At 31.6% G+C, this 72,089-nt stretch overlaps 1 protein-coding gene across 1 annotated transcript; it reads left to right on the top strand.

Annotated features, from left to right (window-relative positions):
• The first annotated feature begins 16,515 nt into the window (after positions 1-16,515).
• On the top strand, positions 16,516-68,460 carry LOC114336180 (uncharacterized). Its single transcript, XM_028286509.2, has 2 exons — positions 16,516-16,893; positions 59,457-68,460. The coding sequence occupies exons 1-2, from the start codon at positions 16,554-16,556 to the stop codon at positions 59,768-59,770; spliced, it is 654 nt and encodes a 217-aa protein (XP_028142310.2). The 5' UTR covers positions 16,516-16,553; the 3' UTR covers positions 59,771-68,460.
• Positions 68,461-72,089: the final 3,629 nt, after the last annotated feature.

Here is a 72,089-nt window from a genome sequence, read left to right as displayed (position 1 = left end):
GTAGTCAATCAGTGCTACAGAATAATAATGAAACACAACCTGCTCAGCTACTGTGAAGACAAAACTACTACCATGTTTGTGAAAACGTCTTAAGGATTTGCTAAAGTATCCTTTAAATTTTACCAGCTGCTATACTGACCTCTACAGAAATTACGCTTTTTCTCGGCAGCGTTATTTATTTATTCTTAGTAAATTTCTCTTTACGAAAAAAATTCCAACGTGTCAAATATTCTTTGTTCATTATAATTAACAATTCAGTCACAATGGAAAAACTTTAGGAAACACTTATAAAATTCTAACAATAAAACACTGAAAACTTTTGTTTTCTATACTTCCACAAAATTTATTATAACTATGTGACTACAGCTGTTTCGGCAGAGTGCCTTTCTCAAGTGATTTATTTTACAATGGGTTTGCCTTTTTAAAGTCTTTAACTGAAGAGACGTCATTAAACAAATAGCAGTAAACAATGACTATAACGAATAAACAATTAATACAATTTTAAACCAAAAAGTCCATAAGAAAGCCCTGAAATTAGTCTATCCACCACCACAGAAAGAACCCAGTACCTTCTGCTCTAGCACATATACTGGCAAGATAACAACAAAAATAGCCAGATACATAAAAAATAAAGGAATAACACCAGCTTTCATAACTAACAACAACTTAAGCTAATATATAGAACAATAAGAGTCGAAAGAGAAAACAACTACAGAGTGGTGTCTACAAACTAATTTGATGTGACTGTCCGAAAACTTATATCGGTTAAACTGGCAGAACCTTTGACAAACGGAGAGCAGAACACAAAGGGGATTTCAAAAATGGAAAAACAGACACTTCTACATACGCACTTCACCTTCTAGATCATAATCATTCTTCTAATGAAGAGTTTCAAATTCTTCTTATTCAAAATAAATGCCTTAAGCTATCTTTATTACAATCTATGGAAATTAATAAATTAAAAAATACAGATATAATTAATTCTCAATGACTAACTCGAGACAAACAGCTCCCCACTACTCAACCTCTTCAGTTAAAGACTTTAAAGAGGCAAACCCATAGTAAACTAAATCACTTGAGAAAAGCACTCTGCTAAAACAGCTGTAGTCACACAGTTATAATAAATTTTGTGGAAGTATAGAAAACAAAAGTTTTCAGTGTTTTATTGTTAGATAAAATGAACTTCCATCAAGTAACGGTCGAATCCATCAATTACTTATAAAATTATTGTAACGGGAATTTAACTCAAGTATTCGTATTTCAACCTCCCGACAAAGGAGGACGGGAGGACGAAATACGAATACTGGTGGAGAATAAATGTTTCTTTACCGTTCAAAATCTAATAAGGTAAAAGCATCTCTTAAGACGTGCCAAAATCCAAACGTACAAAACCATAATACCATAATACGACCAGCAGAGACATACGGAAATGAAACATGGACATTGAGGAAGATAGAAATTAATAAACAATTAGTATGGATGGGAACTCAAAATCCTGCAAGTTGTGTATGGTCCTTGCAGGGACAGTGTGACAAGTGAATATAGAAGGAGATACAACAATGACTTAGATACCGTCTTCGGACAGGGAAATATCGTGAAATATACAAAGCCAACAGACTAAGATGGGCAGGCCACGTGGTACGGAGTGATGACGACATACTGATTAGCAATGTGTTTTGATAAAGACCAGACGGTAGAAGACCGGCAGGACGGCCTAGAATATGGTGGAAATATGCAGTCATAGAAGACCGGTGGAAGATGGAAGTGAGACCATGAAAAAGTAGTAGCACAGGATCGGGACCAATGGGAGATAATAGTAAACGCGGCAAAGACTCACGAGGAGTTGTAAAAGCCAAAGATGATAATGAAATTAACTCAACGTTATATCTATAATGTAAATAAAATGTGTCATAATTATAATGTACGAAATACTTTTTCTTCTTCTTTGTTTTTGTATGTATGATTTAAAGCCTGTTATTACTTCAATATTAGCCTCCTAAATTGTTAAAGTTATCATCACCATCTTCTTTGGTCTGCCAATACGTCTTCGTCCATTTGATGACTTATCTCGTGCTATTCGTACTATCCTATCCTCTGTCATTCTACTAATGTGTTATTCCATTCCCGTTTCCGTTTAGTCACCCATCCATTTATGTTTTTTAAATTGCATGATCTTCTTATGTTTTCGCTTCTCTCCCTATCCAACAGACTTTTTCCTGATATTTGTCGGAGTATTTTCATCTCTGTTGTTTCTCGTAGTCGTCTCGTTTTAGATGTGTCAGGTCTTGTCACCGCCGTGTATGTCAATATAGGTCTAATTGCTGTTTTATAGATTCTTGCTTTTGTGTCTTGTCTTAGGTGTTTGCTCTTCCAGATTGGGCATTAAGATATCCAGCCGCTTTACTTGCTTTTAAGCTTTGCTGAAATTTGAAATACTTTTTAAAAACTGAAACTACTGAAACTAAAATTTTAAACTGAAAGTGCTCTGAAACGTATTGAGAAAAGATATACCAGTAGTTTTTAAGAATATCAAATATGGCAGACTAACATAATGTTTTACATGCGCACATTTCCTGCGGAGACTAAGCGAAAATTTGAGTTGGTAAACTGTTAAAATATAATCGCAGTAGTTGACGTCATTTAGATTTTAGAGTTTCAGCCGTTTATAGTTGTCAGGAATTTAGTAGAGAAGTGGGTCTCACCACATTTTCCTGGTAGACATAATTTATATCATTTTATGAATAAAAGATCATTTACTGGGTGTATGTCGTATTCTATTTGATCTGAAATATCTAAAAAATTTAACCCAAAAATTTTATTTGAATGTTAGGCACTCGTTAAATTTTGACAAAAATCTATCTTGTCTTTTTTTTTCATATTATGAAGCGTTGTTTTTGTGCAAAAATTAAAACATATTAAGGCGTATAATATGTGGAATTATTAGACATGCAATTTGTCTATTGTCGAATGAATGTAAATAGATTGTCTCCTGAGTTGAACTTAGGCAGAACCCCATCACACAATATATATTCGTCTTCATCAAGGTTTGCGCCAAAATAGTAAATTTAAGACAGAAGAAGCTAACCGTTAACGCCCTCTAAAAGTACGAAGTGTGCAACTAGAAAAAGCAATTCTCGTGTTATTGGGAAAGACTATTTGAAAAATTGCCGACATATTGAATTCAAGCAACTTTACTGTCTTTAGATCATTAAAGAACATCAATTAAATCCTTTTTTCAGAAAAAGGAAAAGTACAGTGTACAACACATGAGAAAATAACATATTTCTCCCTCGCTTACAGAGTAATTTCCACATATTAATATATTTTTCAAATTGGGCTCTGTACCGTCATTCTTTATTCTATTACGAATACGTGTGCCAAATATCTCGAAAAAATATTCAAAATTACAGCCGCAATCTTGGAACGCGTTTTCGATACCTGTTGATCCCTACTGTTTCCTCTTAATATTTATCATCTGCATGGGATTCTAAGCTATAACACTTACTTATTCAAGTATAACATAATATATCCTTTTTTTACTTATAACTACGACATATCTCTTCTTTGTGAGCTGCTTTTGACAAATTTTGCGCTCATTTTTCAATATACCTATACAGGGTGTTTCATTAATAATTGTCCATATAGTAACTGGAGAAACCTTAGCACAAAATAGGAAGATCTAACCTAAAACACTTAAATAAAATGTAGTTCCTTACTGAGTTACAGGGTGTTTTATCTAACAATTTAAAAATTATTTTGGTTCAGCATTTTAAAACTATTCGACGTATCCTTTTCATACTTGGCAGAAAGTGCGAATACTATACACCCTACTAAATTATGATAAACAAACGGCACAGTTATTTTGATTAATTTATGATATGATTCATATGATTAAAATTTAAAAATGATTTGTACTCAGTACTTTAAAACTATTTGGCGTATCCTTATCATGCTTGGCAGAAAGTGTAGGTACTGTACATCCTACTAAATTAAGATAAATAAACGTTTCTAGCTACTACCAGAGGCGTACGACAGGGGATAGTGGCTGGTTGACCCTTCCCAAATTCTGCGCCACTGACGAAATTGCTATTTTAGTGTAATTTTTTAATTTTTCAATACTTTTTATGTAAATAATATACTCTTCATTCATAACGATAAAATTATTAGTTTTCGAGATGTTTGAAATTAAAAATGACGCCACACAATACAACTTCAAAGGTCTCGAAAACTAATGATTTTATCGTTACGAATGAAGAGTGTATTATATTCATAGAAAGTATTGGATAATTAAAAAATTGAACTAGAATAGCAATTCCACGAGTGGCGTAGAATTTGGAAAGGGTCAATTATCCACTTTCCCCCGTCGTACGCCTCTGGCAATAGACAGAAACGTTTGTTTGACATAATTTAGTAGATTGTACAGTACCTATACTTCCTGCCAAGTATAAAAATGATACGTCGAATAGTTTTAAAATGCTGAGCAAAAATACTTTTTCAATTTTTAGATAAAACACCCTGTAACTCAGTAGCGAACCACATTTAATTGTTTTAGGTTAAATCTTCGTATTTTGTGCTAAGGTTTCTCCAGTTACTATATGGACAATTATTAATTAAAAACCCTGTATTCACGGTCCTGAGCAGTAAACAAGATACGTTACAACAAAAAAGTTATCGTTCATCGCATTACCCTTCTAGTCCATTAAAATGTTACATTTTTTAGGCCGTACCTTGCATTTCTTAGAGGAGTCAATTTTATTTCTTTAATGTGTAGGGGGGATCAGTAGAAGCTTAAGTTCAAGTTTTTGGGGTCGCCATCCTTGCCCCCCGGTCGCCATCTTGGAAATGGGATGCAAAGGGGTTTCGCGCTATACCTCGTAAACTACCAACCCTACGAAAAAACTAATTAAAAATAAAATGTAGCAAATTAAATTTTACACAATTTTGTTTCTATTACTTTTTATCGTCAAGTGACCAACAAAAAAGATATAACCAAAAATATGTAAATTTTCCTTTGGATGTTTCCTTTTGGATGTTATAACTTTTTTCAGTTCATTTTAAAATAAAATAACATTATAGCAATTTTGTAGAGGGTTTTTCAGCGAATAATTTTCACTATAAAGTTGTTTAATTCTATTTATTTATATAGGTTTTACAGCGCTCCAAACTTGACCAGATTCTCGAATGCTCATAGGGATACAATAAAAACAAAAGTTAGGCTTATTTTTCTATCTACATATATATTTTTTATTCATACAATTTATTATGATTTTAACATTCCTATGCTATTATTAATCTGTTTTTGAACTTTCTTCCCACTATAAAACTTATAACTCTAAGCATTTATAGAAAAGGCCCCAGAAGTTGTTTGAGGACAAATTTGCTGCTTCAGAAGAAGAATGACGCAACCGCAAAATGAAAAATTCTTAAGCAGAGCAAAAAAACAATTTTTGATATCAAAATCATAAAGTATGATAAAAATTAGCCATTCACCACACCGTGGTCAAGATCTCGAGATATAAGCGTTTTTTTGGGGTGTGCCGCTTGTATATGAAGTAACATAACTTTTTTCCTATATTTTAACTTAAAATTTTCCAAAAAACTTCTTGTGTATGTGTGTGTAGTTTTATTTTATGACTAGGGACATAATCCATTAGCCTATTCTGTTTTGATAAATAATTCAAGTTTTTTTTTTTTTTTAACAACTGTTATAGAGAGAACCCGTAACAACAATATAGATCTAATCTTATCTTGACTTATAATTATATTTTTTATCTAGTACATAGCTACATATATTTATTTTTTTTTTATTTATCATATTCTATTATTATTTTTTTTATTTACTTATTTTTTATTTTTTTTTCTATTATTTTTTTTATATTTTTTTTTTATTTTTTTTTTTATTTTTTTTTTCTATTTTTTTTTTTTAATTATCTTTTTTTTTCACGGGAAAGAAAAGGATAGCATAAGGTTGGGTTATTACATACGCCTAGGGGTCCATCAAGGCGACTTGCACAAAACAAAATTAGACCACGGATAGAAAGGGTAACAACTGGGTTAAAACAAAGGACGTATATCACTAACGTTTTACAATTTAAATAAATTTTTCCATTTAAAAATTCAATTTCATTTCACGTATGTGGCGAAAAATTATTTCATATATATGCAAATTGTTGGATTTTATTAAATTTAATAAATTAAAAGGTAGCATAATAGGAATATTTTCACTATTGATATACTCATATATTTTTTTTACAAATTGGTTTATGCAACGTGTATTTAATGAGCAATTTAAGACTAAATGCTCAATTGAGCCTTCTTCGCCACATTCGCAAAGTGGAGTTTCAGCTAAATTAATTTTAAATTTATGTAACGGAGACAGAGCATGGTTGAATCTTATTCTAGATAGTATCCTAATCATGTCTTTATTGAAATTTGAGTTTTTAAACCACGTAGAGGACTGTATTCTTGGTTTCACGCCTTTATAATATAATCCCTTGTTGGACAAATTGTACATTGTTTGCCATGAATTGATCATTTTTTTCCTTAAATGAGAAATTAGATCCTCAATTACACATTTATATTCTGACTCTTTAGATGGTTCATTATATTTGGCAATTTTGTCTACTATTTCATTGTTTATTAAACCACAATGAGCTTTTATCCAACAAAACATTATATTAGATCCTCTTAATTTTAGTGTACCCACCAGATTTATAATTTCAGACAAAACATAGTTAAATCCAATATTATTACAGTAAGAGCTATTTTGAATTTTTTGTATTGAACTTTTACTATCAGAGAATATGACGTAATTAGCTTTAGTTCCTGTCAAATTACTAATATATTTAAGTGCTTCTAATATTGCTATTAATTCAGCGGTGTATATCGAGGTGTTAATATTTAGATCTACTACTGTACTAAATTTCCGATCTGGATCGTAAAAGGCCGAAGTAACCTTTAGATCCGATTTAGATGCATCCGAATAAATATATGAATAATTAGGAAACATAGATTTTATGTCAGCTTGGAACATGCTATTCCGGATATATTGTGGAAATTCTGAGTAGTCTCTAAGATAACCTACTTTTATGTTGTCCAAGTGTTCTAATTTTATTTTAAAACATGGTAATTCTCTCGAACTGGAAATGTCCTTACTATGTTGTATGCTTACGTATTTGTATGATTCGATAATAGGTATTGTAGGCTTTTTTTTCCAATATTCCTTAACTAGATCACAAATACTGAGGTCAAAGCATTTTTGTACTATCGGACTTTTTTTTGCAAACATTTTTAATAAAAACTTCTCAGTTAAGTATTCTCTTCTGAAATTTAGTGGAGGTTCATTACATTCTACATTTAAATTTGAAATGGGTGTACTCTTAAGTGCACCTATACTGATCCTTAAGACTTTATTTACTAGCCTATCTAATTTTTGCAGGTGAGTCTTCGCTGCTTGACTATAAAAAATTGACCCATAGTCTATTATTGATCGAATATAGGCTTTATAAAAGGTAAGCGTGACATTAGGATCAGCACCCCAACTTGTATGACACACTGATCTTATTGCATTTAGTCCTTTTTCTGTTTTTGTTAGTAAGCGGTCTATGTGTTCTTTCCATAATAACTTCCTATCTATTACCATACCCAAATAATTAATGGATGATTGAACCTCAAAATTAACGTTATTGAACACTATAAATTGTGGTAGTCTCTGTTTTTTGGAGAATATACATGCTTGAGTTTTCTTTGTAGAGATGTTTAGTCCTATGTTAAAGTAATAATCTTCTATTGTCGAAAACATTTCACTCATTATATTGATACCTTGATCGATTTCAACTTTAGATACATACATACACACATCGTCAGCAAACTGTAGAACGTTTCCTCTTTTATTAAATTGTTTATGTAAGTCTGAGGTATAAATGAGATATAGTAGAGGACTAAGGATGCTTCCTTGCGGTAATCCAACATTAGAAACTCTTGGATCCAATAATTCATTGTTGATTTGAAGTTGTAGATTCCTATTTGAGTATAATTGTATTATTTTTTTACCAAATTCACTGGGTATTCCTATTCTCTCCATTTGTTGGTAAAGGATATTTAATTTGATATTATCATATGCAGCTTCTACATCTATGAATACCGATACCAGGGATTTACGTTCAGAAAAGGATATATTAATATCTAGAATAAGGTTAGCTATATTTTCTGATGTTGATCTTAGTTTACGAAACCCATATTGTGTATCACTAATTTTGTTATTTTTCTCTAACCAGAATTCGAGTCTTCTCTTTACCATCCGTTCGAATGTTTTTAAAATACACGATCCTAACGAAATTCCTCTATATGAATCCGCAGAGTCTATATCTCTATTTGATTTTAAAATAGGTATAATTACATAATCTTTCCACGAATCCGGAAATTCAGATTTTATCCATATTAAATTAATTATATTTAACAATCTCATTTTCTGACACCTTGGTAAATAGTATAACATAATATAATGAACATTGTCTAAGCCAGGAGCAGTATTCTTATGACACTTTAAACTATATTCTAATTCTTTTAGAGTAAATTCATTTAACAAACTTGAATTATTATTGTTAACATTTTTAAGAGGGTTTACATTATTTATATTTTGTGGAACCCAGGGCGGAGCTAACTTGTTTAAAAATTCTTCAGTCCAATTATCTTTTTTTACTTGATTCTTTGGGAGATTATAAGTATTTTTTATTTTTTTAATTTCTTTCCAAATTTCTTGGACTGGAGTATTTTTATTTAATTTACTACAAAATTCTCGCCAAGAAGCTTTTTTACTTTTCAATATTGTTTTTTTCTTAATTGCCTCTGCTTTCTGATATTTTATATAATTTTCATATGTACTATTTCGTTTAAATTCTAAAAAAGCTTCTTGTTGAAGTTTTATAGCTTGTGCACATTCTGGGTTCCACCATTTTTTATTAAATTTACTATTGATCGTCATTTTTTTCTTAGGTATTGATAATTCACAAGCATCATTCATTATATTAATAAATGTGTTATATATGCAATTAATATTATCATCCGTACTTATATCTTTAATTTCAGTAGTTTCAAGAATAGAAGAAAATAACGACCAATCTGCTCTGTTCACGTTCCATCGGGTTCTCTCATTAACTATTGTTATATTATCAAGATCGCTTTCAATTATTATAGGAAAATGGTCAGAACCTAGAGATACATTTTTTACTTTCCAATCAAAACAAGAAGATATGTCGCTGGAACATATAGTTATGTCCACAGCTGATTTATTTCTAGTGTGTAAACCAGATATTATAGTTTCGGCTCCATTATTTAAAAAACATAACTCACAGTCTTCTATTGCTGTTAAGAGATTGAGCCCAGCCCTATCATTCTGATCACAACCCCATGCATTATGATGACAATTAAAGTCTCCTGCCACCAAAAATGGTGTGCTTAAACTCTTAAAAAATTTTTTCCATTCGCTCTCTGATACATTTAAATTGGGTTTTGCATACACTGAATATATATTAATCACTTTATTTGATTTTAATTTGACTGTTATTGACATACTCATAACCTCATTGATTTTATGATGATTGGGATGACCTGTAAACTGAATATAATTTTTTGTCAAAATAGCTAAGCCTCCAAAACCGTCCCCGCGATCTCTCCGAAATATATTATAACCACTGAAATTAATATTATTTTTTTCTTTTAACCACGTTTCACTAATTAACGCTATATCAATATTGTTATCAAAAATAAATTTCTCAAAATGACCTTTATTGTGTATAATGGACCTAGCGTTCCACTGTACAATTTTGAACTTATTCATTGTCTGCGAGAATACGACTTAAATTATTTTTAAAATCGTCAAACATTTTTATATTGTCCAAAGTAATTGAGTTATTCCTTAAGAGAGTTTTAAAAGTGCTTATAATCATATCACAAACAGAGTTTATTTTAGAGTTATTTGAACTTAAGCTAATTGTTGGTTGGGAATAGTTGGGAATATTTCTATAATTTTGATATACCGGTTGACTACTAGTTGACGGAGATGAAAGAATCTCCTTATGCTCGTCAGAATATCCTGAACGGGGATAATTAGGATAACCTTCTAGATTTCGTCTACGTTTAACCGGTACTGAGTAATGAGTGCTTTTGTTTACATTCTTTGTCACCGTTGCGTAACTGTGATCAAATTTTTTATTAGCCTCACTATAGGATAAATTTTCTGTGGCCATATATGTTTTGATTTGTTTCTGACGATGAAATTCTTCACAATTTTTCCTATCCGTTGCTTCATGATTTCCTTTGCATAAAATGCATGATATCAGCTGCGAATTACAAGAATTTGTTTCGTGCTCATTGCCGCATTTCCCGCAGCGAATTTTACCCCTACAGTTAAAATTTACGTGGCCGTACCTCATGCACTGTCTGCATTGAATTACCCTTGGAACATATATGTCTACATCGTAAATAATTTTTTCTATTACTACCTGTTTAGGAATCATTTGTCCCTTAAAAGTAACAATAACTGCCGTTGTAGGTTGTAACTCGCCATTTATCTTCCGTTTTATTCTTCTTACTTCATAAATTTTAAAGTTATTTCCATATTTAGGTTTAATTATGTTTAATAAATCATCGTCTTTGATATCTCTGTCAATACTTTTTATTACACCTTTTTTGTATGTAAAGAAAGTTGGTATATAAGCCTCGTAATTTTTTTCCTCAAATACTTTAGATTCGACTAATTTATTGGCACTACAATATGAATTTAATTCGACTTTAACCTTATTTTTACCAGTTACAGAAATATTTAGAATGTTATCCTTAATATCCGGTTCTGCCTGTAAAATCACCCTAGCTGTAGAAATTTTGTGATACTTACCAATGTTCATATCTCGACTTTGCACAAACACAAAATATGGACCTTGATCTGTTGAACTATATTTATTTTTTTGTTTTATTATTTTTTCAATACCACCTGTTTCGTCGCTTTTTCCATTTCCGCTACATTCCATATCCACTTCACTTATGACCATAGTTTTTCCCCTATCAGGGGGGTAACATTTCCCATCCGAATCACCATTCATCGCAATCGAAAAAACTATAAACAAAACTTAATTACCGTTCTCGCACTGATAAGACCTACACTCGATCGATGATTAAAACGGACTGCAAAAAACTTCTTCATGAACTATATTTTATTGTAGTGTTGGTTAAAATTATAAACTAAAAAGTTTGTCAGTCAACTTTTTTAAGTAAACATGAAACTAACAAAATATGATGACAAAATGTTAATAAATTAACAACTCCTTCTTTAATGTGTTTAAACATTTGGAACAAACTTCATTGTTATCTACACACTTTAAAGATGACACAGTAAAATTTTTAAAAGGAAATATTTACAGCAACCAAAGATACAGCGAGGTAAATTTGAAAAATCATAAAAATTGATTTTTGGCATTTTTGTATAAAATTTATTTTTTTTAACTTGTTCCACCAACTCTAGATAAAAATAAACTTCATATTCGGATTCAGCGACCTCGAAAACATAAAAATAGACCAAAATTGATCATTCACCTTAAATTTGATTTTCGTGGTTGGCATAACGGTTAATGCCGCTCGTGTAATATATAGATAGAAAAGCATTATTTTTCTACGAGAATTCGAGAATCTGGTCAAGTTTGGAGCGCTGTAAAACCTAGATAATAAATAAAATTAAACAACTTTATAGTGAAAATTGTTTACTGAATAATCCTCTACAAAATCGCTATGATGTTATTTTATTGTGAAATGCACGTAAAAAAAGTTATAACCTCCAAAAGAAAATTTCTTACAAAATTTTCTCTTATTTTTATTTATAACTTTTTTGTTGGTCACTTTACGATAAAAAGTAATAGATATAAAATTGTATAAAATTTAATTTGCTTTATTTTATGTGAGATTAAATTTTCTGTAGGGTAGCTAGTTTACGAGATACAGCGCGAAAGCCCTTTGCACCCCTTTTTCCAAGATGGCGGCCGGGGGACAATGGCCTCAACCCCAAAAACTTGAACTTAAGCTTCTACTGAGCTCCCCTGCACATTAAAAAAATAAAATTGGCTCCTCTAAGAAATGCACACTAAATGTAACATTTCAGTGGACTATTCGGATTGTTTCTACAAAAATTGTGATCGTCCAGTGACAGTTTCGTGACGATCATTTCAGTATAGGATAAATGCAAGTACTCATTAGTCCGACCTGCATACTACTATCACCTTTTACATTAAAAAAAAAATGATTTTTTTTGGCCGGCCTCTAAAAAAATACTGTCAATTAAGGCATTAAAGAAATTAAAAACATGTGTTAAGATGTTAAATGTTTTTTTGCATAAAAAAGGGCACGATTTGAAAAAAAAGCAAGGAATGTTTTTGCCACCAATTGAACGGGAAATTTAAAATCAATTTTTAATTTTTCATTATTTTAGTGATCCCCTATTTTTTTAATTTAGACCATTACTGGTATGGGCGCAAATGATGCAAAAAAAATTTTAATTATATAATATATCTCAAAAAATTTGTAATAACTACTGCTTCAAGCTCACCAAATTTTATTTGTATGTATTTTGCCGATTTCGTAGCAATAACTAAATCACCAGTTTGTAAAAAAAATTCCAACACTTTGTATTTTAACACTTCGGAAAACAAAGCATTTTTGGACATACGTACGTTTACATAGTCACCTGTTATTATTTTTTTATGCAGAATCACCTCCTGAAGTTTGTCGCATATTTTTAGTAATATCTTATACTTAAGTTATGCCAAATTTTCAGTAGTAATTGCAAAAGAGCTCTAAAATTATCGAATTTTTTTCGAGTGACACTTTGACAGTTTTAATTTCACGACCCGAAGCGGAGTGAAAGTATGTCAAAGTGTCACGAGGGGAACAATTCGACAATAGTTTTAGAGATCGAGTGCAATTTGCTGCGATTATTTCATGAATAAAACTGTTCAAAACCAAAATTTTATTGTAAGTTATTTATGTAAGTACAAATTAGTACAATTAAACAAACAGTTGTTATAAATATTTGACGGTTGAAAGTCATCACTTTTATATAACTTTTGAAACATTAATTGTCATTAATGTCACTGAATGTATTTTTTCGTAGCAACGAAGGGCATCTGACGTAATATACTTGACGACGGAATATTATCAAAAATTATCACTTTAATTTTTATTTCTGTATTGGTCAGAATCTCCTATGAATGAAATAATCGGTAATATTTTTTTGTTTGGTTAGGGCTATCATTGTTTTTGATTATTAGTCTGGGCTGATTATCGGAGAATAGGCCATTTTTGGGAAAAGTTATTTATCAGCAATTTTATTGCTGGAATCGAATTATAAGATTCTATATATTAATAATATAGGTATGCAAAGTCCTCAGATAGTGTGCTACTTTTTTTATAAACAAAATGGCGCCCGAAAATCGTGTTTTTTCAATTATTGCTCTAGAACTCCGAAGATTTTAACTTTACAACAAAAACACTTAAATAAAAATTCACCGCGATTAAATTCTGCATAGAAACGTATTTTTCTCGATCTGCTCCGATGAAAATTTTCCTCGGAAAATGCGGGTTTTCCCAACAAAATCTTTAATTTTCAAATAAAGTTTTAGATAAGTAATTATTTACCAATAATTAAATAATTTGGTGATTTAAAAGCCTTCTTGGTTTAGATTATAGTTCCAGAAGCTGGTGAAAATTAAACGAATATTTTAGCAACAATTCAATTGTTAATTAATAATTTACGGTCGCAATAATAACCAAAATAATTATGATGCACTGATCAAACTTTGAAATCTTATAAAGATGAGATGCCTATTTAACATTTTGTCGACAAAATATAAATTTTTTATTTTTTTGCATAATCTTTAAATGTTTAAAAAAAATAGTTATAAACAAATTAACGTTTCTCAGAAAGTTTTTATTATATTATAATTTTAAAAAATAGCTGAAATGCGCATTTCAAATATCTTGAAAATGAATGCTTTAAAACCTTTTGGCAACCATTTGCAAAAAAGTTATGAAACAGCAAAGTAAACATACTATTACTACGGTGTTAATAATTTGTTTTAATTCTTTCTAAGCGTAGAAGTGAGTTTAAAATACAAGCTAATTATTTATAAAACAATATCGATTATCAGCTTAATGGTTATATTTTAATTAAAGATTATAAATATATTTTTTTGTAATTTACACGCGGGAAAGTAGAACAATACAGTACCGTAGCTACACGCCCACATACATAATTATTTATAAAACAATATCGATTATCAGCTTAATGGTTATATTTTAATTAAAGATTATAAATATATTTTTTTGTAATTTACACGCGGGAAAGTAGAACAATACAGTACCGTAGCTACACGCCCACATACACAACTCGCGCGAGTTTAAGCGTGTCAGTCGATTCGAGTGAACATTTTATCTCCGGCTCTGTATCAAGCCTACTTTCGCGCTAAAAATTACAAAAAAAAGTATTTTTAATCTTTGATTAAAATATAACCATTGCACTAATTCTTGACATTTTTTGTGAGTAATTAGATTGTACCATAGACTCACTTTTAAGCTTTGAAACAATTAAAACAAAGTATAAACAATGGAGATATCGTATATTTATTTTGCTGTTTCATAACTTTTTTGCAAATGGTTGGAAATTTTTTTTAAAGCATTCATTTACAAGACCTATGAAATACGCATTTTAAGTATTTTTTAAAATTAGAATATAATAAACAATTTCTAAGAAATGTTAATTTGTTTATAACAATTTTTTTAAAACATGTAAAGATTATGCAAAAAATGAAAAATTTATAGTTTGTCGACAAAATATTAAATAGGCATCACACCTTTATAATCTTTCTAAGTTTGATTAATGTCTCATGATTATTTTGGTTGTTATTGCGACTGTAAATTGTTAATTAACAATTGAATTGTTGCTAAAATATTCGTTTCATTTTAACCGGCTTCTGAATTTATAATCTATACCGAGAAAGCTTTTATTTCACCAAGCTATATAATTATTGATAAATAATTACTGGCCCAAAAAATTTATTTGAAAATTCGAGATTTTGTTGGGAAAACCCACATTTTCCGGGAAAAATTTTCATCGGAGCAAATCGGAAAGAACATGCCTCTATGTAGAATTAAATTGGGGTGAATTTTTATTAGAGTATTTTTGGTGTAAAGTTAAAATCTTCGGAGTTATAGAGCAATAATTGAAAAAAATACGATTTGTCGGCGCCGTTTTGTTTATAAAAAAAGTAGCACACTATCTGTGGACTTTGCATACCTATATTAATAATACATAAGATCTTATAATTCGATTAAAGCAATAAAATTGCTGGTAAATAATCTTTCTTTGTACTTTACTAATTAGACCAACGTATTATAACTATTTTTTTTTCAAAATTTAAAGATTATGCAAAAAAAAGAAAAATTTATATTTTGCCGATAAAATGTTAAACAAGCATCTCATCTTTATAATCTTTATAAGTTTGATCAATGTATCATGATTATTTTGGTTATTATTGCGATCGTAAATTGTTAATTAACAATTGAATTGTTGCTAAAATATTCGTTTAATTTTCACCGGCTTCTGGAATTACAATCTATACCAAGAAATCTTTGATGTTACTAAGTTATTTAATTATTGATTAATAATTACTTACCTAAAACTTTATTTGACAATTATAGTTTTTGTTAGGAATACCCGCATTTGCCGAGGAAAATTTTCGTCGTAGTAAATCATGAAAAACATATCTCTATGCAGAATTTAATTACGGTGAATTTTTATTAAGGTGTTTTGGTTGTAAAGTTAAAATCTTGGGAGTTATAGAGCAATAATTGAAAAAAATACGATTTGTCGGCGCCATTTTGTTTATAAAAAAAGTAGCACACTATCTGCGGACTTTGCATACCTATATTATTAATATATAGGGTCTTATAATTTAGAATCTTATAATTCGATTCCAGCAATAAAATTGCTGGTAAATAACTTTTCCATGAATTTTGCTAATTAGCCCAGAGTATATTTTAAGTGAAAAAATACGCACTGATCCTCATATACGCAGATCCAGCGTGGTAAGCGTAAATTATTATTGGTAGATGTAGTTTTTTTATGTACAACATAAACACAAGAATTATTTCTTTACGATCCCATTGGAAGAATAATATAATTATACATAATTTACGTTACAATACAAGGCTCAATTCTATTAATTTTTACTCATTAATTAGCAACGAACAATTGAAACTGTCCCCGTAATTCAGAAATCTCACTTTACTAGAAGAAACTTAATCGATAAGCAGGTCATTTCATCTCGCTGATCCAATTCCTCTAAACACATATTTGTGTCCATTTCTTTTTTTTTTTCTGTTACTTCGTTTTCTGCTCCACTAAATGCCAATAATGAAAAGTTTAAAAAGTAACATCCTTTTCAAAACCGCCTTTAATATAAGAACAGATCAGCCATCTACTTTCCACATTTTACTGGTGGTGTTAGAACATGAAGTACTTAGTGTTAGTTAGTGTAATTTTTTTATTATCCGACGTCAGGACCGAAACGACGCCCGTGTATGGTGGATTGCAGATTTTGACGAAGGTGTTTCGGCAGTATTTGAAGAGTCAGCCAGATGATGTCAAATTGGGAGATGGCGTTCATATTGTCAGCGTCAAGAGTGAAAACGATGCGAGGGCTATTGTGGATGATGGAACCGTCTTAGGGGTCATTGAACATTACCTTGAAAATCATGAGTTGAGAATTCGACTGCCGGAACTGATGCCGGGTGAAGGATTTGGTAGAGCGTTTAAGACGGCGATGGAAGAAGTGGATGCCAAAGATGAAAGTGAGTTAATTACCTTGATAATTAATTTATTTTAACGAAATAATATATTCTGCGACTTTCACTAATATGCATAATATATTAGCATGTTATGACTAAATATAATAAATGATATTAAAAATGGTTTATTAGGGTTAAATATATGAGGTATGTAATTACGAGATAAACGAGTAGTATAATTTATTTTTGTAATAATAATTTTGAATTATAGTTATACATTATTATGTATAATATTTCATTTATTAGGATTTTGTAGTAATATATCTAATTAAGTTTATATAGGGTGGAAGGCACTTATAAATAAAATTATTTTTGTCCTCGTTTTAAAATTTTTTAAATAACGCTGAAACCCGTCGATTTTGTTATATAAATGTGTGCTTTATAACTATAAATTTGAATATACAGGGTGACTCACGCAAGCCTGCCATAGTCCATAAGTTTTGTTTTTAGTGGAACACCTTATATATTTTTATATTTTTAAAAGCTGCTGAAGAACCTGATTTCAAGGAATTATATCATGTATAGTGTATTATGAATAATACAGAGTGAAATGTTGAAATTTTTATTTATAGAAACCACTCATGGAATTAAATTTATTTGCGCCTTTATTTTGGAAAATTTATAAGAAACGCTAGAATACGTCAACTATTAAATTCTAATATATGCACTATTTTAAAAAAAATTAAATAAGCAAGGTGATTCACGCCAGCCTAGCATAGGCCATATTAATTTTACTGAAACACCCTGTATATTTTTATGTTTTTAGAAGCTGCCAAGCAATCCTATCTCAAAAAAGTGTATTATTTAGGATTTATTAGGACTAATACAAGCTGAAGTTTTAAAATTATGTAGGTATAATTGTTGTCAACATTATTAAATACATCAAGTTTTAAAACTAATAATATACCACACTTTAAATGATGCTAATATTTTTTTGAATTAGCTAAATAAAAACATACATTTTATAAACTAAGTATCAATATGTTGGGATTTCTATTTAATGTCTTGATGAAATTTATAAATAATTTTAAAATTTCACGCTGTAATATTCATAATAGACCCTACATAATGCACTTTTCTGAGATGAAGTTGCTAACTATCTTCTAAGAATATAAAAATATAAGGGGTGATTCATTAAAAGTACCTAACGATCATGGACTACGCTATACTTGCGTGAATCACCCTGTATATTTAGATTTAAATTTATAAAGCGCCCATTTGAATTTAAAAGTGGACGTGTTGGAGCATTTTTTATAGTTTTCTAAAATAATGTTACAAATAATTTTATTCCATACGAGATTTCCATACTTTATAATTTAAAAATTTCACCCCGTATTATTCATAATACACCCTACATGATATAGTTCGTTGAATTCAGATTGTTGAGCAGTTTTTTATAATATAAAAATATACAGGGTGTTATATTAAAAATAAAGCTTATGAACTCTGTTAGGCTTGCATGAATCACCCTGCACATTTAAATTTATATTTAAAAAGCGCACATTTATAATACAAACATCGACGCGTCTCAGCGTTTTTTACAATTTTTTGAAACCAGGACAGAAATAATTTTATTCCATAAATGCTTTCCATACTGTATGTTATTGTATAAGATGAAGACTATAGGCTGTGTAGTCCTAGAACTAGGATATTATAGACTGAGAGGCAGCGCTGAAAAATCTATTTGAGTTTACTAAAGCTGGATTTTTCACAGTTGATTACTGTGAATGTGTAGGGAAACAAACTGCGGTCGGTCAAGCGAAACGTAGAACAGGGGTTACTGAGAGGGTATCAAAGTTGCTTTCCTACGAATTTAATTATTTCCATTTCCTAAGGCTGAAAATCAGTATACAAATTCTAAATTAAATATAAATAAACGTTATTATAGTCGGTCGGCCCCAATAATCGATTGAGGAAATGAAGCATTTTGGCTCGCAATTTTTTCGTCCAGCATGGATTTACTTGAAATTTTTACAGAAGGTAGGGAATAGTCCAAGGATCATTTTCTATATCATGCCGCAATCATACGCTAAAACCTTGGGGGTGGTTGCCCCTTCATCTCGGGGGTGGGAATTTTTTATTATATTTTAACCATATAATTCGATGGGAAAATCATTATAAGAAAAAAATGTTTTTTACATTTTCTTCGTAAAACTAATATTTTTCGATTTATTTGCGCTTGAAAATAACAGTTTTTTCGACGAAAAAATCAACTTTTTTAGAGGGTTTTTTGAGAATACCTCGAAAAATATGCATGTAATCAAAAAAACTGTAGATATCAATATTGTATCTTTTATTAAGACAAACCAAATTCTTTTCCAATAATATCTCTAAGACCCATACAAACCGAGATACGGCATGTTAAATGTTAGCTTTTTTCGTCAAATGCATAACTTGAAATAGTCAAAGCCAAATAATGGGAAAACTTTGCATTTTTCGAGGAAAACCTAAATAATCTTTTTTCAAGTATACAATTAGACCTTTCAAAAAATAATAAAAAGTATCTAGCATGAAAATTTAGCGGCTTCAATCAAAAAAATGTCGGTACCTGCTTTTCTCTACAAAAAAATCAGTGAAAACAACTCCCTAACTACCTTCCTAATTCAAAATTTGTCTTCACCTTTCTGTAGTTCCTTTTATATTTATATTATCAATACACTCAAGGAGTTTGACCTATTTAAAATGCCTAATTTTGGAAAAATATTATATCTCACTGTGTACTGATTTTTAGCCTTAGTAAATGGATTTAATTACCTTCGTAGGAAAGCAACTTTGATATCCTCTCAGTAATGAGCCCCTCAAAAATAATTTTCTAGGATTTATAAAGAGCTATAAGACTGTGTAAGTTAAATTCCGTAAGATACCTTAGATTTTAATTGGGGCGGGTTTAACAGGCTCAAATCAGTCTAGTTATTCACTTTATTGAAAATATATGTACAGGGTAAGTTTAGTCATTAAAAAAGTTACAACTTAGTAGTTTATAAGTTTTTTCATATCTTCAGTATTTTCGGAGATATTTTGAAGTAAAATGTGAAAAATACCAAATTGCAAAAAATAAATTTTTCTTTAAACTCCAATTTTTCCAAAATTAGGCATTTTAAATAGGTCAAACTCCTTGAGTGTATTGATAATATAAATATAAAAGGAACTATAGAAAGGTGAAGAACAATTTTAAATGAGGAAGGTAGTTAGGGGGTTGTTTTCACTGATTTTTTCGTAGAGAAAAGCAGGTCCCGACATTTTTTTGTAAGTCGCTTAATTTTCACGCTAAAAGCTTTTTTAAATTTTTTTAAGGTCTAATTTTATGCTTGAAAAACGATTGTTTAAGTTTTCCTCGAAAAATGCAAATTTTTCCCATTATTTGGTTTTGAATATTTCAAATTGTGCATTTGACGAAAAAAGCTAACTTTTAACATGCCGTATCTCGGTTTGCATTAGTCTTAAAGATATTACAGCAAAAGAATTTGGTTTGTGATACTAAAAGATACAATTTCAATATCTACAGTTTTTTTGATTAAATGCATGGTTTTCGAGGTATTCTCAAAAAACCCTCTAAAAAAGTCGATTTTTTCGTCGAAAAACTGTTATTTTCAAGCGTGAATAACACGAAGAATATTAGTTTTACGAAGAAGATGTAAAAAACATTTTTTTCTTAGAATCACTTTTTCCATTGAATTACATGGTTAAAATGTAATAAAAAATTCCCACCCCGAGATGGGGTGGAAACCACCCCCAAGGTTTTAGCGTATGATAGCGGGATGACATAGAAAATGATCCTTGGCTATTCCCTACCTTCTGTGAAAATTTCAAATAAATCCATGCTGGACGAAAAAATTGCGAGCCAAAATGCATTATTTCCTCAATCAAGTATTGGGGCCGACCGACCGGCTCTGTCCCGTCATACAGCTGACCGACTATAATAACGTTTATTTATATTTAATTTAGAATTTGTATACTGATTTTCAGCCTTAGTAAATGGAAATAATTACCTTCGTAGGAAAGCAAATTTGATACCCTTTCAGTAACCCCTGTTCTACGTTTCTCTTGACCGACCGCAGTATGTTTCTCTACACACTCACAGTAATTAACTGTGAAAAATCTAGCTATAGTAAATTCAAATAGATTTTTCAGCGCTGCCTCTTGGTCTATAATATGACTTGTAATTCCACGAATTCATTTATATTACTATTCGTTATGTTTTCGTTTATATCTGGTAATTAATTAATTTTATAACAGAAAATATTATTTACATATTATGTCGATATTTTGTAGTGTTTGTATGTTTAAATAAATTATAATAATGAGTATTTAACGTTAGGTTTAAAATTCATGAATTTCATCAATGTTTAATTGGAATTTGTTTGATAGTGAAACTTTTATTTAATTTACTTTGTAATTTAATGCTTTTAACGAAAATATATTCTATAATTATTATTAAAATTTTTGAAATATTAAAAAAATAATAATTTGATGTTAAAGCTCGAAATTAAGACCACGTTCACATGACAAGCGCTTAACGCTCGTTTCGATAACTCGCGATTACAAATTACAAATACTTACAGTTCGTTCACATGCTAACGCGCATTAAATACCAAATTAAGCATCTGTAATCAGTGTGTAAAATAAAAAGAGTAAAACGCAGAAGTGAAGCATACCAGAAAACACAAAAGATAGCAAAATCATCCATAGAAAAACCTGCTTCACTAGGATTATCGGGCGACAGCCGGTGTAAGTCAGTACGCTATTAGTCTAAGAGCTAGTGAACCCTCCGACTAACGGTCGTCCTGTAAGGCTAGAAATTTGTATAGTGATAATTCATAGCCCATGACCTGGCAGGCATCAGCCCTGCAGGTGTATCTACCAGTAGACCAAGAGGAAGCGCTGAAAATCTATTTGAATTTACTAAAGCTAGATTTTTCACAGTTGATTACAGTGAGTGTGTAGAGAAACATACTGCGGTCGGTCAAGAGAAACGTAGAACAGGGGTTACTGAGAGGGTATCAAAGTTGCTTTCCTACGAAAGTAATTATTTCTATTTACTAAGGCTGAAAATCAGTACACACATTCTAAATTAAATATAAATAAAAGTTATTATAGTCGGTCAGCTGTATGACGGGACAGAGCTGGTCGGTCGGCCCCAATAGTCGATTGAGGAAATGAAGTATTTTGGCCCGCAATTATTTCGTCCAGCATGTATTTACTTGAAATTTTCACAGAATTTAGGGAATAGTCTAAGGATCATTTTATATATCATGCCGCTATCATACGCTAAAACCTTGGGGTGGTTGCCACCCCATCTCGGGGGTGGGACTTTTTTTATTACATTTTAACCAAGCAGTTCGATGGACACAGTGATTCTAAGAAAAATATGTTTTTTACGTTTCCTTCGTAAAACTAATATTTTTCGAGTTATTCACGCTTGAAAATAACAGTTTTTCGACGAAAAAATCGACTTTTTAGGGGGTTTTTTTGAGAATACCTAAAAATATGCATTTAATCAAAAAAACTTTAGATATAGAAATTGTATCTTTTAGTAACACAAACCAAATTCTTTTCCTATAATATCTTTAAGACCAATACAAACCGAGATACGGCATGTTAAAGGTTAGCTTTTTTCGTCAAATGCGTAATTTGAAATATTCAAAGCCAAATAATGGGAAAAGTTTGCATTTTTCAAGGAAAACTTAAAAAATATTTTTTCAACTATACAGGGTGTCCAGAAACTATACCGACAAACGAAGACAGAAGATTCTTCAGATAATTTGAAGACAATTTAACCCAATTCGCTTAGTCCGAAAATGCTTCCTAAGGGAGCTAGAGCTCTTTGAAAATGGCGTCTTGTAATAAGTTTTTCTTAAATACCTCCAGAACGCCTTTATTTAGAAAAACAAAAATTGGCACGCGTATTTATCTTCCAGAGATAACTCTATTCCATTGATTGAGAATTTCTAGTGCCGATCATAGGCGTCCGTTCTGGGTAGAGCAGCGGTTATTTTATCGCACAACTGTTTTGTCCTTACTTTTTAAGGATTTTTGACTCTGAATTATTAAATTGTGAGGTATTATAGTACTAAAAGGTACTCTTACTTTAAGTCGATAGAACACACCGTTTTCTAGAAAAATCGATTTGAAAATTTTTCGTTTTATGAATTAAAAATTTTTTTTTCAAAAAAAAATATTTAGAAAGACGAAAACTGGTACATTTATTTATATTCCAGAGATAAACCGATTTCATTAATTGCGAGTTTCTAGTACCGGTCATAGGCGTCCGTTTTGGGTAGGTCAACAGTTATTTTATAGCATAACTTTTTTGTCTTTAATTTTTAAGCATTCTTGACACATGATTATTAACTTGTAAGGTATTCGAGTATTAAAAGTTACTCTTGCTTCAAGTGGGTAAGATACATCGCTTTTTTTTGAAAAAATTTTTCAATTTTTTTTCAAATTTTCAGAACGAAAAACTTTAAAATTGATTTCTCTAGAAAACGGTGTGTCCTACCGACTTAAAGCAAGAGTACCTTTTAGTACTAGAATACCTCACAATTTAATAATCCAGTATCAAAAATGCTTAAAAGTTGAAGACAAAAAAGTTATGCGATTAAATAACCATTGCCTTACCCAAAACGGACGCCTATGACCGGTACTAGAAATTCGCAATGGATGAAATCGATTCATTTCTGGAAAGTTAATATGCATAATAATTTTCGTTTTTCTAAATAGAAGCGTTCTGGGGGTATTTAAGAAAAACTAATTACATGACACCATCTTCAAAGAAATCTAGCTCTCTTAAGAAGCATTTTCGGACTAGGTGAATTGGGTTAAAATGTCTTAAAATTTTCTGAGGAATCTTTTGTCTTCGTTTGTCGGTAGAGTTTCTGGACACCCTGTATAATTAGAGTTTTCAAACAAAAAGAATAAAAAGTTTTTAGCACGAAAATTAAGCGACTTATAATCAAAAAAATTGTCGGTACTGGCTTTTCTGTACGAAAAAATCAGTGAAAACAACCCCCTAACTACCTTCCTAATTTAAAATTGGTCTTTACCTTTCTGTAGTTCCTTTTATATTTATATTATCAATACACTTAAGGAGTTTGACCTATTTAAAATGCCTAATTTTGGAAAAATTGGACTTTAAAGAAAAATTGATTTTTTTGCAATTTAGCATTCTTCACCTTCTACTTCAAAATATCTCCGAAAATACTGAAGATACAAAAAAAAATTATAAACTACTAAATTGTAGCTTTTTTAATGACTAAAATTACCCTCTACAGAGATTTTCATTACAGTGAATAGTTAGCCAGATATAGCTGTTTAAAACCTCTATTTACCAGCAAACACCCCCTTATTCGAGCCCTTTAAACCCGCCCAATTAAAAACTAAGGGATATTATGGAATCTAATTTACACAGTCTTATAGCCCTTTAAAAATTCTACAAAATCATTTTTGAAGAAACTTTTTATCGCCAAAAATATATAGAATAATTTTCGAGGTATTCTCAAAAAACCCTCTAAAAAAGTTGATTTTTTCGTCGAAAAACTGTTATTTCCAAGCGCGAATAACTCGAAAAATATTAGTTTTACGAAGAAAATGTAAAAAATATTTTTTTCTTAGAATCCCTTTTTCCATCGAATTACATGATTAAAATGTAATAAAAAATTCCCACCCTCGAGATGGGATGGCAACCACCCCCAAGGTTTTAGCGTATGATAGCGGCATGATATAGAAAATGATCCTTGGACTATTCTCTACCTTTTGTGAAAATTTCAAGTAAATCCATGCTGGACGAAAAAATTGCGAGCCAAAATGCTTCACTTCCTCAATCGATTATTGAGGCCGACCGACCGGCTCTGTCCCGTCATACAGCTGACCGACTATAACAACTTTTATTTATATTTAATTTAGAATGTGTGTATTGATTTTCAGCCTCAGTAAATGGAAATAATTACCTTCGTAGGAAAGCAACTTTGATACCCTCTCAGTAACCACTGTTTTACGTTTCGCTTGACCGACCGCAGTATGTTTCTCTACACACTTACAGTAATCAACTGTGAAAAATCTAGCTTTAGTAAATTTAAATATATTTTTCAGCGCTGCCTCTCCGTCTACAGGTGAATCTAAAAGTGCATAGTTTAGGGGAAAAATAAACTTTCTCCTGTAAAGTTTAAATTTAAGTATGTTTTCTTAAATGGGACACAACGTATTTTAGTATTGTACTGAAATGATATTCCATGGTAATTTTTTATTTTATAAGTATTTCCTATACCTAACTGCTTTAATTTGTGAGTTATTGGTGATTCAAACTAAACATTAATTGCAAAAAAAATACGTAATATTTTATTAGGTTGGCGGTGAAAATATTCAACCACAAATAATTTTTCAGAAATAAATACATATTATTCCAGACTGATCCTTAAAATTACCAATAATCGTTTAGCTATCAAAATACATACCTACGTAGTTAAGATTGTTAGTGCGATTAACAATTAAGCACAAATTAAAGCAGTTAGGTATAGAGAATGCTTAGGAAATAAAAAAGTACCATAAAATATCATTTCATTACAATACTAAAATACATCGTGTTCCATTTAAGAAAACTCAGAAAATACTCATTCCGAGTTTTGACCAACCCTGTATACTAAAATTAAAAATTTAGCTATACTAATGATTCTTAACAATAGTAGACTGTATTAAAAATCATTTGTACGTAAGTAGAGGTTTAGATGTCAAACTACTACAATTCTACAGGGTGTAAATATTTCTACGAAATTAAAACAAAATGTAATTATCTTTTAAAATACCCTGTATAACATTACAAAGCCTCATATTTTAACAAAGAAGACATCGAAGAGAATCCAAAAATGTAAAAATAAACAGGGTGTCCCATTTAAAAAAGCGAAGTTATAAGCAACTTTCGGTAAAACCGGAAGTAGCAAATAGATGAAAATATTTTCCTTACAGATGACTTTTCAAAACCCCTTAATTCAAATTTTTATGATTCTGTTGAATTTAGTTTTTGAGATATTTCTAATAGGCCCTTTATTTGCCTCACCCTGTATACAGTATGCTGCAAATGAAAGGAGTATATTCGTTATTTTGTAAATCGGAGACTTTAAGGCAAATTTCCGAAACAGGCGGATTTTTATTTTTAATTTATGAGCTTTTGGCATACACATCGTATAAGTGACGTCATACATCTGGGCGTGATGACGTCATCAATTTTTTTTTAATATGAATAGGGGTCGTATGCTAGCTCATTTATAAGGAGATTTGATTCTCTATTCAGTAATATAAACATTAACATAAGTAATTATACAGGTTGTCTAAAACAATTTTTTTCAGTTAAATTAATTGACAGAAAAAAAAGAAGAATGTATGTAATTTATTTAATTCAAAATACACTTTACTTTTGTCATAAAACAGAGAAGAATGATTTCACAAATAAACATTGCTTTTTGCTTAAATTCAATGTTCAAGCCAGCTCCCGCCGGCCATCCGCTTCTTAGAAGTTTGAACATTTAAAAATTCACAAGGAAAAAGTTTTCCTGTGGTTGGCTGTATACCATGTAATACAAAAAACAGTAAAATCCTGTATAAAAGGTATATTTAAAAACCCTCAAAAGGGCCACATCAAAATCACATAACTAGTTTTCGACTGGTTTACCAGTCATCATCAGTGATTACGTGCAATGTATATGCTAACCACCAAGATAGTATTTAACAAAAATATGTGGGTCAGAGCCCAGTAAAAGAAGTCCGTCAAGGAAACATTGGTTTAAAAAGCTACATTAAGTATGGATGTTTAAAATATTTAGCTAATCTGCCCCAGGTAATATCTGAGATGTGGATTTGACTTGTTTACATGTTGAAAGTATGCTTGCCACTTGCCGTCATATATAATAATATTATGTTCTTTAACCTAATATTCGCATATTCTGGCTCAACAATAGGGTAGGCCGAAAAAAACTTTTATTTTTTTTTTAAGTTGTAATACCGCGGAAAACTTGCGAATTATAATTAGAAACAAAATAAAAAAAAATTTCAAAATCGGTTAATGTCTTCCGGTCCTGCATTAACCTTAAAGTTTGACTATTTTTTAAAAAAACTTCATTTTTCTTATTTTGTGAAATTTTTTTTATATTTATTTTTTAACGTAATAGTTATTTATGCGTTGAGATAGATCCTAAGAACAAAGGGTGCGTTCACCAGATGCAAACGTTGGCAATCAGTTTGCGCTTTATGCTTCTGAACGACTTGCTAACGTCAAACATGTTTGGAAAGAGGTCGCCATTTTTTCAAACAAAAAATATTTAAGTTGAACTTTGCAAACGTGTTGAATATTGAAAAAATATGGCGGGAATTTAAATTGTATATATTGTAGAATATATTGGTATGGATTTTATATATAAAATAAAGGCTACTGAAGACATTCTGCTACGTTATTGTCTATTAAATAAATTTTCTTTTTTCCTTTAATAAAAAAAAAAAAATTCAAAAACGTATTTATTGAGAAAATTTATTTTAGGTTACGTTCGAACCAAGCAAGCAAAATGTCAAATTTTAACCTAAACAACAAACCGTTCAGCTCGATGTCAACAAGTTTAGAATCAAAGCGCAAACATTTGTGAACGTGTTTGCATCTGGTGAACGCAGTCATTGTGTTTTAATTTGATTGTGATTACTGGATATCTTCCGGTCCCGCGTAAGCTTTAAAATATGCCGAAATATTGAAATTTCAACATTTTTTCGTATTTTTGGAATTTGATAATTAATTGTTTTTTAAAAGTAATAGTAATCGTTTATATTCACACAAACCTATTGTAGGGAATTTAGGAATACTGCCAAGTTCAGTCATCATTTCCCGGTTGCGTAACAGATTAATAAAACTAACGTGCCAGAGAGATTAGAGCAGATACCGGGCGGACGGTGATTGGTAATTGATTGGTAATTGAATTATATTTAAGGAGGCCCGTCCAATGGGCAATTTGCCTGCTCCACTTTAATGAGCTGCCGTTCCGGCACCTCCTTGAACATCTAGATGGCAAAACAACCAAGCCTAGTACTTCAAGAGGACCAATCGGTGAAAAATTTGTTGCCTGTCAAAAACTGCCGGTAATTAACTTCCAGTCTATAGATTGTCAGATACCGGAAGTAGACAGAAAGGTTCTCAGCAAGGATGAAGAGTACCTACTTGATATCTCCACTGCGATAAAATCTGGGACATGTAAAGGGGATTTGTCTGTACGAGATCCCGGACACTTATCACACTCCAGGTGGTTGACCAAAGCAAATAGAACTTTGCGACTTTACATAAGTGAAGAAAACCCCTCACCTGAACTTCAAGAGCTTTGTTTATCTTGAAATCGTATATGCCAATGTGGTTTGCTATCAAAAAAAGCAAAAACTTTACAGATGGTCCAAAGCTTGTTTACCAAGCAATTGAATCAACGAGATATTTGCCCGAGCCTTTGCTTGCTGTTATAAACCGAGTGATTGAGCGAAATGGTTATTTTTCCCACCCCGAAAATTTGATGTTGGCAATGATTGAGGACGACAATAAACTGATAAGACAGCTCGGACTTTGTCGAATTCTAAAGGCAAGGCAAATAGATTCAAAAAGGAATAAAGTAAGGACATTCACACCGCCGAAAATCAACTTTGGTGCTCAAGAGTACTCAGATATTGTCAACTGGATGAACTGCGACTTATCTTCTTCCCCACTGTTGGCCAAGGTCAGTGATGAAGAGATAAAATCGTACATCAACAGTGACTCCATCCCTAACTGGAACATTAATTACAAGAAATTCCCAGTTCACACACAGACAGTTGAGCGTTGTGTGAAACTAGTGACGGAAGCTTCGGGCAGAATTTGTGGCGCTGAAGCTAGAGACGGATTTATCAGAAGTACTCTACTGTCACGATCAGCCATGCCAGACTTCGCCAGTAAATCAGATTTCAAAGTACCTTCTTCAGTTACAAAATAGAGACAATAATGCAGACAATTAACTGATAATTGTATATTGTACTTTTTTTATAATAATAGAGATATAAGTTGAAAGGTTCTATGCTCGTTGTTATTTATAATCCCTATTATGTCACTCAGTCATAACTAAAAAATTCTGCTTGTATAATTAGGCTTATTTAGCAACCAGAAGTGTTTTTTAAAAAAATATCGTAACTGGAACGATTTAAAACTAATTAAACATAAGAAAAAAATTCGTATAAACTGTACATTTCCAATATTTTGGCATATTTTGGAGCTTATGCGGGACCGGAAGATATCCAGTAATCACAATCAAATTAAAACACAATGTTTTTAGGGGCAATCTCAACGCATAATAGTATATTATTCAACGAGCATGTAATGATGGCTATTACTCACGATGATGAAGTTTGCGACACGAGCCGTAGGCGAGTGTCGTAATTCATCGGAGTGAGTAATAGCCATTACATGCGAGTAGAATACTATACTTTTTCTACGACCTTTTTTTATTTTAATTAGTAAAAAATTTAGTTATCAACTACTCGAGATTTAAATTATAATAATTTACAAATATACCTAAATGCTATTTACCTCCAGTACGTGGCTGAATAATTGGTTGCCTACTATTACTAAATTCTTATTTATTGTAAAAATACAACTAGAAATATTCAATATAAGTTCTACTCGTTTCCGAAAAATTAAAAGCTTAAATTTGTACCTACCTGCTGTCAGTGAATCTAATAAATAGGAAATTGCTGTTGTCGGTGGACGTATTTAATATATATAGTTATAATGTATATTTACATTTAACTGTACAATATATAATATAATACTATATAACTATACATAAATTGTTATAACATATTTAACACAATATAACTTGAAAAACAAACACAATATTAGTTATAAATTCCAATTAACATAAATAAAATGCGCTAATGTCACTGTCACTAAATTAAATGATAAACGTCAAAATTTTTAGTAAACAAGATATAAACGTAAAAAATATACTGACATTGTTACAGTTAAAATTCCTTTAAAAATTTTTCGAAGTTAATTATTGGTATAAATTACAATAATTATTGTATTAAATAAACAAGTTTAAGTAGTTTTATTTGCAGTTTATATACGATTAATATTAAAAGTGGCATGCGACACTTGAATCTAACTTCAGCCCGTGAGTAATGACCAGTGAATAACTTCAGCCCGTGAGTAATGAATTATTACTCACGGGTACAGTAATAGGTGCTATTATCTATGAAAAAATAGCGAATAATGAGCATGTTACTAAACGGTCGTAGAAAAAAAATTTTTTCGGCCCACCCTACTCAACAATCTGAGAAAATGTTATAATTGCAGTTCCAGCGCATTGTTCAGAGCTGCAATCTCAAAAGTAAAAATAGCTGTGATGATTACAAACCTCCTTAGAGGGGACAGTACCTAAAGAAGAAGTTCTCTAACATAATATATACCAAATTAGGAGGCATAAGAAATCAAAAGTGGAAGACGTACCTAATCGGTAAAATTTTAAAAATGAAATGTAATAAATAGGTAATACACACAGCTACGATAATATCATAAAATATGATTTAATGGATAAAAAAAACAAAAAGTAGAAAAATACTACAAAAACGGTAGTTGACTAGGTGGGAATGGTGGGTAAATAACATACAAGTAAATCCCTAGATCAGCAGAGAAGGGTCAAATATTGGAGGCTTGGCTTAGTCGTGCAATTATGTCGTCAAAGGGTAACCAGAGGCGTGCGGTCCATGGAAGCGGGGGAAGCACCGCTTCCCTATACTTCCATATAAGAAAATATATATATTATTAATTAGTATTTAATTATCAACAATGTTTCCCTAATCTGCGTAATCTATTATGTAACTAATAGGCATTGAAACATTATTAAAATTTGATCGCATACGAACGGTCTCAAATAAGCACACAATTCAACGATTCAGTCCGGTCCTAACCGAAGCGCATCTCAAAATCGCTGCTTGTCATGCATTTGTCCCGTTCAAAAATTGGTCAGGGTTTAATAACCTCACTCGCTAGTCATGTTCCTTTCACGCGAATTTTGATACGCCTGGAAGCGCTCGTCCGACCGCTTCCAATTCGAAGACAAGATGCGGAGTCTGTTACTGCTGCTATAAGGGGTAGGTATTTAGGTACAAATGGCTCGATTTCAATTTTTTGCTTAATACTTTTACTAATATTTTATTTGACATTTTGAGATTTTTCCTTTTACTGATATTTTATAGTACCTACGACATTTTACAGACGAAGTCAAGTGACATTGCATTTTGTATAAGACAATTTGATGACTTATGATGATTAAAAAAATGAGCTGTTTAAAAATATTTGGGATAAAGCTGAATAGGTATGTACCTATTTAATTAAGTACGATTAAATTATGATTTTTTTTGATAATCTAGCTTTGCATTCTCAGTTAAATGTCATTTATAAAACACCTGAAATTAGTGATAAAGAAATACTTAGGAATCGGTTGAATTTTTTTAATACTACTGGTTTAAATCAGTCTCTGTGTGAAGTGGGCAAGTTGTGTGAATTAAGTAGTAGGTACTAACTATCCCAGCTACAAGTGCATCAGTTGAACCAAGTTTTTCAGTATTAAAACGCATCAAAAGTTTTACAATAAATTTTACAAGTGAAGACAGACTTTCCAAGTTAGCTCTATTATCCATTGAAAAAGAGTGCATTTATTAAACAATTATCAGAAAATCCAAAATTTTACGACGATGTTATCAAAAAAAAATTTGCATTGGTTGATAAGAGAATATGACTCAAGTATAAGTAAATAAGTGTCATATTGTTGAAAGTTGTGTGTTATGGAAGGTGATTCGAAATCGGAATATAAAAACAATTTTGAATAGAACTCTTCTTTTTAAGTTTAAAGAAACCAAGCCTGGAGCAGGGACTCGACCCTGAGCAAGCAGTACAGATCGATGATAAGTCACTAGATATACGATATACTAAGTCACTAGAGTCACTAACCTGCATTGATCGGGGTAGGATTTCGTTTGTGAGTCCTTGTATCCAGGATTCCCACATAATAAGCACTTTGCTGATAGAGAGCCCATATAGCGCATCAGAGTGCTATCGGAGGGGAAGTGGATAGTATGAAGCATTGGGGCGGGATGGAGTGACGCCCGCTTATAAGAGTAAATCCTCCTTACCTCAATGAATTTGTATCACCCGAATCTCATTCTCAAGGCGTGTGCATGTCTCTCAGACTGGGTTAAACACTATACCTAATTTTTGTAGTTCTTGTTTTTAGTCGATATAAGTTAACAGGTAATACATTAGGTATACACCTATTAAGTAGGTATATGTTTTGATCTCGACCCTCGTAAGAAAATATTTGTTAAACCCTTATTGAATCGCTTCCTCTTCCGAAAATGTCACTGCACGCCACTGGGTAAAACATAAAACCTGTTAAGGAACATCGATCGCGATTATTAACCAATAAAATCGCGAGATAACATTTTGTCTCGAAGGTGGCACATAAGCAATTAGCAATGTCAAGTCAACTGCGTACGATTTGGTAAGATAGGAATATTTGAAATTTAACCTCCAATTCATTTTAATAATTCTAATATTGAAAATAAAATTGTATAAACAAAATCATACTTTTTTGTGAATGATAATAGAAAGACGCATTTAATTGTCATTATTATGCTCGTATTCTATACGAAACTTGCCGCTTCGCGGCTCGTGTCGTACTCATCATACTCTAATCACAATGAACATCATCAAATGCTCGTTGCTAAGACTAAATGCTAAGAATAACAGTAGGCGTTCTATGAAATCAGCACAGCTGTTAACCAAAAAATTTATCATTAATTTAATTTCCACCGTCTATGTATATTATGTAATAACCTAAAAAAAATGTAATATTTAAAAATAGAAACCATAGTTCATATTAAAAAATTTGAAATTTCCTGTTTTATAATATAACTTGTCTAAATAACAAGATAGACAACGTTTTGTATAAGAAAAGTCATATATATTATATTATTTCATTTATGGGTTTTAAGCGCATCACTGAAAATATGGCCGCAATGGGTAGATAGTTGTTTCGGAGAAATTCTGTGTTATTTCAACTGCATTCAGAGTGAAATTAACTTGTATTCATGATCATAATGTCATGACATAAACTTGTTTATTTGCATTAACTCGACACAAAACTAGTGAGGTGACATCTGAAACTATAATATCATCTAGGGAGAAAATTATATAGAACTTTGTCTTGCTATAAATATAATAAGCTTCCCACATTATCGTATTAAAAACAGAGAATGGTGTTTCAAGAGAAGATTATTATTCGTCTTTGAACGACACAATGTTTTAAAAGACAAACGAAGGAATTGAGTTATATTATTTTCAATAGACTTTCTTTTGACAAACATTTATTTTAAGTCTTCTTTTTGTATCTAAGATTTATTCATATTTACCTACCCTTTTTTGCATTATTTATGTAATATTGCTCGCGTTCTGTAATAGCTAAAAACATTAACACGTTGACGGACCGAACGTCTAAGGACATCTAATTTCCAATTGATGGAATGTGACACAATGTCTATTCGCGGTGTGCAAGTACTCGAAAGGGATACGCGAAACGATCGTGCGCGAATAGCGGAGAAATATTGCAACTTTCTTAAATAATTCATATTGTCAATTGAAATTGTCAAATTAACGTACATTTCATACTTATTGTCATTTAAGAAGAAAAATTATATATTGCTTCACAATATTGATATGATATGCAATTATTATATAAAGGTAAATTTAATTAATTGTATTTTGCTTGCAGTACTGCATTTTAATAACTAACTTTATTTACTACATACAATTGTTCACGTTTTAATAACATAACCTAAATATTATTTTTTCTTCTTGTTATTTTTTTTGGACTATGGCCTTGACAATTATCCAATAACCAGGACCATATGATTGGCCAATATAATTAAAAGTGCGAATAAAAGTGCAGAGCGAAGAAACCAGGTGTCGCTTTTCCGAACTTGCACGGTCCCAATACGCTGTGAGCTCGTAGGTAAAGGGGATATTTAAAATTTCGCGAGCGCCAGTAGTGACAAATCAGTGAACATTAAGTGAAAAAAAGAAAAAGAATTCGGCTACTTCAAAGACATCATCAGTCCATCTTAAAAAGACATGTAGCAAAAGATAAGATGTACATAGTAAAAAAACCTTATCCATGAACCAACGTAATGTAAAAGTATATAACATTAAGTGTATAGTTAATATTTAAAATCTTTAATACAGCTAAAGACAAGACCATGTGGTAATAGTCACATATAAAAAACAAGTGAAAAAAAGCCAGCTTGCTTTTTTGAAGTCAAGAATGAACCAAGAAAAAACCAGATTCACACTTCCATAATTAGTAGTATTTAAGCATACTTCATTTTAACTTAAGGTAACATCATTAAATGACTTGAATGCTAATATGCAAATTTGAAAATTTAAAGTTAAATAGTTACCAACAGGTCATCTGAGCCCAACGGACACACAAAAGAAAGTGATTATTTTAAAACATTGAAATTAAAAACATTAATAGGAAAAAATATTAGTTGGTCAAAGCTGCGGTGTATATTTTTACCTTAAATATATTTACATTTTATATACTGAATTTAAATTTTTTAATATATCATAATATGTAATTATGAATTAATCTAAGCGCCATCTACACGATAATTGTGAAAGTATCCGAAGTAAGAAATTAATATTTCATAAATAGAACGTTTAAATGATTAGCAAAATCTTAAAAAAAATCGATTACAGTTTAATAACTTTTTTGCGTTGTAAATAAGAAGCGATGGCAATTAAATAATACATTTAAAAATTACCGGTGAAAGTTGCATTAGTAATCCGCTAGTAGCGACATCAGCGAAGCTCAAATCGTATAGACGTTGCATTTTTCCCTATTCTACTATGCAAAATACATAATATAGTGTCACAACACTTGCTTATACATTTGATGCATTGTCCGTCAACGTGTTAATTCATTTCCTATTAGTTTAAATATTTTTTCTACGAGCGTGCAAAAATGTCTAGTTTCGCGCACGCATTTTAGTTTAGAAAGTGTCACTTTTCCGCACGCGTGTTACTTTTCCGCACGCGGTTTTTACTTTTCTGCACGCGTGTTAATTTAGATATGTTAATATGGCCTTAAAGTAATTATAATACATGCAATAAACTAATATTTAGATGTTATTTAGTAATTTATTTCAAATATATCTTATTGTGTTCCTGTTTTAATGAAATTAACGCGACAATTCGATGAAATAAAATTATTTTGACATAATATTCGAAAGTCAAATCGGTAGACAATAACAGTCGTTTTGAATCATCGTCATGGAAACCAAGATCGTCGTCATGCTAACTAATTATATTGAAAGTTTGGTTTTGACAACCTTGTCAAAGAATTAATTTGTGTATGTATTTTCATATTAATTAAATTAATTTTGGTAATTTTTTAAAGACTCTTAGAAAAACTATTGTTCCTAACTCTTGCAGAAAGTCTCTTTTCCGCACTCGACTGCTTGCCGAACTCCCGCTTCGCGTCGTTCGGCAAACTGCAGTCGCGTGCGGAAAAGAATGACTTTCTGCACTTGTTAGGAAAATAACTATTGCTTTTCTGTCTGTTCAGATCAAAATATGACTAAAAATTATAATTATTGCTAAGATAACTACCATTTTCTCTTATTTAGTACCTACATATTACGAATTCTACATGCTTCCGGTGTTATTGTTCTTGGCATATTTTGACCATGCGTACTATTTTGTCGTACTAAAATTGCACATCATATTATTCACTTGACATAAGATATATTATTTTAAATAACTTTTTAGATAATTATTAACATTTTTGCAGCTAATTTCAAAACAAATATTGCCCTTTAAAATGTTTTCTTATTTGGTGGCTCAATAATTGATTAAATTTAGCATTACTAAATTTAGCGAACCTGCTATTCTCTGAATTATTTTTTTCTGCAGGATTTTTAATTTTTTTTTCTCTTTATGTATTAGGTGGGTACATTACTTTAGAATATGTTATTGGTATAAATACTACTCTACAAAATGTTCAGTTTATTATTTTGACTGAGCTTTTTGAATAAACTACCATTTCCTAGTATTTCTGCAATACATCTCCTTATCTACTTGATAAATAGCAGAAAATTTATACCGTTTATGTGTACATTCATCATAGTATTCTTTTATCAAGTAAAAAATGAAGTTGCTTATAACTTCGTTTTTATAAAAGGGACATCACGTATATTTTTACATTTCTGTATTCTCCTCGATGTCTTCTTTCTTAAAATATAAGATTTTGTAATGTTAAATAGGGTGGATTAAAAGATAATTATGTTTTTTAATAATTTCATAGCAATATTCACACCCTGTAGAATTGTAGAAGTTTGACATCAAAAACTTTATTAAATATGTTTAATTTATTAATTATGTTCAAATGATTTTTAATATGGTTTACTATTGTTAAAACTTATTAGTGCAGCTAAATATTGAATTTTAGTATACAGAGTTGGTCGAAACTCGGAACGGGTATTTTCAGAATTTTCTTAAGTAGAACACACTGTATTTTGGTATTGTAATAAAATGATATTTTATGGTACTTTTTTATTTCTTAAGCATTCCCTATACCTAAATGCTTAAATTTGCGGTTAATTTTTAATCGGCCCCAACAATTTTAACTACGTAGGTATTTTGATAACTCCACCATTATTGGTAATTTTAAGGATTGGTCTGGATTAATATGTATTCATTTCCGAAAAATTATTTGTGATTGAATATTTTCACGGCCAACCTAATAAAATTTCACGTATTTTTTGGTGCAGTTAATGTCTGGCTTGAATCACCAATAACTGACAAATTAAAGCAGTTAGGTATAGGGAATGCTTAAGAAATTAAAAAGTGACATACAGTTTAATTTCATTACAATATTAAAATACAGGGTGTTTCGTTTAAGAAAACTCAGAAAATACTCATTCCCAGTTTCGACCAACCCTGAATACTTTAAAAATTTAGTAATACTAGCAATTCTTAACAATAGTAGACTATATTAAAAATCATTTGAACATAAACAGAGTTTTTGATGTCAAACTACTACAATTCGACAGGGTGTGAAAGTTGCTACGAAATTAATAAAAAAGCGTAATTATCTTTCAAACAACCCTGTATAACATTGCAAAACCTTTTATTTTAAGAACGAAGACATCGAGTAGAATACAAAAATGTAAAAATATAGAGGGCGTTCCATTAAAAAAAAACGAAGTTATAAGCAACTTCCGGTATAAGCGAAAGTAGGAAATAAATGAAAATATTTTCATTAAATAGATCACCCTTCAAAACCCCGTCAATCTAATTTTCATGATTCTGCTGCCTTTAGTCCTCGAGATATTTCTAATAGACCCTTTATTTACCTCGACCTGTATACATTGTGTATACTGTATACTATATACTACACACATCGACGTACGTTTCACTAAATGTTTTGATTTAATTTATTTGAAAATGAATCATGACGCATGGGCAAAGATAAAATGGAACAACTATATGTATTAATAATTGCGACTATTGTTTTCTCTAATTGACAGAAAAAGCTGTTGAAAAATTACATTTACTTGAATTATAGCTTTGCAGCTATACAAGGAAATGAGCTACCATTTTCTCGAATTACCGCAAATATATATCTCTCCATCTGCTTGATAAATAGCAGGAAATTCATAGAGTTAATATGTACAATCATCATAGTATTCTTTTACTAAGTAAAAAAGTAAAGTTCATAAATTTTGCGGTATTGCGAGCGGATGAAGCATTAAAATAGCGCGGAAGTTTCCTGACAACCGTGATTTATAAAACCTTTTGTTATACGAACAGAATACCTAATAATGTTTATGTTTTCTTGTGATGGATGTGTTTCAAAGTAAACTCTGAAACTCTAAATAATGCTTTACAAAATGTGCGTTAATCTTTATGTTTTCGGTTTTTACCTGGTAAATAACAACGTTCATAAACTTGAGGTCAAAACATCATATTAAATACAAAAAGGGATGTAGATTCCCCCTAAGCTGTATTTTATGTATTCAGATGTTTTACGTTTCTTTATACAGGGTGGTGCATTCGTGTGACAAAGTCCATTTACTCGTTTGTCGTAAGAGATACAAAAAAAGATATTTAGGTAAACTTTGGGGTACAGAGAGCAACATAATTTTAAAAAAATTTTAAATATACAGGGCTCCCCGTATTGATAGGGTGACACAAAATTACGTTTTTTTAAGGGAACACCCTGTATATTTTTACATTTTTTGATTTATCTCGATGTAGTCTTTCTTAAAATATAGGGTTTTGTAATATTGTACGGGGTAGTTTAAAAGATAATTACGTTTTTTTGTTAAATTCGTAACAACATTCACACAACATAAAATGTCTGTTTATGTTCAAATGATTTTTAATATAGTCTACTGTTGCTAATCCTTAACAGTATAGCGAAATGTTTAATTTTAATATACGTGGTTGGTCAAAATTCAGAATGAGTATTTTCTGAGTTTTCTTAAGAGGAAACAGTAGCGATCAACAGGTAGCGAAAACGCGTCCCAAGATTGCGGCTGTAATTTTGAATATTTTTTCGAGATATTTGGCACACTAATTCGTAATATAATAAAGAATGGCGATACAGAGCTCAATTTGAAAAATATATTAATATTTGGAAATTACTCTGTAATTAAATACAAACGTTTAAAAAACGAGCCTGTACCGCCATTAAGAAAAACAAAAAAAATACACTTTCCTCAAATAAACTTTTTTATCCGATGCCTAGATTTTGTGTCATTTTGGAACTACTGATGAAAAAAAAAATTTAGTGGTTCCAAAATTACACAAAATCTAGGCATCGGATACAAAAGTTTATTTGAAGAAAGTGTATTTTTTTGTTATTCTTAATGGCGGTACAGGCTCGTTTTTTTTAAATTGTATTTAATTACAGAGTAATTTCCACATATTAATATCAAATTGGGCTCTGTACCGCCATTCTCTATTATTAGGGAGCGGATTTTATGCTAAATGCATATTGCATGCATATTTCGCATATTTGAGAACTTTACTAAATTTTGCATATTTTAAAAAAAAATTGCATATTTTAAAAACAGGTCCAAAAAAAAATTTTTATTTTTTAATTCGACACAAAATATTTCCCCGCACAGGCTGTCGTATCTATTAATTCGAGAACTACCTTAATAGAGACGGCTAATTCACTGCCTTTTCATTTTTTCTTAGAAAATACCCGATCTTTACGCAAAGTACTTATAGTGCTTATAGTACGCCGTTATAAAATGATTGTAGAATGTTAAAATGATGAAGGACGGTTTGCCGGGAAATTCGAATTTTATTTACTTTTATTATATTTAGTACAATTTGTATCCCAATTTTGTAGGTACCTATAATTCTGGTAATTCTTTTAAATCCCCTATTGTTAAGAGAATTTACACCTTTAACCATAGTTTTACGATTTTCTAACGGAAATTGAAATATTCATGCTTTAGATCAGATCACGTCTTTAAACGGCTTTAAAACTTTGGAGGACATATGCGAAATTTTTAATGGAAATTTTGAAATTGATTTTGGTGCTGAATTTTCGGCTTTAACAAGTTATTTTAAATACGCCCCAATTACTTCTGTTGATGTTGAAAGGAGTTTTTCAAATTATAAAAATACTTTATTTGATCAAAGAAAATGTTTCCTCGTAAAAAATTTGGAAAAACACATTGTAGTGAATTATGATCGAAGATATATATAGTGATATTTTTGTTTTATTTTAAATAGGTAACTATTGGTATCAGTTTTTGTAAAAAATGTGAATAAATTGCATATATAAAAAATAATGATTGTATTTGAAAGATAATAAATAAGATTGTCGCCCCCCCCCTATAAAAGAACCCTCTAGAATTGAATAGAACAGAAAATTTGTGGTTTCTCCAAATGCGCATTTTTTGAATTTTTGTGCATATCTTGCGCATATTTCGTAATGTTTTACTGCATATATATGCGCATATTTCATCAAAATTGATCGCATATAAATCCGCTCCCTATTTATTATATTACGAATACGTGTGCCAAATATCTCGAAAAAATATTCAAAATTACAGCCGCAATCTTGGAACGCGTTTTTGCTACCTGTTGATCGCTACTGTTTCTTCTAAAATGTAACACCCTGTATTTTAGTATTGTAGTGAAATTATGTTTTACGGTCCTTTTTTATTTTTATTACATATTGCTTATACCTACGTGCTTTAATTTTTTGCGTTATTCGTGATTCCTTAAGCAAAACATTAACTGCAACAAAAATTACATGGCATTTTATTAGGTGTCCGCGAAAATATTAAATCAAAAATATTGTTTCGAAAAAAAAAATACAGATAATAATCTAAACTGATCCTTAATTTAATAATATTGGATAATTTAATAATATTGGACACTTTTGCTTAAACATTTGACATTTTGGGAACGGGAAATTTATATTGGGCTGGGGGAATGAGATTTAAACATGTCGGGAAACTAAAGGTTTTATTTTTCATAAAAGCAAACATACTTAAAAAAGCTTGTTTGTGTGGCGCAGAAAGTAGTTCTTTGTAAATAGAGGGCTTGTTTTTTTGTAAAGTACTACGCAGGGTACGATTTGTTTCTAACAATTTATCGGCTGATTCAGTACTGGCAAAAAAGTTATAATATCTTGTAATTCGGTAGCCTTCAGACAAATGATTTACTATATCCATGCTCTCCTACTATTAGAGTTCATCCTTCTTCTTTTCTTCTTCTTCTTCTTCTTCTTCTTCTTCTTCTTCTTCTTCTTCTTCTTCTTCTTCTTCTTCTTCTTCCTGTAATAGGACTATGTCCTGTTTTTTCTGTTACAGTCTCTGCTGCAATCCGGAGCTGCAGCTCTCGTACTATCGTTTTTTGGGTCTTCCTATGGGTCGCTTGGTGTTGGGCTTCTGTGTCTTCGCCCATTGCGCCATACGTTCAGGGTCACCTCACTACGTCTTGAATGCCTAGCTCTCTCTTCGTTTCGTATTCCATCTCTAAGTATGGTATCTCTTATGGATCTTAGGCTTTTCAACTCTGTTGTTCTCATTATTTGTTTGGTCTTTGTTTTCTTGGCCCTTGTCTCAGCTGCGTATGTCAGTACGGATCTAACACATTTCTTATAAATGCTGACTTTGCTTTTGGTGCTCATATATTTATTCCGCCCGATTATATTCCTCAGGAAACCAAATATTCTCGCTACTTTCGTTTCCTGCTGTTTTGCTTCTTGTCACAGATGCCTGTCGCTAGATATTTCCACACCCAAGTATCTAGAATCCATTTTCTGTTCAATTATATGGTCGTCCACTACTAATTTACATCAATTGGATTTTATCTGTGGATAGTATCAGGTTATATTTTTTGTGCGGTTATTTTAAATCTTTGTAGTAGGCGTTGTAAGTCATGTTCGTTTTCGGCTATTAAGATTGCATCATCTGCGTAGCAAAGTATTATCATGATTCGGTTACCCATTTTGTATCCCTGATTCATTTTGTTAACACTACCTAAAACTTCATCCATTATTAAAATAAATAGGCATGGAATGAGGCTGTCTCCTTGTCTAATGGCGACATTGATTTTGATTTCTTCCGTGAGCCCGTGTGTAGTTTTATTCGTGATTTGTTGGATCTATTGAGCTCTTTGATTATGTTTCTACACCTCTGACCTATGTTTTTCTTTTCAAGGATAGTGAGCAAGTCCTTTAATCGTACTTTGTCGAATGCCTGTTTCAGATCTACAAAGAGTCGACCCATTAGATGTATTTATTTGTTCCCTATTATACTACTCTGGCTATCGATGCTAATAAAACCCCTTTGTCTCTGAAATTTCTCTATATTTCAATAAAAATATAAATTTTTAGAGATATCGACTAAATAGACTTGCATTATTTGCTGTACATGTGGCGTCACAGTTAGAGATGGTCCATATTTTAAGCCATACTTTTCGTGATTAATTTTTATGATAGCTACTCTAAAATAAACACTGCCTCTCAACGGAACAAACTCTTGATTACAACATAGATGTTCAGATGGATTATAGGTATAATTTTTTGCAGTTTGAAATAAAAATTACCAAAAACATCCCAAATTTTTGAGCCAATTGGTAAATATTTTTCATTTCATCTCTTATTATTTTGAAGTTGTAAATTTTATAGAGAACATAATCTGCTGGAATCTATTGCGTGAGAGAGCATTTTGCATTGCACGCAGCACGCACGTAAATTGGGGAATCCCAGAACGCACTACCCAGTTATGCGGAAATATCCGTCTGAATAATTCGAATATATAAGATGAATTCGCTTCGCCTATCTCTGAACTTTCCAATCAACGATGTGAATTAATTCGAAGTCGTGGAGTAAATGTTTTAGTATTTAAAATTTAATTAATATATTAATAAACATAAATGTAAGAAAAGCAACATGCAAAAAAGTTCTTGATGTATCGCATTCTAATCATATTAAAAAGTTTAAATACGTTTTAAAGTTTAAATTCTGTTTTTCCTTAATCATAAGATGGATGAATAAAATTAAAAAATAACTTTTTGAAGTATACTTGTACTCTTTAATGATTTATATCCCTTCGTCTGGACTTAGATGTAGGCTCTAAAGTTTGAAGGGTGTACGAAACTTCCTTGAGCGATCTATTTAAAAAAATACATTCGTATTTTTGGTTGTTGGTACTTACTCAATTAATATGAGAGGCTTAAACTGTCGAGTTAGAACATGTAGTTTTATTTTGTTCTTCTTGTTGGTTTTCATTTATTTTAACAAGTATATAAAATTTAAAAATTATTTTTCTACTACTAGTAGATAAGGGTAGCGTATTAAGGTCCAGTATTCAGTTTAAAAATATATTGGAGGAGCTGTAAGGAAGGTGAGATGTATCCTATAGATTTCTATATGTTGGGCCATATTTTCGCTTATTTCTACTATTTTTGTTAACAGCTTTCGTAAATCTGTAATACGACATAGTCCTGTCGCCAGGGGGGGTACAACGGCCTCGTTAATTCAGATGGACTTACTCAAGTTTTTTTTATGTATTTTGACCCGTAGAACACGAATTTTTTGGGTAACAGTTGATCCGGATGTCGATAAGATTGTTATAGACCAAGAACTTGAGGAATCAAATAACACCGATTTTTGGCAAAACAAAACAATATTTTGTATTTTTTGGGCCATTTTAAGTAAAAAATATTTCTACAAGTTTTTTCGTAGGATGCACAGTTTTCGAGATAAACGCGGTTGAACTTTAAAAAAATCGAAAAATTGCAATTTTTGAACCCGAATAACTTTTGATTAAAAAATAAAATAGCAAGTCTGCTTACCGCATTTGAAAGTTTAAGTCAAATTATATCGGCTTTGATTATTTGCATTGGTAAAAATTTATTTTTTTATTGTTTAACAAAGCTATAAACACGTAGGGTTTCCCGTGCTTTTACATGCGTTTTAACGCATGTAACGTAGAAATAGTCTTGATTGCACTAGTACCTATTCTACCTACTCGTTCGATTTTAAATGAGAAATCATAGAAACATCACTCACGCACTAGTTGTTTGTAGCTTTGTTTAACAATAACACAATAAATTTTTAGCAATGCAAATAATCAAAACCGACATAATTTGACTTGAACTTTCAAAGGCGCTAAGCAGAATTGCTATTTTATTTTTTAATCAAAAGTTATTCGGGTTTAAAAATTGCAGTTTTGCGATTTTTTGAAAGTTCAACCGCGTTTATCTTGAAAACTGTGCATCCTACTAAAAAACTTGTAGAAATATTTTTTGCTTAAAATGACCCAAAAAATACAAAATATTGTTTTGTTTTGCCAAAAATCGCTGTTATTTGATTCCTCAAGTTCTTGGTCTATAACAATCTTATCGACATCCGGATCAACTGTTACCCAAAAAATTCGTGTTCTACGGGTCAAAATACATAAAAAAAACTTGGGTAAGTCCATCTGAATTAACGAGGCCGTTGTACCCCCCCTGGCGACAGGACTAACATGCAAACATTGAAAAATAAGTTACTTACAAATAAAAAAATTTAAAAAATGACGGATGCGCAGGTTATAATAAAAATAATAATAAACAACCAATAACATAAGAAGAACTATTATTTTTATCAGCAATGATAATATCAGTATTGATTTAAAAAAATTTAATATTCTATTTTTAAAAAACAAATCTGCTTTCAAAAGTATATGAAATTAATCACAAAAACATAGGAATTAATCACAGAAGAGATCAAAAATAAAGAAACTTTATTTTGTTTAGTTCTTCCTGGCGAAAATATTAGGAATGGTTTTTATTCTTTATACTTTAAGTAGTAACTAAATAATTAATTAATTAAATAATTAATGATTCAGATATTGTGAGATCTTATGGATCTTTTATTGTAGGATCTATTTAACAGTACATGCTTACTAAAAAATTATTCAATTGCTTTCTTTTTTACACATTCACACACTCTTTCATTTATAGTTTTATTATCAAAACTGCACTTGAATCAACCTAAACCATATATTACATGACGTTTCAAACATTTCAGTGTTTAGTCCAGAGAAATATGATTTTTCTCGTGACACATCCCCCTCCAGGCCGAAACCAAATTTTTGAGTACTCTGGACATCCATATTAATAACCTATATTATGTTTCCTGCAGCCGATTTTCATGATATACATAGTTATAAAAAAATGAAGATCACATAACGGTAAATTCGTCTATTACTAAAAAGTGAAGCATTCGAAAAAAATTTGAAAATAAAGAACTCATAAATCATATAAAAAACTTATGGCGTTCGCTGAATATGTCTATTCTTATTTGTTGCTTAGAAAATTGCAAAATAAGTCATAAATTTTGAGATTTTATAAATGTTCGTAACTTATGTAAAAAATTAAGTTAGAACCTTTTTATTACACGAAATGCTGAGACTTCTTGTGCTTAAATTATATTTTAAATTTCAAATCAATAGTTTAAAAGTTATTTTATTGTTTATCCCAACTTCATTTTTTTGCAACACTATAAGTCAGAAAATTATGAGATTACTGTAACACTTCGGATAGTTACACTTAGGGAAATTGATGCGCCGGTAAGAGTTAATAAAGTTCATTAAAAAAACTTCAAATTGAAATCTGGAGTTTTTCGGGATGTATGTATAATATCCCCCATTCCCCTCAGTATATACAGTGAACACACCATGCGGCGTTTTGGAAAAATGATATAGTTGATTAACAACAGGAGGATCAAAAATCAAAAACCTACGATATACTAATGACACGGCTATATTGGCATCTTCAGCAGAAAAACTAACAAATTATGAAGAAATTGGGCACGCTGAGTACGGAATACGATTTGGAAATAAATAAACAAGAAACTAAAGTAACGATGATCGAGAGAACAACCAAAACGAGATGAAAACATGACAGGTTGCGAAGACCGGATCCGTCGGCTTGTCAAAGTGGTTAGATGGCAACAACCAAACTCACAAAAATTATGAGGAACACTGACCTTAATAAAAAAACACATATTTTATCGCTTATACAGGGTGTCCAGAAACTCTGCCGACAAACAAATACAGGAGGTTCCTCAGATAATTTTAAGACAATTTAACCCAATTCTAAATTCTAAAAATGCATCCTAAGGGAGCTAGAGCTCTTTAAAGATGGCGCCATACAATTAGTTTTTCTTAAATACCTCCAGAACGCTTCTATTTAGAAAAACTAAAATGTGTATACATTTTTACTTTCCAGAAATGAATCGATTCCATTCATTGCGAACTTCTAGTGCTGGTCATAGGCGTCAGTTTTGGGTAGGGCAACGGCTATTTTATCGCATAACTTTGTGTCTTTAATTTTTAAGGATTTTTCATACTGGATTATTAAATTGTGAGGTATTCTATTACTAAAAGTTACTCTTACTTTAAGTCGGTAGGACACACTGTTTTCTAGAAAAATCGATTTGAAAGTTTTTGGTTTTGGGAATTTGAAAAAAAAATTGAAAAAATAAAAAAAAAACAATTTATTTTACCAACTGAAAACAAGAGTAACTTTTAGTACTCGAATATCTCATAATTGAATAAACTAGTGTCAAAAATACATAAAAATTAAAGATACAGAAGTTATGCTATAAAATAACTGTTGGCCTACCCAAAAACGGACGCCTATGACCGTTACTAGAAATTCGCCATTAATGAAATCGATTAATCTCTGGAATATAAATAAATGTACCAGTTTTCATCTTTCTAAATAGTTTTTTTTAATCTTTTTTTTTTTGAAATTTAAAGAAAGAAAAATTTTCAAATCTATTTTTCTAGAAAACGGTGTATCCTATCAACTTCAAGTAACAGTACCTTTTAGTACTACAATACCTCATTATTTAATATTTCAGGGTCAAAAATGCTTAAAAGTTAAACACAATAAAGTTAGGCGATAAAATAACCATTGCCCTACCCAAAACGGACGCCTATGGCCGTTACTAGAAATTCGCAATGAATGGAATCGATTCATTTCTAGAAAGTAAATATGTATACCAATTTTCGTTTTTCTAAATAGAAGCGTTCTGGAGGTATTTAAGAAAAACTAATTAATGACGCCATCTTCAAAGAGTTCTAGATCCCTTAGGAAGCATTTTCGGACTAGGTGAATTGGGTTAAATTGTCTTAAAATTATCTGAGGAATCTCCTGTCTTTGTTTGTCGGTAGAGTTTCTTGACACCCGGTATATATTATATACAGGGTGTTTCATTATTAATTGTCCATATAGTAACTGGAGAAACCTTAGCCCAAAATACGAAGATTTAACCTAAAACACTTTAATAAAATGTGGTTCCTTACTAGCGTTACCAGGTGTCCCGATTTGCGCGGGACGTCTCGATTTTCAGGGGTCTGGAACCCGTGGATCCCGTGGATTTTCACCCACGAAAACCAATTTCAGGAGGACTTTAGGAGGAAGTGAATTTTATAACTATGTTATAAAAACCAGGCCCTCCTAAAAGTGGCAAAATTGAATGAAAAATATAATTTTAATAAAAAATAAATAATTTACTTAATCTACGATTTTTTTGTAATTTCGTCTGATTATTATGTAGGATTAAATACACATTATAGAAACACCTTGTACTCCAGTAAATGAACGGGAAATACGACGATACCGTGTAGTTTTCATGATCAACTCCCAATTGCATGAAAATTTGGACGGCTTGTGCCGTTGGTTGCTTTTACTCGGGGGGGGGTAACAGTCACCCCTGAAAAACTGCGGGTTTAAAATATAAAACTGCGCGTCCTTAGATGGATAAATTGACTAATTCTAAGCAATTTTAGTTCTATAGAATTTTAACTTAGTTGCTACTTTTTGAGTTATTTACGATTGAAAAATGTTTCTGTTTCGACAAAACGATCGCGTTTTCAGGCGATTTTCACAAATAACTTAAAGTAAGTATTTGATCGAAAAAAATATTCTTAGCAAAATGTAACGTAGGTAATATAAAAAAATAAAAAAAATTGTGAACTCGTAAATTCTATAGAAAGTTTTCGTTTAAGTCTTCCAGTAAAGTTGTAGCTCATGAAAAATACGTTCTTATTCGTCAAGTTCCAAATCAAATATTCCAACGTGAAATAACCAACAAATGAAACACTTTTCGGGAAAAACCAATTAAAACTTTTTTAATAAAGATTTATTTTTATCTTTTAAAAATGTTTCTAGCGTCAAAACTAAGCGAGTTCTGTTCAAAATCAAGCTGACTCCTGTTTTTGGTAAAAAAATCGTGAAAATCTCCCCCTACTTAGCACTCCAGATGAAATTAGTCGTTGCCGCTTTACAAACAATTTACTCTACTTATGTATTTTTTACATGATTGAAAGGGCCTGAACGAGTCACTAATCACGAGTGTATGCAAAATATGAACAGCCATATTTTAACTAACCAATTTTTGTCTTACAGAAAAACAAAATAAATCTACCATATTTATAAAAACAAAACCTACCTACTTACTCCTTACTCCTTGAGATATTTAGTATCCCTTATAAGTACTTCTTAAGTTATTTTGAAAAATGGGCATTTTCCAATATTTTAGGAGAACTGTTTTTACTATAAAACCAATTTTTTTTAAACTAAAACCTTACAGATCGTATAAATAATACACAATAAAATAAATGGTAAAGCGGCACTGATTAATTTTATTTAACGGTGCTAAATAGGGGGAGATTTTTACGATTTTTTTACCAATAAAGAGGAGCCATCTTTATTTTGCGTGTAACTTGCTTAGTTTTAATGCTAGAGACTTACAAAATTAAATATGTAACAATTTAAAAAAATTTAATAGGTTTTTCCCGAAATTTGCTTAATTTTTTGGTTATTTCAAGTTGAAAAATTCTATTTGGAATTTGACGAACAAGAACGTATTTTTGATGAGCTACAACTTTACCTGGTTTTATAGACTTTCTGAACATACAATCTTTTTTAAAGCTACATTTTTGCTAAGAATTTTTTTTCTATAAAATTTCTCGAAAAGTATCGGCTTAGTTTAAAAATTATATAGAACAAAAAAATTAGCCAGTTGATCCAATTTGGGACTTATTTAAACGTGCGTTTTTTTATCCCCGAGAAGGGTTAACTGTAACTATCACCCCCAGGGAAAAACAAGCAACAGTACAAGTTCAACTTTGAAGTATAAGTAGAACCTAAAACTAGATTTTCATGCAATTCGGAGTTGACTTTAAAAATTACACTCCAAAACGGCCATTTACTGGGCTATTGTTGTTTATTTGTCCCGATCTACAATCCTAAATCCCGATTTGTTTTTACTTAAGTACCGATTAAGAACAAATCGGACCTGGCAACACTATTCCTGACTGAGTTACAGGGTGTTTTATCTAAAAATTTAAAAATTATTTTTGCTCAGAATTTCAAAACTATTCGACGTATCCTTTTCATACTTGGCAGGAAGTGCGACTACTATTTATACACCCTACTAAATTATGATAAACAAACGTTTATAGCTACTACCAGGGGCGTACGACAGGGGATAGTGAATGGTTGATCCTTCTCAAATTCTACGCCACTGGAGAAATTACTATTTTAGTGCCATTTTTAGATTTTCCAATATTTTCTACGTAAATAATATACTCTAAATTGGTAACAATAGAGTTATTAGTTTTCGAGATATTTGAAGTTAAATATGAAACGGCACAGGTATTTTGATTAATTTATGATAATATGATTCATATAACATTATGAATAAAATTTAAAAATTTATTTGTACACAGTACTTTAAAACTATTTTTGACGTATCCTTGTGTAGGTACTTTACACCCTACTAAAATAAATAAACGTTTCTACCTACTAACAGAGGCGTACGCTAGGGGATAGTGACTGGTTGACCCTTCCCAAATTCTACGCCACTGACGACATTGATATTTTAGTGCCATTATTTGATTTTATCAATACTTTTTATGGAAATAATGTACTCTTCATTCGTAACCATAAGATGATTAGTTTTCGAGATATTTGAAATTAAAAATGAAGCGACACAATACATTAGTCAAAATAACCGTGTCGTTTTATTTTTAACTTCAAAGATCTCGAAAACTAATGACTTTATCGTTATGAATGAAGAGTATATTATTTTCATACAAAGTATTGGAGAATCCAAAAATTGAACTAAAATACCAATTCCGCCAGTGGCGTAGAATTTGGAAAGGGTCAACCATTCACTTTTCCCCGTCGTACGCCTCTGGTAATAGCCAGAAACCTTTGTTTAACATAATTTAGTAGTTTGCATACATATACTTCCTGCCAAGTATGGAAATTTTACGTCGATTATTTTAAAATGCTTAGCAAAAATAGTTTTTAAATTTTTAGATAAAATAACCTCTACCTCAGTAAGGGACCACATTTTATTTAAGTGTTTTAGGTTAAATCTTTGTATTTTGTGCTAAGGTTTCTCCAGTTACTATATGGACAATTATTAATGAAACACCCTGTATATACTAGCTATACGCTCCCGAGGAAGCTGAAGCTGTTTTCACTTGAAGATCCTTTTTGTGGGGGATCATCCCATTCTGAGTTAGGTTTTACAGTTGCTGGTGTGACTTCGCTTTTTCAACTACCTTTCTCCATTCTTCTCTCTCTTTGATTTTCCTTTCTATATTTCTAATTTCCATATCTCTTTAGTCTTCGTCCACTTGTTGTCTCCATCTGAGTTTAGGTCTGCCTCTGGTTCTTGTACCTGGTGGTATCCATTCGGTTATAACTCTTAAAGGATTGTTTTTCTCTCTTCTCATTATGTGTCCATACCATCTAATTCTCTGTGCTTTTATTGCTCTAACTATGTTCTTTTGACCCATCTATTCTTGTATTTCGTAGTTTATCCATTTTCTTGCATCCTCTTCGTTTTCCCTCTTTGGTCCCAGAATTTTTCTCATAATTTTTCTCTCAAAAACTTTCAGCTGCTCTTCTTCCCTTGTTGTTAATGTGAATATCTCCAAAGCAGACAGCAATATTGGTCTAATTGGTTTTGTAGAGTATAATTTTTGTATTTCGGCTTATCTTCTATCCTCTGAATTTTTTTTTCTGTAGAATACTTTGTTTCCCGCTTGAATTCTTCTTTTCATATCTACACTTTCATTTTTTCTGTTGACTAATACTCCCAAATATTTGAACGTTTCAACCTCTTCGAAGCTGTGTGCGTCTATTGTCATAGACATTTCCAGTCATTTATTTCCAGTCCTCTCAGTTTGGATTCGTTTTCTATTTCTTTCAAGGTTGTCTTTAATGCCTTTCTATCTGTTGCTACTATGGTTATATCGTCCGCATATCCAATTATTTGTACTGCATTTTTATTTATAGTTCCTGCATTTGACAACATTTTCATTATCTTGTCTAATGATAGAATAAATAGTACCGTTGATAGCGCATGTCTTTGTTTTACTCCATTTTTAATTTTATTATTTCTATTCTTTCTCTTCCGGTGTCTATTGTTGCTTGGGAATCTCGCATCGTCATTTATATCATTATTTTATCGCCTAAATAATTAAATCCTAGGAGACAACATGAACACTAAACTTACCACAATTATCAATCAAAATATACTACGACATTGTAGACATACATATATAAATGGACGCATGGAACGAATGATAAAGGCAATATAGCGGGCAAGAGATCATATTATTAATTTCATGCTAACTGTACTAAGTACTATTATTTTGTCTATTTCATTATTTGCTATCAGGTGTAGGCATAAATTTATCCTCGCATGAGAAAGACTGCCTAAAAAATCATGTAATTAAGGTAATTAGAAATAGAATTTCTTTCATTATGATCACAGGTACTACAATTCTAACGAACACCATTGCTCTTGTTAAATCTTATTTTCTATTCAGTCCTGTTTATTGACAAACATTGGCAATTTGTCTCACCAATTTTTTTAGCAACTTTATTTACACTATCTTCATATCTATCATCCCACATATTTCTCAGAAAAGTCCATGTTTGTTGTATTATAATGTCAGCACTGGTCAAATCAAGAATGTATTCAAAATAACACTAATTTGTTAGAAAAGATAATATTAGTTTCTATTCTTAATAAATAAGACAATTAGATAACTAATGAAGTATAAGTTTCAAAAAACAAATAAACCTTGAAACTTCTAAACTGGTATAAGTACAAAAACTTGACAAAGGAATAAAGTAATTATTATATTTTTGCGTAATCAAGAACAAACTCAAGTTATTATCTCTTTTGAATATAATTTTTCATCCCTCATTTCGCCAACAAAACCTATTTAATGATGCATAATTCGAATATTTCCGCTATTCAGTAAAATCGAATTATTCAAGCAATTTCCAGACTCTATACATATTAAACCTATTCAAGAGCTCTTCTGCTAACGACTTCCGTACAGATATGAGTAAATAGCTTCAATTCTTTGTTAACATAAATACTCTTAATATAGGTAATTCTGCTTCATTATTCTTTAAGTATGCTGATATATACTTGTATGTAATACACTTATATAAATCATTAGCAAATAATACACGAATTTATTTTTTAATAATAGATATAGCATAAAAGATATAGCATAAGTTTAAAGACAGTTTTAAAATTTTGCTTAAGGGGGTAGGTACAAAATCTCGGTCCTCTGGAGGTGGATTTATTTGTAGCATATAAGCAAAACGCTCGGACAAGTCGACTTTTAAAATAATCATAGTAGATCATAGCATCAATGTTTCGAACTTTACGCGATTCCTCTTCAGTGTCCGTCATAACTTTAAGTAGGAAAGTATATCATGGCATGTGACACCTCATTTAAAAGGTTTTGAAATACTGATTTCATCTAATACTTGAATACTTTTTAAGAGCGTAGGTGCCAAATTTCGGTCAAATCCTTTTTAAATTCCTTAATTTTTTTTCGAATGCTGAGAAAGCTAATTAGTATTTTTGAAAAACTTAAACGCAGAATGCAATATTCCATCATTACCGAGAGCTGAAAGTCCCTGAAAATTTCTATAATAATTTATGTTAGTTAGTTAAAGAAGTGGATAAGAAGAGAAAATTGGTATGATTTTTAATTTCAAATATATAATTTAAAAATATCTTTTCGTTTATCCTTTCATTTCATGCATTATTACCGAGGACTTTCGGCCCTCGGTAATAATGTAATCTTTCAGTCTGCGTTTAAATTTTTCAAACATACTTATTAGTTCTTAGATTAGATCTTAAAAAGTATAACATTTTGTAATCAGTATTTCAAAATTTCTAAATAATGTATGATGTTTTTTTCCATTTAAAAAAAATCAAAGTTATGACTGTCACCTGAAGGGGGATCGCGTATATTTCAAAATGTTGAGGCTGTAATATACTATGATCATTTTAAAAAATCAACCTCTCCGAGTCTTTTGCTTATGTGCTAAAAATAAATAAGTTAATAAGGGGGTGTAACACTTATTCCAGCGCACTGTATATACAGGGTGTAACAAAAATACAGGTCATAAATTTAATCACATATTCTGGGACCAAAAATAGTTTGATTGAACCTAACTTACCTTAGTACAAATATGCACATTAAAAAAGTTACAGCCCTTTGAAGTTACAAAATGAAAATCGATTTTTTCCAATATATCAAAAACTATTAGAGATCTTTTATTGAAAATATACATGTGGCATTCTTATGGTATTAGTATCTTAAGAAAAAATTATAGTGAAATTTGGACACCCCATAAAAATTTTATGGGGGTTTTGTTCGTTTAAACCCCCCCAAACTTTTGTGTACGTTCCAATTTAATTATTATTGTAGTACCATTAGTTAAACACATTGTTTTAAAAACTTTTTTGCCTCCTAGTACTTTTTCGAAAAGTCAGTTTTTATCGTGATATTTTGAATATTTGTCAAATCCACCACATATTTGTATATGTATATGGCTAAGTACGATTATGGAGACTAGGAAATAATATGAAAATTTATTTATGATTTACATTTTTAGGTATATTTTGAACCATATTAAAAAAGAAGTAATATCTCGATAAAAAGTGCCTTCTCGAAAAAATACAAAGAGACAAAAAAGTTTTAAAAACACTGTGTTTAACTAATGGCACCACAGTAAAAGTTTAATTGGAACATACACAGACATTTGGGGGGTTTAAAAGAACAAAACCCCCATAAAATTTTTATGTAAACATATTAAAAAAGAAGCTGCAACTCAATAAAAACGGCCTTATCAAAAAAATAATAAGAAGCAAAGAAGTTTCAGAAATATTGAATTTAACTAATGGTACCACAATAATAATTTAATTGGAACGTACACAAAAGTTTGGGGGGGTTTAAAGGAACAAAACCCCCATAAAATTTTTATGGGGCGCACAAATTTCACTATAATTCTTTTTTAAGATGTCCATTTTCAATAAAAAATCTCTAATAGTTTTCGATATATTCGAAAAAATCGATTTTCGTTTTGTAACTTCAAAGGGCTGTAACTTTTTTTATGTGCATATTTGTACTAAGGTAAATTAGGTTCATTCGAACTATGTTTGGTCTCAGAATATGTGATTTAATTTATGACCTGTATTTTCGTTACACCCTGTATAAATATTAATTTTTTACACCAGTGGTGTTGGGTTTGTGCAGCATTATAGTCCACAATACATAGTCCTTTTTTAAAAATGATTACAAAAATCTTAAAAATGGTTTTAATTGCTTCGTTTGAGCGAGTCTACCACTTTCTGAAAAATTTCAAACGCAGGTTGGCAGAAATACAATATGATAATATCAGCAGAAAAAATTAAATGTCTGACAACATCTAAATACCCACTACGATGTAAAATCGAAAATGATGGAAAAATAAAAAAGCTGGAAACAAGGTTTAGATATCTGGGAATAGATATAACTAGCTACGGAGATGTTAAAGAAGAAGTACGACTACAAAGCTTAAAAGCAAATAAAACGGCGGGATCTCTTAATGAAAATATCTGGAAGAACAAACACCTAAGACAAGATACAAAAGAAAGAATCCATAAAGCAGCAATTAGACCTATATTGACATACACAGCGGAGACAAGACTTGACACATCTAAAACGAGACGACTACTAGAAACAACAGAGATGAAAATACTTCGACAAATATCAGGAAAGAGAAAGATATAAGAAGAGCAGGCAATGTAGAAGACATAAATGGATGGGTGCCAAAACGGAAATAAGAGTGGAACGAACACATTAGTAGAATGGCAGAGGATAGGATAGTACGAATAGCACGAGATAAGTCACCGCCAAAATGGACGATGTCACCAAAAAGAAGTATTGACAGACCAATAAAAAGACGGTGCTATAATTTAAACAATTTAGGAGGCTAATATTGAAGAAGAAACAGGCTTTAAAGCCTACAAAAAGAAGGAAGAAGAAGTATACGGTTTGAACTTTTTACGCCCAAATTTTTATTTAATTTATTGGCTTCTGAACTCTAATGGTTCATGTCACCATTTAGAAGATGTTTAACAGGTAAATTTGCCAGAATACTGTCAATGTGGACGTATACCCTCTACAAAAATATTATTTCCAATTGTGATTGTGAATTTAACGTTATATCGTGTTTCTTTCCCTCGATTGGTTACATTAAAACTTTAGTCGTTAACATCCGAGTATCTAAATATTTTTAGCAAAAAAATAATGCCTTTTGGACCTACAACCCTTTATTTGATTTAAAAAAAAGTTTCAAAAAAACATCGCTTGAATTACATGGACGTCCTATGTGTGCTGTGAGATAAAATTTTGTGACATAATTATCGCTAAATTATTATTTTGCTGTTGACATAAAGTTCTATTTTGTACCATGAAATAAAGTTATATTAAGTGGCTACAATAACCGTCAGAACTATAGTAAACAATATTAATAAGGCTAGGTAGCTTAAAGCTGCATATATCAACTTTTGATGCTGAATGATGTGGCTTTGATTTTCACTGCAAAATCAAAAAATATTGCCTAGTTTGTCCCTGCGAAGGCCCTGAAAAACCACTAAGTCATCATTTGTGTAATTCAGCTCTTTCCACAATTAGCTTCTCTACACTACGTGTACAATTAATCTTTCGGAGGCGTCCTTAAACTGTATGTCCCGTATATCTGGTGTTTTACCGTAGTTTTTAAGAAGGTATTTTGTTTTTAAATTTATTTCTTAGTATAATTAAGCCATGTTGCTTCATAAGTAAAATTCACTAACGTCGACCTAGTGTCGTTTAACAAATTTAATTATTAGTCCAAGTCCATGCTGTGGGTGAAAAATTGGTCGATTTCAGGATATAATTCAGGAATTTTTGAAACCTATCATGTGTTGCAAAGGACGATGGCAGGAATAACTTATACTAAAATGTAACCAAAAACGTATATTTTTTAACCCCTTTTAAGGGGTGAAGCTCAACCTCAGGGCAAATGCACACAGAGGCCCAATACAATTTTTATTGTTTGACATGTTATCTATGTGTTTGCTAAATTTCAAGTCAATCCAAGCTGTGCTTTAAAATTTCGCAGGCTGTTTTGCAATAACCTATAAACAAAATTATACTTGTTATTAGCTCAAATTGTAGGTTTTTCAATGCACTACAATTTTCTATTTAAAAGTTTTTCTCTAAAACGAATATACTAAGCTGCAAAACTTAAAATCTTTAAAAATTGCAATTTTAACAAATGAAAAACATCGTCCTTTACAACACCTGATAGGTTTCAAAAATTCCTGAATTATATCACGTTTTTTCACCCACAGCCTGGGGTATATCATTTAAAAACTATGTAGCGTTAAAGTTTTATATTCAAGTAGTGGGCTAATTTTAACTACTAAACAGAATGTCACTGATGATAATCTGCTCAGATCAAAAACTTTCTGATAAAATTTTATACTCCATTTGGATGATTTTTAATAAAACAATTTAATACAACACAAAGAATGTGTGTGTACTTTGTACGCACGTAATAAGATATACTTCTATTATATAATTTAAAAGAAATAAATATACTTAACAGGTTATTTGTATTTTATTTAAGTATTAAACTAACTTTCTTACCTGCCACTTTTAAAAATTTTTTATTAAAACAATACCAAAAATTTAAATTGAGTAGAAAATCATGCATTTTTACAGCAGAAGCGTTTGCTATTTTGAAAGCTATATAATTTATAATGGAAAATAACATTTCATACTCCATAATTTTTTCTGATTCACTTTCGGTTTTAAATAGTTTACAATCACATTTACAAATCAACTCCGCAATAGTCATCTTTAAATAGCCAAAATAAAAACTTTGCTCTCTCAAATGCAAAAAACTAGAAAATTTATTTTTGTGTGGGTGAAAGCACACTCAGGTATCACATTCAATGAACAAGTTGATAAAGCGGCTAAAGAAAGCATACAGTTGGGAGAAGATGTTACACCCTTATTAACATTAGATGAGAGAATAAATATTGCTAAGGATAATTTATATAAAAAATGGTCTAAACAATATAAACATTTTATTTTGACAAAAGGCACAAGATATACCTACATTACTAGAACCCGATATTCGAAAAAATTACTGGTTTAAAAATTACGATTACCCGAGAAGTTCCATAACAACCATATCTCTGATGAAATTTGGACATGCTTGCTATCCGGCACATTTATACAAAATAAAAATAACTAATAACAATATCTGTGATATTTGCAATGAAACGGCGGACTTGGATCATATATTTTTTAATTGTAAGAAGTACACACATCAGTCGGATATTCTTACAAAAAATTTAAGAAGTTTAAACGTTTACGGTCCCTATAATGTGATGTATCTTTTGGCACTGAGTGATAAACGTATTTTTGATTTTATTTTGTTTTTCCTATATGACTGTAAAATTAAGTTATAAAATGACTAGATTAGGCTTGTAACCTTAAATGTCATTCCTTTTGATTGCCTACATGCCTGCCTTACCGTGTGGGGTGGGTATATAGGTAATCAATAATTATTAAGAAAAAAGAAAAACCCTTGAATGAGAAAAGTGTGACCCTTGTCCTTATCCCAAAATTATTATTAAGATTAATTTAGCAAAAATTCACTTTGAAAATAAAATATTTATTATATCTATTCTTAACAAAAAGGTCGGTCAGACTTAGATAACCTTAACTTAGATTAGTAATTAGATAGTTTAGATAAGATATATTATGTTTATGTATGTAGTATTTACTTTGTTTCTGGCCGCATGGTCTAATCCTAAAGCCAATAAAAAAAAAAGGAAAAATACCAAAAATAAAAAAAAAAGAATATGAATCGTCCGGGATTTGAACCCGGGACCTCTCCATCTCCGGTCAAACGTTCTACCACTGAGCTATATCCCTTTGCTTTGACAGGTTACAAGATTTCTCATACATACTGACAAATTCAATAAACCAAGTGAAGTTTACAAAAATACTTTAAATATACTTACTTTTATTATAAAATATCTTATTCCCGAGGAAGACAAATCCAAAGACACAAAAATTATAATAAATCATACATTTATTAAAAACACTAATATATCCTTTCAATGACTTATTTGCGCTGACAGCACTCATACATACATATCTTAAAAGATTAGCAACGAAAAAGCATTTCATTTTACAAACGAAGTTTCTACTTCTCTGTAATTTTTTATAATGCAGTTTATTAAAAGTTTCGGTTAGTAACAAATTATTAAACTTAAGTTAGTAAATAACTCGTTCTTCTTCATATGCTGTGTTCATTATTGGAAGCTGGCAAATCTTTCTCTTTCCTTTACTGCTTGGATAAAGTTAGTTTTCAAGATGAATCAAATCGCTTAAATAGGCGTTGTCCCTTATTATAATCCTTCTTTATAATAGTTTCTCTGTACTTAATGTATTTAGATTTTATTAATTAATTTTCCGTACAGTCCACGGAATTTTTAAAATCCGCAGGTAGGTATATCTACATCTCTGATCCCTTCAACTTATTTGAGTTTTTCGTCTTAATCATCGATGTTTTAGTGTTATTTTATCATCATAGGGGTGTATCGCGAAGTAGAATATAATAGTGATTAAAATAAATTAATGTATTTAGATTTTCTTAATTTATTTTCCGTGCACTCCACGGAATTTTTAAAATCCGCAGGTCTACAGCAATAGAAACATTTTATTTCTTGGGGCTTATCATCACCTTAGTTTTTCTTTCAAAAGACGTAGAATTTATCATATTGTAAGTTTTACCGTAAGCTGATTATCTAATTTCCACTATATTGTAGCTTATTTAGCGAAACCCAGGGTATATATGTAGTTTTTTACTATAAATCGACAAGATTCCATAACAACTCAAATGCTCCAAGGTTCTAGCCATATTAATGAGCTTTTTCAAAAACCAAGTGGCTACATACCAATCGTCTTATTGTTTCTAACTTAGAAACCAATATGGAGTCTTATCTATAACATAATAATTGTTCAGAGTATTAACAGTCGAACAGGCAGGATTTTACCCAAGAAGAAGTTGGGTTGATAAGATTATGTCACCAAAAATTTAAAAATTATTATTGACATTAAACCCCCGATGAAACTTAAAATTTTTTTGCTACAAGGATCAATTATTCTCATCCCATTGCTCTTTGGCCTGTATGTTTCAGAGCTTAAAACAGTGTTTCAGAGAAACACAACCTTACTATAAAACGTAGAATTGAAGTATCTCACAACAGACTAAAGAAGATGGATAAATATTTCAGTAAATGAACACAATGATGATATGCTTGCAAAACAGATAACCAATTTCGTCTTAACAATATTATAAGGCGTAAGGGAACTCCGCAACTCGTTTGAATTCAAAATTTTAAGCACAACATAGTACCAATACCCAAACATTATGTATTAATATATTATTTTAGCATTCTCTATGCATATATTATTATATAATAGCATATATTATTTTAGCATTCTGCTACTTACAAACATTTCTATAATAAAATTATTTCTTTCAGGTACTGGAAGAGGCAAAGGAGGAAAAGGCGGTGGAGGAATGGGAGGAGTCATGATCATCGGTCTAATGATGGGCAAATTACTAGCTGCTCTCGGTATCGGTGGTGTTGGTCTTCTCGCCATGAAAGCCCTCATGGTGTCCGCTCTTGCCCTCATGCTCTCCGTAATAATAGGTCTCAAGAAGCTAGTCCATTCCGACCATGAAGAACATGGCCATACAGTCATCCACGCTGGAGGGCATGGTCATGAATACCGAAGAAAGCGAGAGGCTGCTGATATGGCCTACCACGCTTGGAATAAGTTCAAAACAACCTAAATTCTTTTAGGGAAACTATTGAGATACAAATTTATTTTTATAAAATATTTGTGTATTTGAATTTCATATTTTTATATATATGATACCGTAAGTTGTTACAATTTATTGTAACAATGGAGTATATTAATTTTCTGTGTTTTGTAGTTAGTTAATTTAATTTATTTTATTTATTGTTAATTTATTATTTTGTCATTATAACATCTAACCATCTTTACTTTACCGACTTCTTCTCCATCTTTTCCTAGCTTTACTGGACTTTTTAAATTTTAAGACATTTTTATATACCTTTTTATATACCTTTTCATATACCCTCCTGCCCATCTTCATCAACAACATCATCATCCTCATCATCTTCCTCATCATCTTCCTCATCATCTTCCTCATCATCATCTTCTTCATCATCACCTTCTTTATAATAATCTTGCTTTTTCGTTCTTTATCATATAGCTTTTTATATACCTTTCCATATACCATCCTCATCATCATCACCATCATCATCTTAATTATAATAATCTTCATCGTCACCTTCATCATCATCATCTTCATCAATAACATCATCATCCTCATCATATTCCTCATCATCATCTTCTTCATCATTACCTTTATTATTATCTTGCTTTTTCATTATTTATCATACTTTTACTTATTTTTTATCCTTAGTCTTACATTAAATACTTTAATTTTTATTATTTCTCTTATTATCTGTATCTTTTGTGTCTATCCTTCTATTCTTTTTTCTCTTTTCTTTTATAATTTCTTTGATTTTAAACATATTTTCTCTTCTAATGACTTTTGTATATGATTATTGATATGTTTAGTTTTAAATAAATCAGAATTCTAAAAATATGATTTTTAAATTACCACTTTTTCTCAACAGTAAAGTCTGTTCGTAAATATAACATCCAAACTAATATAGGTCTGGATCCCGCGTACCAAAAACAAGTTGATTAATAGGAAGCTGAAAATTTGTTAATAGCTTAGGGGTATCTAGTCGTACACACTTTGATATATTGGAACACTGGAACAGGGAAAGTTTTAATTGTGGAACAGGTTCAAAATTTGGAACGTGAGACTACGAGAACGTCAGATGTATTTTGTCCGACAGATTTGCCAATTGATTTGTTACGTAGTTTTGTTTCTTTGATTGTTTTCGTAGTCTGAATTTTTAAAATTTTTAACCTGTTCCAACATTAAAACTTTCCCTGTTTCAGTGTTCCCATATATCAAAGTTTGTCCGACTAGACACCGTTAAGCTATTAACAAAATTTCAGCTTGCTATTAATCAACTTTTTTTTCTTATGCGGGATCCAGACCTATTAACAAATCAGCAATCGAAATATATTTGCTAACTGTTATTAATTTATACATGACTTGTGCATTCATAAATATTCTTTAAACAATTGGGCCTTTATGAATACTCATTTATGTTTATTGGGTATCTACTATAATAAGGATATTGTAACTCCGAACAAACTTTACCGTATTTTCTAACTCTTAAATCCTCTCTACTTTCCTGCCATTTAAACGTTTTATTTTAACATAAGAGTCAAAAAGTACATAACTCTAACCACTTTTTAATTCAATAATAATATTTTAACCCTTTGTAAAAAGTATTTAGTTCGATATTGGACGAATAGGTTTGATTAAATGATTTCAAACAGGCCCCAATCGTATCTGCTTGTTTCCAACTAAAATATTTGTAACTTGCAGGGTAGGATAGGCCTAGCAAGCCTAAAGCTTTGTTAGTTTCTGTATTTGATATTTGTAAAGTACCAGCATAAATTCTTTATTTTAAGGTATAATATGTACCAATCATGAGATATACTCAGGTATGTTGATATTCAAAACCAAAGTCTGGCATAGTTTTATTATGTTAATGATCAATTAGCTTTGGATTTCTCAGTCTTAGTATTTGACGTTTTTGTAAAATATCTACCTATCAACATAAATGCGCCGATATAAAAAAATTAGAAGCCATACATTGGCACAGGTTATGTTTAGATTTTTCTTCCGTAATAGTACCTAACAATGTTTGGACAGTTTTAGGAACTTATTTGCTGGGTGAACTCTGCGTTTGTCTAAATATGTTCGCTTATATGTCTTTCCGTAGCTCGCTCAACGTTAAACACATAACAGTTTGTGTCAACAGCTTGTGCCTACTTATTTAGAAGTCATAAAATACCTTTCGATTTATAAACTTATCTTTACTCGATTTTATACTTTTATTGTTCTAATGACTCTGTACTGACTGTGTTCTTTTTTGTAAAATTCTTATACTACTTCTTATTGCACGAAGCAATAAGATATTTTGCAAAAATATCAATTATTTTGATATTTATTTATTAAATATAATTTTCTGGTTATGCTAACTATAGGCAGCCCTTCAACATAGACATAGATCTCTTGGACAGGTTTGCCGTATCTCTTTCTAGCACATTGTATCGAGAAACTATCATGAAACTAAGTGGGTGTATAGGCACGGAAGGGGAGGACTACTGTCGCAGCTTTATTATGCGTGAGAGTAAAACAGCACTGAGCCAAAAAAAAAGATGGTGTCGTCACTTCGCTCAACATGACACTGTGTTTATGTTAAACAGAGCCCTTCAATCACTTCCAATTCTCTGAGCGCGAAACATGTAGAGAGAGAGAGAGAGAGAGAGAGAGAGAGAGAAATAGAGAGAGAGAGAGAGAGAAAGAGAGCAAATAAACTATCTATATTTATCCCATTTTTTACCTAGGTGTTCCGATTTTGTAAAGGAAAGTAGAGGGTTGAAGACTGATCAACCAGAGCGAGGAGCAAGAGAGTTAGTATGTAATTTAATGTTCTCTCTCCCTTGTGATACTCGGCTGGTTCTCAGAGCATGAAAGCTGCCACTAGTTGCTGTATGCTCAAAGGCTGGGACAGCCTTTACTACTTCGACTTTTGGAAGTGTCATAATTACTAGAAGCATTGAATAAAAAACTGCATTTTTTTATTTATTTATGCCTCAACCTCAAAGGGTCATTGGCGAAGTACAATTAAAAGGTTTACAATTTATTTAGTACATTTAGTACATTTTCAAATTGTTCTTATCAGTTCCGTCACTTAATATTGCTTGTAAGGTGTCTTGTAGTTTATATTGAAGTCACTGTATGCAATAGAGATGACACTGCAATCAAATGTGGCGAACACTGAGCACAATATCACATACGTAGCACTGTGGTTTACCTTCACTCTCCAGCAGATGTTTGTGGGTAATGGCGGTGTGGCCTATTCTCAGACGAGAGAGAATGGTTTGGTGTAATCGTTTATTTGGGGTGAATTTCCAAGGTATTATCGAGTATTTTATTTCTCGCCGTTTGAATGTTGATTGATTCCACTTCGTCTGCCAAGCATTGATTACCAAGTTCTTGATTACAGGTTTCACATCTAGATGTAGAATGCTTCTGATTTCTAGAGCTTCCGTGCTTAATACTGCTAGTTTTGTCAAGGAATCTACTTCTTCATTAAAAGCAATTCCGATATGTGATGGAGTCCATACAAAGTTGACATTGATATTCATAGAAAGAACTGCAATTTGAACTTTCTGTTCTCGATTTTTCTCTCCCGGTTCTCCTCCATTTCTCTTTCTTTCATCTCTACTGCGTACATAAAATATAAAGTTTAAATCCAGGCCAGTGAATTGCTTCGGTCAGCGTCCTTTTGTTTTTTTATTTGCCCTTTGATTTTTATTTTATTTCACCTATATGTACACTAGTTAAATCTTTAGTAAACTATAACATTGAGCAGTAAGGACATTTAAATCTAAAAAAATGAGATTCTAAACCTTCCTCTTCACTTTATAGCTTGTATCCATTTTTTAACATGCAGGATTCTTTTTCTTTTTTTATTCTGTCAAACAATTTATTTATCTTTCTTATTAGGGTCCTCAACATCCATCTGTTTATTTACATTGTCGTATAAAACCCATATTAACTATATTCTACTGCACACATTCTCGATGACGCGATTATGAGATTCATAAATAATTTACATCGTCATAAAATTCTTTTAAGTGAAGCTCATATTATTCGTCCGTTTTGTATAGACAAGGCAAAAACGGCGGGTTCGTTAGAAAAAATATCCCCATGATATTTTTTTGCATAATCACATTCGTGAGACATCCCAGAATAGGTTCAAGAAGTCGCCCACGTAAAAAGTGGTCCAATTTTTGGCCCGCACAAATTTTTTTGGGTTTATTGGACCATTCTGGACAAACAAGGTCTTTGGTAATTTTTCTCTAAAAGTTGATCGTTTTCGAGTTATAAACAATTTAATATTGAAAAAAAAAACGAAAAATGACGATTTTCAAGGCTTAATAAATTGGTTAAAAGTTATAACTATGAAAGTTAAAAAGTGACTAAATCAAAGTTTAAAGCCCCCTCTACAAGATAATGAAGAAATTTTTGTCATAATTTTATTACTAAGCTAAGGTAATAATAATGAGCGCTGCACGTATTAGGCGGCCGTCTATGGTGAGTGCGAGAGAGATGCCATTCCGGCAGTCCAATGGGGCATCTTACTCGCACTCACATTTATACCCGCGTCATTACGCTCTTACGGCTTATTGTTAATAATTAATAATAACAGCTTAGTAATAAATTAATGACACAAATTTGTTCAGGATCATGTAGGGGGGGGGGCTTTAAACTTTGATTTAATCACTTTCTGACTTCTGATTTTTGCGTTTTTCAAATTTTAAATTGCTTATAACTCTAAAACCATCAACTTTAGAGAAAAATTACAAGAGACCTTTTTTGTCCAGAATGGTCTAGAAAATCTAAAAGAAATTGTCCAGACCAAAAATAATAATTTTTGCAATTTGATTAAAAAAAATTGTTAAAAAAAATTTGGACCACTTTTCTCGTGGGCGACTTCCTGAACCTTATTCCGGGGTGTATTACAAATGTGATTATGCAAAAAATCTCATGGGAATATTATTTTTAAAGAACCCGCCGTTTTTGCCTTATCTAGTATGAGTTAAAACTTTGTTTAATAGACACACTCATTGTGTTTTTACTGAAAATTTGGTTTTCTTGATCAGTAATCTGAAGTTCTGTGAAAAATATGTAAATTTTCGCGCATTGGTCAATAACGATATTTCTAGTTTATTTACTTTTAAGTATAAATTCTCAGGTTTAAAGTAGCACTTCTTATATTATTATGTAGAGATTGCTGAAATTTAACGTGTTCTATGTAGGTATGTAGTTCTAATAATTATGTTGTAGATATATACTTATTTTAACAAATATTGGTAAACAGGTAGTACAGTACAAGGGTATACTTTAAAGCTTCATAATAATAAATAGTGTTTATAAACAACTTAAAATTAATGTATTTTACAATAACTTTTAAGAAAGGGGGCTTTTACTATAATGTTTCCCATTATGTTTACCTTTCCTTATACTTCTAGATTCTAATGGAATAGTGGCATCATGTAAGATTTTTTGTCGATGTACAGCTTTTTGTAACAGTCTTTGGATTTCGAGGATTAATCTCTTCCTTTATTTCCAGAGATTATGTTCTCAACATTTTTTAGTTTTTATGTGTATTATATTTTTTACTATTCCTACATTCGTCTGCGTTTTTCACCATCTATTTGTCAATTTGTATGCATGAGCATGTCCTTCCAAACATAAATATGCAGGATTCCTTATTTGTGTATTTGCACAAATTGGGTAAACAGACTTAATTAATAATTTGACTAATATCAAAATCATTCTTTAAAATCATATTTGGCTCCACAATGCTTTGTGGATCTTAGCCGGCCCTGATTAGTTGCCATTCTGTTCGGAATCGGTTGCCATCTTCTGATTTTTAATATCTCAACTCAAATGTAGCCAGCTCCTTCTTTTGCTTTGCAAATTGCAGAAAACGTAGATTTAGGTGGTCACCAGAATTTTCGGATCTATATTTTCTCGGATTTTCTCGGATATTTTCGGATTTTCTCGTTGTGTTGAATATATGTCTCTACAGCGTCTACCAGCAAATCATTTTCCATAATTTTGCTTAGTAAGACAGTTTGTTTTCTTTTTGATTCAGAGCAGATCATAAGCCTATCTGAAGATCCCAAAAGGGTGAAACGTGCGTAAGAGGATGGTGGTTCCCTCTGAAACAGAATAAGACATTAACTCTCTTTCATTTGATAGCAAGTAAATCAATCAATATTCCTTAATCATACTGTTAGTTTGGTTTGATATACTCTGTGATACATGTGCAAGCGGCTTAGAATTATATTTTCAAATAACTCGGTTGTGACATTGAATAATAAAGTCAAACTTTGAAAAACAGTAACAATCACATTACACGTTCTTGTTATAGTCGTTTCGCTAAACTCAGACACAACTGGCTAGTGATTTTAGTAGGTAGTTTTTTTGTTTTTGGCCAATTTTGCCAAAATTGGCAAAATTACTGACTATTTATATACATAATAGAGCTCAACAGGTTTTAACGGCCCACGGCTTGGAATTTGTCCACGGTTTTCCTCCATTTTCTCCTGTCCATAGCCGCAGTTCTCCAATTTTATAACCTGACTGTTTCCAGGTCTTCCTTACATGCTTCTAGCCACTTTTTCCTGGATCGTCCTCTTCTCCTCTTTCCTTCTCCTCTCAGCAGCAAGTCTTTTGCCCACCTTCCGTCAGCCATTATCGCAAGATGACCTAACCAACTTAGTCTCTTTGTTCTGACCATCTGGCTTATTTCTGCTTTTCGGTACAGATCTCTGATATCATTTGTTTGTCTCCTCCAAACGTCCTTATCGTTTTTTACTCCCCCGAATATCTCCCTTAGGACACTTCGCTCCCAGATGTTCAGCATATTTTCTTGATTTTTGTTTATGACCCATGTTTCGCTTTCGTAAAGAACTGTGGGCTGGATCACTGTTCGGTAAAGTCTTAATTTTGCCTCTCTGGAGATGTTTTTCGCTCTTATTAGTTTGTGTAGGGCTCCGATTGTCTTTCTTCCTCTCGAAATTCGTTTTCTAATTTCTTGGCATTCTTCACCTTTACTTGTTAGCGTTACTCTTAGATACTCAAACTATGTCACCTTTTTAAAGCAATATTCTTTATTCTCGTTGTTTGTGGTTGTTTTCAGTTGTGTATCTTCATCTGAGGTCTGTCCCATTTCCATATACTTTGTTTTTTGCTCATTAATTCTCAGTCCATACTGCTTGACCTTTACTTCAAAGAGTTTGAAAATTCTCAGCAGTCACCTTTCCGTTCTTGCCATTAGCTCTACATCGTCCGCAAATCCCAGAACTTGGTTTCTGTTATCAAAGATCATACCTTTTGTTCGTATTCCACTCTCTTGCAATATTGCCTCCAACAAGAAATTGAAGAGTACTGTGGACAGCGGATCTCCCTGCTTTTAACTTTCCTTTTAATCTTCCTTTTAACTTTAAATTTTCCTGTTAGGCTTCCTTATATCCTTACTCTATTATCGGTCTTCACTAAGGTAATTTTTACGGTCTGATCATCTTTTACGGAATTATAAGTACTCTTAAAGCCTGGTACAAACGCCTTCTTGTCACAGAATCGTAAGCTTGTTTAAAATCTATAAAGGGGAGGTTTAACTTTAACTGCTTCTCATACGTACTGCTCTGAATCATTTTCAGTACGAATATTTGATCTATAGTGGATCTGCCCTTTTTGAATCCTCCCTGGTATTCACCAACCTGCTCGTTTAGGTGCCTTTTCAGTCTGATGCTTACGACTCTGGCGAGTACCTTATATGTTACGTCTAGGAGAGTGATACCCCTATAGTTTTCACACATTGCTCAATCTCCCTTCTTACGAATGGGACATACTATGGCCTCTCTCCATACTTTCTGCATTTCCTCTCGCTCCCAGATTTTTGTCAACAGGCTACCTATTCGCGTTGTAAGTGCTTCTCCCTTATTTTTGAATGATTCTGCAGTAATACCATTGCTGCCTGCATTTTTGTTGTTTTTCATGCTATGTATGATTTCTCTTATTTCTTCCACGGTTGGAGTCTCCATTGTTTCCGCCGGTTCTCTGACTTTCTCTACCATTTCCACTTGCTCCTCATCACTAACTATTTAGTTTTTATTAACTATTTAATAATTAATTTTTTTTGCCAATTTTACCAAATTGGCAAAATTACTTAATAAAATCACTAGCCAGTTGTGTCTGAGTTTAGCGAACCGACTATAACTGTTATTTTTTTTTGCGCTACTCTTCTATCATCTATATTCTGTATTATTCTAGCCACTCAAACTTTTCTAACAATTATATTTTTCATCTTGTTTAATTTTTTTAGCTTTAGATTATGGCTTTGGACTTTTATCTTTCTTTCTCTTGAGCTTAACCTTAAATATTCAATTTTATACTTCATTCTTACCCTGTAGAAAACCTAATGTTATTTGTCTAGAAATAACATAATTTTCTTCATCGAAAAATTTAAATATCTAGTCAATTCTATTTATTGTTAAATCTTCCCTAGACATTTAAATATATTTTTAAGTGTTTTCATTGTCAGCTTCGATAACTACAACTTACACATACTGTTCCTCCCAAATGTTGTACATTCTTTCTTGAAAACTTTATACACATCTTTCAAAACGTTAAATTTCAGGATTTCCATTAATAAATTATTAAATTGTTATTTTGAAACAAACTGTGTATTTAAAAAAACAAATAAAAACTTGTTCTAACATGCGTCTTTTAATAGATCTTCTTGCCTTTTATCCAAAACCTAATTATGGTGAGAGTATGATTGACGATTATTCAGTCATCGTTTGCTGATAAGGGTTTTCATACTGCAATTCTATTATTTGAAAATTGCGTCTGTTATTTATTTGCCTGTTATCGGGTTGGGTGAAAATTTTTAAGTTATCGCTATTATCATGAAGCAGCCTTATGTTAAGTATTCACTGATTAACATAGATCCCCTCAGTTGTATCCGGTTCTTCCGGTTTTAACACGTGTAAATCTAAGTTTTTGTGACTCCTTTATATCATATATTTACCATTTTCTAAGTCTACCCCTACCTCTATTTGTCTAAAATAAAATACCTCTTTTGGCTCTAACATAAGTACTGTGTCTTTTAGCTTTAATCCCAATATCGACCACTCCGTGGCTTGCTGAGTTAATATGATTTTTTCTATACATTTTTAGGTGTAAAATTTTCTGCACTATATGTCACCAATGGTGTTATTATATATAAAGAACTCCCTATGTTGCGCGAAAGGACGAGGAAGCTATTCAACAAAGCCAAAATAACTGGGAAATAAGGAAAATACAGAACCACACAGAGGAAATACTATGAGTAGGAAGCACTGTGAGGAAACTGAAAGCACTCATCATTGTACTAGACTTCAAAAGTTTCTCACAAAAGAAAAGACACAAACCAGCGGTCTTCAAGAACTAACTGGCAGAGAGTCAAATGCCATGCCAGACGTACACTCACTAAGAATGGATGGTGTTTATCTAGTGTTATTCCAAGAGAAACTGGAATTTTTGTGTTGCAGAATATGCAATGTATTCAGAAGTAGTGCATCCTTCAGCTACATACCTAAAACATTGAGATAAATTAGAGTAACTTTCACGCCTAAACCGGAGTCAAGAAGACGAGAAAATGCCCAAGCCCCTAAGATTAATAAGTCTAATGTCACTCCTACGAGAGATGTTAGAGAAACTGCTTAAGAGGTATATCAGAGATGAAGTATTGTTCCATTCTCCAATACATCTAGAACACCATATATATGGGGCAAGCCATGCAGGCGAGACCGAACATATCGGGGATGAAATATTGGTACACTCTTCAAAATACATGAAGAACAACAAAAACCTACCTATAGAGTAGGAAATTCAATCGAGACCGTACTTCACAGACTCGTGAAAAAGTGAAGAACACTACTGAAAATGAAAAGGTGAGGTTGGGCTATTTAGATGTAGATGGGGCTTTCGACAAAACTTCGATAATATCCATAACTAGCGCCCTGAGAGCTAAAGGAGTCGTGGATATTTGTATAAACTGGATAGGGTCTACGCTCAAGTACAGACTTGTAAATTGCACCTTGCTTGGAGAGTCCGTATTGGTTCAGGTTGACAAAAGATACTCACATGTCGTAGTTCTATCCCCACTGCTGTGGTATCATCTGAAGAAGCACAGAAGTGAAAGGACTAATAGGGAGTTTAATGGCAAATTGTCAGCAAACAATTTAATATGCGAATTATTTGAGAACCATCTCGTTAGGAAAGTACAACACGGTAGTGAGATATCGTATGAACGACGCCCGAGAACTACTGAGACAATTGATTTATTTCGAAGGGCTAAATGCTTGTTCGCACAAATTCAACATAGTCGTTTTCAAACGCAAAAATAATATAGTTTGGTCCTCTAAATTTTCAGAAACACGAAATTTAGCTAAATTTTGCTAGAATATTACTGATGTATAATAGATATGATACGACTGAGCCCGAGAAGCTTCCTGGTTTGAAGTTACCTCAGTTCTAATCTAATCTGTTTCAGCTTCGATTAAGAGTCTTCATGTTTTATACGAAAATGAATGTTATGCAAATAAGTTTTTAAATGTTCATGGAAATAATCAGAACGTCACGATTTTACTTTATGGAAAAACTATCCATGAAAATACTGTTGAGAAATACAGTGAAGACTTGGAAGAGACGACTTGGAATATGCATTCTGTAAGCGGTTAAAGGATAAAACTATTATTGATAATGATAATTATTATAATGATAACTATGGACAATGAATTAGTACAGCACGCGTAGCCCAGCAACGAAATCAGGATGGCTAGTGGTTTGGAAAGAATGAATGAAAAAAGGAGACCAAAGAGAAAATAAATTGGCGAACATAATAGGTGTATGACCTAGAAAAAGATGGCTCCATTAGATGGAGAAGCAAGTAAAAGAAAAATATATTCCCAACTGGAGAGAGAAAACGAAAGATCCAGTAGAATGGGCAATAATAAATTCTGAAGCTATGGGTCTAAAAGGCCTGCATTCGCATTATAATAATAACAGTAATAAGAAAACACCCAAGCATTCACTCTACATCGCGCTATTTGCGTAGTAGATGACACAACACCGACCAAACTGAAGGAACCAGGAATACGCATAAACCACCTCACAAAGACGAAAAAATGCGCACCTGGATGGGTAAACCTCTGCACGGGCGACATCCCAATGAGGTCAGCCAAGACTATGTCGATAATACAGCGTCGAACTATTGGTTGACATCAGGAAAGATGTTCCCTGAAACGGGGGGTTCATTACTGACCATTCAGGATAAGGTTATACCAACCAGAAATTACCTGAAATATATCGTCAAAGACCCTCAGGTTCAAAACGACAGATGCCGATATGGATGTCAAGCCCAAGAAACCATCCAATAACTTACAGGGGGCGGCCAGGCATTTGCTGCAACTGAATACAAGGAACGGCATGAAGCAGTGGGAAAAATCCTTCATCAAAAGATAGCTATCAAGCTGGGACTTCTCCAAACGGACCATCTCCCATATTATCAATACGTCCCTGAGAGTGTGCTTGAGGATGGCAGCTACAAGCTATACTTAGACCGCACTGTGCTCACAGACCAAACAGTGACACATAATAGTCCAGATCTCGTACTAGTTAATAAACTAACAAGACAAACAACACTAATTGATGTGGTGATACCTAACAACAATAATCTACGCAGTAAATTTACTGAAAAGATCGCCAGAAAAGAAGTACAGAGATCTGGAAATTCAAATACGAAGACAATGGAGAATGCAAAGTACCCAGACGTTACCTATTATTATGTCTACTACTGAAGTCATTCCGAAGAACCTCCTCGAAACCATAAAAAGGCTGGGTCTAAATGAACATCTTTACAAGACCATGTGTATGAAAATTTTTGGGAGATACACCTACATACCAAGTCACCTAGGGCTCGATAACACGGAAAGAGTCCCACCAGAGCTCAATCCTTTTGATACCGTAGGTATCTGGGATGAGTCGATTTTCCCCGAGAGGGAGTGTGAGCCGTATGGCTAAATCTAGATCCCAAACTATTAATAACAAGAGCTCAATTCTTTTGACACCAAAGTATCTGGAATAATTGAATTTTTCCCTTTGGGGGAAGGTGTACCGTTTGGCTAGACATGGATAATAATATGACTCAGTAGGAATTTGGCATGACCCAGTAGGAAAAATCCTTCATCAAGAGATAGCCATCAAAATGGGACGTCTAGAAACAAAGCATCTCCCATACTATCAATATGTTCCTGAACCTATGCCCGAGAATGGCAACTACAAGCTGTACTGAGTACTGGGA

Source organism: Diabrotica virgifera, chromosome 6 (genome assembly GCF_917563875.1).
Source record: "Diabrotica virgifera virgifera chromosome 6, PGI_DIABVI_V3a".
NCBI classification, from domain to species: Eukaryota; Metazoa; Arthropoda; class Insecta; order Coleoptera; family Chrysomelidae; genus Diabrotica; species Diabrotica virgifera.
Note: the sequence above shows the minus strand (reverse complement) of the source record. Positions and strands in the feature narration are given on the sequence as shown.

Coding starts and splice junctions, on each gene's coding strand:
- LOC114336180 (XM_028286509.2), top strand. CDS start 16,554: ATGAAGTACTTAGTGTTAGTTAGTGTAATTTTTTTATTATCCGACGTC. Junction 16,894..59,456: donor AGTGGATGCCAAAGATGAAA/GTGAGTTAATTA, acceptor TATTTCTTTCAG/GTACTGGAAGAGGCAAAGGA.